Here is a 72,089-nt window from a genome sequence, read left to right on the forward strand (position 1 = left end):
GGCTAATCTAGACTCATGAGTAAGCAAATCAAAACGGTGTTCCGATCATAGACCGGGAGAACGGCGGAGGATTTTCTCACATCTTGCCCTGATATCTAAGAATATATCGCGGTGCATATATCTCTCCACAGTGGGAGTGTTTTCACGCAGCAGTATAGGTGAACAGATCTTTTGTCACAGTGCGACCACCTGCGCGTGAATACCGGCAAAAAGGCGGTGGCTGTCCAAGTCCGCGGAGCTGAAAAAAAAAAAAAAAAACAGAACAAGAAAAGAAAAAGAAGCAGCTGAGAGACTCTGAGCCTCTGTGCCGCTATATTTCCCCCCCAGAAACCTACACAGTCCCCCACCCCCCACCTGCAAGGCATGTCGACCGCCGGGGAAAAGCCAGACTTCTTCAAGAGCATGGGCTCCGACAGCCCGTCCAGGCCCAGGCAGAAATTCTGTGGCGTGTTCTGCCCGGTGGAAGGCTCCTCGGACAGCAAGACGCTGGACTTTGGCGCTCTCTCGGGGTGCAGGGGCAAGAGTGACGGGCGAGTCATTGACCGGCAGACCGACATCTCCCAGCCGAGGAAGGTGGAGATCAGGGAGAGCACGGGGAAAGAAGCTCTACAGAACCTGGACGATAAAAGGGTAATTTTCTCATGCTTATTGCGCATATTTTTTTTGCGCCCCTCTTTCTCTTTTATTTTGTCTGTCTTTCTCTCCACCTTCTCCATCTTCGCACAAAACGGCGCCATTTACATTTAAAAGGTATTTGAATTTACAGCCTCCACTCATTTGAGTTTGTGTTCAATGTATGCTAGACAACTTGCCCCGACTACATTTCCCAGAAGGCAATGCGTTGCAACGGAGTCGATGGAGGGGCCCACCATGCAGAGCAACCAGAGGGAGTGGCTCCTGTTAGTTGAAGCTTGTGTTGGTGTTGATTTTGCTACACAATGCAGCTGATGGTACAACACTGTACTGTTCATGAAGTGTCCTTGAGCAAAACGCCTAATGAGAAAAATCTGAGAAAACCTGGTTCTGAATGGGACACGCAGATGATGTTATGTGGTTGCTGCATTATTGTGCTCGTGCATTAAGTTCTTCTCCACCAGCGTTGAGGGTGTGGGCCTGATGGACACAAGATGGCAGCTTTGAATTGCATGACTTGGAAGAAAAATCCATCAACTTTTTCTGCTGCTGGTTCAAACTCACCATCCAGCTTCTGCTGCTGGGTGGTGAACCGTGGTGCTGACATTACCAGCGCTTCCTTTACTTAATATCGAAGCACTCAGGGTGCTGTTAAGAGCTTCATATAGTGTTGCAGAGCCTCATGTTACATATCGATTGGAAGCATTAGCCATGCTGCTCTTTACCTCCTCTCTTAAATCTCTTTAACTCTTATACGTGTAGTAATTCGCTCTGCTCTTCTCTGACGAACAAATATATTTGAAATTAATTGATTTGTTCTTGCATATTATTGATAAGACGGACACAATAAAACGATGGGATGTTTAAAGGCAAGCCTAAATCTTAGCATCCGGCTTGATCATCACATCAGCAGACTGCAGTGGTGGAAAGTAACTGAGTACATTTACTCAATGAAATTGGGGCATCGATTCTGTTATTCAACACAAACCAAGTATAGGCTGCAGGCTTCTGCAGTGTATGTAAAATAACTATTCTTCAAACCCCATCGTGTCCTATATGTGCTGTATCCTCTGGTCCCAACAAGTGTCCCTTCCTGTCTCTAGTCACATCTTAAAACTATCTCTGGACTTAAAAAAAATCACCAATAAGTAGTGATTCAAGAAAATGGCTGAAACGAGCTCATCAGAGCTAGAAACAGGTGAAGTGGTCTGAGCACAGACTGAGATTTGATTCATTCTCATAAAAAACTGGTTTTTAAAACGCAACACATGAAGACGAGTCAAGATGGCTGCTGGCTGCTCCTTCATCTGTTCAGCTGGTGCACTCCCCGCCTTCACTAATCCGAAGGAGAGCAAATTGATGGCATTAGTGGCTCTTTCCTGTCAATGGAGCAGGGCGAGGCTCTGCGCATGCTCCGTGGTGTCCTTTCATTGGGACGAGGCTCGCGAGCGGTCCCTCCCCTCCCCTCTCTCTCGTCTCACTCCGTCTGGGAAGGAAAAAAAAAAGAAGGCTTGGTGCATCGGCGGAGACCGGGCGGCTGCCAGGACGCGATCCGGAGTTGAGAGACAACTTTCTTTCCATCTGTGGCCTCCCGAGGATCAGCTGTGTTCTCCTCCTTCATCGTTTCAACCACGCGAGCACCGGTAATCCGTAACATCCCGTCGCATTGATTGCGGTCCAAGGTGCAGCGCGAGACGAACCACCGGCGAACATGTCTGGCTACCAGGGAAAGAAGAACATCCCCCGCATCACAGTGAGTGTTTTGTGTGTGTGTTTTTTGTTCTTTAACGTCGAAGTAGCTGAGAATGTAAGCACTCGGGTGTCCCGGTCGCGTGGGCCTGCTGCTGCGGACGGTGTGCGCGCTGGGTGCAGGATGTCACCGGCATGGTGCCGCTCCCCTCGATTACAACCGGAGCTCGGAGCTGCTGAAGGGCACGGCCGCTGGGATGCTTTTTTTTGTTTTTTTCCTGGGATGGAAACTGAAACCGCACGTTAGGATCGATTATTCAATGTGGCCGCCGATAGCGTGGTGGTGGGGCTGGAAAATGTCTTCTTTTTTTTGCAGCATCTTTGCGACAATTGCTCTGCTCCGTCTGCTGAATTAAATGCTCATAAAATATATCACCGCTGCGGATTCACGCTCGAGTCTGCCGGCCTCTCTCCGGGGTATTCATGACAGTGGAGCTTTTCACGCCGGTGGTCTTTGTTACGCTGGGGCTCCGGGAGCCGGGTATCTGTGCACACCCACTGGTGAGGCCAACGCTTCCCCTGCTGTAACACTCTGCACCCGGGCAGGATTATTCCCAATCTCTCCTTCTCACTGTGGCACATTGGTGGATGTTACTGCGGGCCAGGTTATTTCCCTGAATTCATAGGGGTATCGCAGGGATGGCTGGTGGTGGTTCAATGGAAAGTAGAGAATAGGGAGGGGGGGGGGGGGGGGCGGTTCCTATTTCCATCCATGTTTCTCTCTCTCAGTTGTGTAACGAAGATGAAGGGGAAGATGCACGTGCAGGCTGAGCCGATCATGGAGGAGTAGTGAAATGACTGGGCTGAATTATTAAAGGTGGGTCTGAACATGCAGAACAAAATCCACATGGGGGGTGGGGGGGGGGGATATGTGCGTCTCATTGTGGGCTCTCGATGCCAGTATGAGTCGACGCTTTGGTGCAGATACTAAATGAATCACTTGGTTTATACTCTAACCGGGGGGGGGCGAGGTCCTTTTGATCAGATCAAATCCCCTTACTACAATAAACTATAATCAGGACATTGGCATGATGAGGGTGGGGTGGCGGCTGCTAGGAGGGACGAGGGACCTTTTTAAAGTGTCCATTCCCAGGGGCCCATCGTCTCCTGTACGCTCCATTAGCAGAGGCCCTAACCTGGCCGGGCGCCAGACAGTGCAGCCAAGGTGACCACCGCCAATGTGTCCCCGCTCATGCACATGTTCCGAAGTTGCAATGGTAGCACTGCAAAGATGCACGTCTCTGTGGAGCCTTGCGGAGAGGGGTGTTGTGGGTAACTGTATCTCCAAAGGTGTCCCAAAGGCACTATTCGTCAGATAGTCTTAGTCTATGCATGCTGCTAGGAGAAGAAACACAAACTGACATTTGTCTAATTGCATGCAAAATAGTGGAGAAGATTAATCTCACCTTTTATGTTCCACTCGTTAACTTTAAGCTTAAATATATTGATTGTTTGTAAAGACAGAGGACGTTGAGACGACTCGTCTTACTGTTTACTAGCTGATATCATGGCGTCCTCGGAGAACACAGCAGCCAGCCTCTCAGGTGAATCATTTTCCTCCTGGACTCTCTTGCAGAGTGCTTGCAGCCAGTTGGCGGAGAGCTCAGAGGATTACTAAAGGTTCTAGTCCCAGTAGTGATTAAGTCAGACCTAAATGGATCCAAAGACTATTCCTGAACAGTGCATGGAAGAAAAAGGTCAGCGGCAGAACTCCAAACGTTTTTTTTTCTTCCCTTCTCTCTCTTAAGAACCGAGCATTGATGAATGTGTTGCGTGAGACTGCGGCTGCTGAACGGGAGAGTCCCTGAGTGCACTTTGTGGACGTCGTGTTTCCAGCCGGTCCCGGCTCAGAACCACCTGCGTCACCACTGGGCTTCTCCGAGAGTGAAGAAGTGGATGAAGCTTGTTAAACCAGACAGAGGATTAAGTTGAAGCTAAATAGGAACGGCTGCAGCAGTGACAAAGGAACCCTGTGTGTTTGTGGCCAATCAAATATCAGTTTTCATCATAATGCTGAATTTGAACGTCTCCTCCATCCATCCTCAATCATTATGGGTGGAGCGTCCTGGTTTGTCTAGGACAGATGGGGTCGGGTCAGCGTCGCGGGCAGAGACGGTACTTAAGGCGGATCTCATCAAATATGAATGAACCTCCAGATTATCAAAACTGGTGTCAATTGGCAGATGGTTTCAGCACAAGAGTCGAGCCAAAGTTATTTTTGCCCCAAAGAGAAGGATATGAATACAGGTGAAAACAAAGCCAGCGTTTCAGTGCAGTACACGCAGCTCGACCGTCCACGTTAAAGGAAGGTAAAGAGAGACTGCGGCTATAAGGAGACGGTCCCGGATTACAGCCCCTGGGACTACAATCCTCAGCGGATGAGAGACCACCAGGCACCTGTAGTACAGCAGCAGTTGTCCCTGGTAGCAGCACATTGCTCAGCAGCCCACTGTCTGCTCTCACATCACACACAGCGGGCTGCTCTCCAGATCACACACACACACACACACCAGCTCAATGGGACTCTGAATTCACCCATTCATTCATTTGTTTTTATTAATCAGCACCTGAACAGAGCAGAATACTGTCGAGTATAATCTGTAACGGCATCGCGGTGCCTCCAGCTGCACTACGTTCTTGATTAAACCGCACAAAGAAGTCAATTTCGTTGTCAAAGAGAGAATTCAAGTGAAACATCATAGAGGGAAATGTAGGCACGTTATCAACGTCTTGAAGAGAATTCAAGACTTTTTTTTTGTCAGGCAAAGGCAGCATTTATGTGAATATCTTATCATCGAAGACAACTTAAGCTTATTAAGTGAAGTTCATCTCAAGAGAATTTCAAAGTGAATAATTCAGTGAAAGACGGACTCAAATGAATGAGTCCAGTTTCTGTGAGAAGTCGTGCAGGTGCTTCTTCCTCTGAATTCTATGAAACAAAGGACATACTCCATCAATCCAACTCTCTGAATATCACTTGAAGACACACACACACGCACACACGCACACGCACACAAGTCACTGTTGTGCTGGATTTTCCAAGGTGTTCAGTTCCACATGTATCCCTCTGGGAGTTTGTCTTTGTTCCTGTTGAGCTGGTTATTCTGAAGCAGCAGGTCTTATTAAAGGTCAGTGTGTGTTTTTAAAGCAGTGGTCTGAACATGCACTCACATGATTTTGGTAGCTGCCTTTTTTGAGTAATCCAGCACACTCGTAAATCAACGTGCTGAAAGTCTGACCTGGCAGCGTTTTCTCCACCTGACTCCACAAATGTTCCCCGGATAGTTTCCAGTCGGACAACAACACAACACGCCGCGTTGCCGGGTTACGTCTCGACACTGGCAGACGTTTCCACAGCGCCCGAGTGGATTTCATCCTGATTTCGTGAAAGTTTTTGTCTCCTGTTGAGGGTTCCAGCGTTCACCTGTGTGGCTTTGTTTATACAAAACGCATGTTTCATGATCATATCTTAAAGATTGTTTAAAGGTGAAATCTGTAAGATCTTTCCAAAATTTTGTTTAAAACATTCATAAAGTGAGATGAGATGTTAGTGTTGGTGTTCCGTTTTAAAGACGTTTATGTGTTGTGTTGCAGAGGTATCGAAGTAGATACTGAAATGAGCATGCTAACCAGCTAGCCCCGGCTAGTCCTGTCTTGTAATGCACTCATACCGGCGATGGTGAGCCTCTGCAGCATCCAGGCTGTCCTGGGTCCAACATGAGAGGATGCAACAGCAGCCAGGATGTTAAGGAAGTTATTGCCTTAAACACTGTACAAGTAGCTTCACAGCAGTGGTTTTTTCTCAAGTCATGCTAGACCATGTCCATGTTTGTGCTATGACATTAGCATTAGCGGGGTAGTGTGGCATGAAAACACAGCGGCCCAACAACAGTGAGCCTATTCAGCTTCATCCACATCCTGTTTGTGAGCTTGTGAGAGGTTCCCATGAGGGAAAGGTCACTGTCATGTTTGGCTCCGAGCCAGTACAATCAGTCTCTCGCTCTCGCTCTCGCTCTCTCTCCCAACCACTGTGCGCTCCAAAACAATCAGAGGATTATACAGTCTAGTTTTAAGGGAGAGGCATTGTTCTGCTAATTCACCCCCCCCCCCCCCCCCCCGTCTTTTTTCAGCATTCGGCAGCTGAAGCTAAAGGACAAAAAGAAAACACCTCTTTGGTGAGACTTTCTCAAACCATCTGCCTCTCAAAACCCCCAAAACGAGCCCATCGCTATGGATCCAAAATGAGTAATTGCTTCTGCAAAGACTGTTTTTCTGAGCAGCTTCGTGTGAAAATATGAGCGTCGACTCGAGAGCCGAGGTCTCTTGGCGAGCTCCACTAAGCACTGGGATCATGGCAGTCGGTCGTGACGAGGCTCATGATGGAACGACATATTTCAGAGCCGAGTTGTCGCGGTTTGCAAAGCGTTGGGCTGGAGCGAGGCCCGCTGCTCCACCAGATCCAAGATCACCACGCGATCTGTTCGCGTCCGTTCCATCAGCGCTGTCGGAGCGTCGCTACGCCTTTCAGTTGACCGCTGCTCAGCGTTTTCCAGGCCAGCAGGCGTGTGTGTGTGTGTGTGTACTGTTGGGATGTGCACTATGTTTGTGTGTATGTCTTCCTCCCTTTATTCAAAAGTGTTCGGCCGCCAAAGAAGTTAAAGAAGAGTTTCTTTCTAAAAGCAAAGAGGTTATGTCTTAATCAAACTTGTACGCCATTCATGATTTAAAAAAGATACACTTTGTTGATCAGCATTTTCAAAAACATTGAAACATTTAAGCACAAACTGGTTCCTACAAACACCTAGAGTTGTTTTTTTGTTTCATAAACGGACGTTTCTGAGCTTTGGATGGATATGATTCATACATATCTATTCACATGATGATCTATAATTCAAGGCTCATGCTACTGCACGTGTTTGAATCCTTTTGTGGCTCCAGAGGGAGCTACGTATGTGAAGTCTGATATATTGCCTGAAGTGTCAAGGACCGAACACCTGAAGTTTAAAGAAAGGAAAAAAAATCTGGGGGTGTGGAGAAGGAAGTGAGCTCGCCAGACCTCTGCACCTCTGACTGAACTGTTGGCGGTCAAGTTGCATTGTGGGTAATGTAGGCCCCATGTTTTGACAAGGAAGAAGAATGCTGGGAATAAAAAAAAAGAAAATAGCTCTTGTTCAGCTGCATCCATCAGTAGTCGGACAGTGTTGTGTTCTTCAAAGATTACTTTTGCAGCTAACAATGATTTTCATTATTGATTAATCCGTTAGTCCGATTAATAGTGAAATATCACATTTTCCTCGAGCCCAATGGTGAGAACCCCCCCCCCCCCCCCCCCCCACCAACTGTATGTCAGATGTGTTCGGTGCGTGCAGAGTATTTCGATTTAGTTTGATCTGTGGCCGAGCAGCCTGATCGGGAGTCTCGAAAGTATCCTGTAATATTTGACACAGCGGAGTCCTGCGGTGCTCAGCTGTGTGTGTGCTGGTTCACATGCAGGGCGGGGTCCAGACCGGGAGCCTTTGCAGAGTGGCAGCAGTTGTGTTTCGGGGCTAGAGCTGCTGGCCGGCTCGGAACAGAGCAACCTTTGTTAGCCGGGGGATGCTGGAGGCCTTGTGACCAGATCCCTCCCTTTTTGGACAGAGCGACTCCAGGGAGGAACGGTGGTAGGGGGGCTCAGAGTGGGATCCTGTGGCGGTGGCAGACCCCCACCCCCCCCCTCCTGCAGAGAAACACAAGTGGCACAGCAGCAGGCGTGGATGATTGATTACACAGTCTGTGCCCTGATTGGTTCTCTCACGTGTCCGTGAGCCACATGAAGGGGACGGAGGAGTGTGTCTGGAGGGCGGGCTCCTGTCCTCAGTGTTGCACCAGTGAATACTTTACACCCCTCGTTCTGTCGCTCAAGCAGAGCGGGGATGAAGAGTCACATAGTCATCGTTCAAACATCCACGCAGAAACCCAGAGCGGATCCAAACATCACAGCTCTGCTCTGTGTCTGCGCCCCCCCCCCCCCCCCTCCCTCCCCTCCCCTCCCTCCACCCATTGCCTTAGTAGTAAGAGTGGGTTTATGGGTATCTGTGTGTGGAGATGAAGAGAGCCAGTATCTGCACAGCCATGTGTTCCTTATCAGAATGCATCCTAAAGAAAAAGGCGAAGCAAAGCCTGCTTTGTAAATTCGGCAGGTTTGGCGTGTTTATTTTTTATTGTGACATTTCCCAAAATGCCTTTTCATCAAATGTACTCAATCCAGCATGAAATGGAGCCAAAATCAGATACTCGCCGCTCATAAAGGGTATTTTTATAGGAGTCTATAAAACCCTAGACCGTGTTCTGGTTCCTTTACACCTCGACGTGAGCTTTTCCCCACACACTATTTAATGCAGCGTTTACGTGTAATGTGCGGCGACTGAATCCTTTTTATTTGTTTTTCCAGAGTGACCGTCTCCTCATCAAAGGAGGGAAGATTGTGAACGATGACCAGTCCTTCTGCGCCGACATCTATATGGAGGATGGAGTCATCAAGTGAGTTTACTGGGATTTCTTTTCTTACGCTGCTGACAGAAAAACCCACAGCTCATATTAATTCATGCGCACTGCACCTTCTTAAAGGGACAGTGCGTAGGATTTGGTGGCCTCCAGTGTTGAGGTTGCAGATTGCAACCAACTGAATACTCCTCCGCTCACCCCTCCCCTTCCAAGACTGCGGCAACGTGAGCCGCAGAGTTCAAACCGGTGGCGACGCCGTTGGCCTCGCTCAGAGGCTTTTACCAGAATAACAATACTTTAGGAGCAACGGAAGTCAGACTGTGGCTGGCGGCACCGCTGTTTTGCCCTCTGCTGCTCACATTACCTCAGCTTGACGGAGAACTACGGCGGCCTTCAGGTAAGGTAAAAAACGCGAAAGGCTCTCTGGAGCCAGCGTTTAGTTTGTCCGTTCTGGGCTGCCGTAGAAAACATGGCGGTGCAACATGGCGGACTCTGTGACTCCTGCTCCCTATGTAGATATGAAGGGCTCATTCTAAACACAATATATATTATACTCTGATGAAAACATAGTTATGACGACTGTATACCATTATTGCTATTGGATCATGTGAAGTGTTTATAACGGATGTGAAGCTGTAATCTGTGTAATTTCCTTGTTTTTTCATTTCTCCGTTTTGTGCGTTCTTGTCAACAGACAGATCGGGGAGAATCTCATCGTGCCCGGCGGGGTGAAAACCATCGACGCCCACGGCAGCATGCTGATGCCGGGCGGCATCGACGTGCACACGCGCTTCCAGATGCCCGATCGAGGCATGGTGTCCGCCGACGACTTCTACCAGGGCACCAAGGCTGCGCTGAGCGGGGGCACCACCATGATCAGTGAGTAAGATCTGGGCCTGAATACCGCCGTCTCCTTCCGGGTCCTTTCTGTGAGGGAATCAAACCCTGTGCGGTGGTTCTTCACTCCCCGTTTGGGCTTTAATTGAACACGTCTTAACGAGACCAGGAAGTGTGCCAGGCCTGTTCACGACCGAGCCAAAATGTAAAACGCTCCATCTGCTCCGAGGACTCTGAGCACTCAGTTCACACTCAGACAGGAAGACGGTTGATTTCCCTTTGGACACATTCTGATTCTAGTTTTTTACACACCTCTGTTGCTTTTCTTCATATACTGCACGCTTCTCATTCTTGGTTTTATTTTCGTTGACATAAAGTTTAATATAAATCTCTGGCCTGTTTGGCAGAAACTCTGACTTATTTTTCCAAACACAGGATTATCAGTATTAGTGCACAATTTAGCACCTATTAGCATATTAATTGTTTTTTTTATTCCTTTTATTAATATCCTTTATCACTTTTGTTTAAGCCCTTGAACTATTTCAGCCTACAGTTGCTGGGGTTCGGTTCTGATCCATTTTTTAAACTAGATGTTAGTTATATACTGTCGGTCCCCTACTGGGCTTCGATAAAATAGAGCTAACGTCATGTGTAAAAAGACAACACAATTAGACGGACCCCTCCTCTGCTGACTCAGCAGCTGAACTCTCCTCTCCCTCGCCTCGGGAACAAACACTCCCAGGCGACTCGTGTGTCGTTGGCACCTCGGGGCGAAACGCTGACTGCTGCAGGGTCGGCAGGTCTGGAGCTGGGAGGTAATGCACGGCAGCCTGCTGACGGGAATGTCGGCGGAGGGCGAACGTCACGAGTGAACAGACGTGACCGCACCACAGACGCTGAGGATGTTGACTCGGATTGAGATTTCATTCCTCAGATGAACGCGTTTACAATCTGCTCTGCAAACATTGAGATTAACCTGCCAGACTTCAGCATAATATCATATGATCACATCTTGTACTATAATATTGTTTGTATCTTAAGTTCTGGATCTTAATTATAAGAATCATTCTTTCCTGACCGCGCTGAAGGAGCACACACCAGATGCGAGCCGTTTTATTCACTCATTTTGGGTCTGAAAGCTCAAAAACCATCTTGAGCCCATATATTGGAAGTTTGCCTCTGTGTGGTAGAAACCATGAGCAGATGGAGCACATGCTGGTTTTGTATTTGGAGCTCTGGCTCTGGTTCGTACAGAGACGGGAGTCCTGAATCTGGTAATCCTCAGAGGTCAGTAACACGGTCACTTGAGACTAAATCTGGAGCGTATTTGTCCGCCAGGTGTGAACTATAATCTGTCTCGACACACAGATGATATGACAACTGGGTCTCAGAGTCATTGTGTCCCCGTGTGTGTGTGTGTGTGTGTGTGTGTGTGTGTTCCCAGTCGACCATGTGGTTCCCGAGCCTGGCGTCGGCCTCATCTCGGCCTTCGAGCAGTGGCGCGAATGGGCCGACAGCAAGTCCTGCTGTGACTACTCGCTGCACGTCGACATCACCGAGTGGCACAAGGGCATCCAGGAAGACATGGAGGCGCTGGTGAAGGATCACGGTACCGGCCACGCCCCAACTTATTCCATCAAGTCACCCTGTGTCACAGAAAGGGCTGCACGGTTATACATACCATGTCACGTCCCGATCATTTATTGATTTTAGGAGCAACATTTCCTGCAAATTAACAAATTGTTGCATCAAACAAGACTTAAAATGATCTTCAACTGAATTCAGTACATTTTCATTTTAATATATCTATATTAATAATATGTGTATATATGTATGTATGTTAATATACTGCAGCCACAACATTGAGGAATGTTTTTCACAGGCTGCCGCGTGAAGCCGAAACATCTGGATCGCCCCTGGTTAGTTTAGGAGGCGCTTGATTTGATATGCAGCGGAGTTTTCTGTGAGCAGAACACGCATTCTAAAAAAAAAACAGTCAGTCGATCACGTTCATTTAATTGTGGGACGCCAAAATCGTGATGGCGGATTTAATATTGGAATAATTGTGCAGCTCTAGTGCACAATTAACCAAATACTACACTGTCTCTGTAGACATGTTACACTTTACTCAACCTCTTAGAACACCCAGGATGTAAGTTATCACACTTTCACACTCGGTGGTCTAAGATGTTCTTCTGTGTCAGTCCTCCGTTCCCCTCGTGGTTTTCACGCTGACATCTTGTCTTTTCCTTTAGGCGTCAACTCTTTCCTGGTCTACCTGGCTTATAAGGATGTTTTCCAGCTGAGTGACGCTCAGGTGGGGCTTCCTCTCTTCTTTCTTCTTTTCATGCCGTGTGTTTGCCGAGAAACTGAAGACTATAATGCGTTTTCTCACATTTTCAGAGATGATGCATGCTATGTCAAAGGTCAAAGGAGAATCTGATATGATAAGTTATTCTGTTAACAATGACACTGATTGGCCTTGTTGAGATGCAGCCTCTTCCTACACTGAATCTAATTAAACCGGAATTATCCTTCAACACAAAAGTCGCTGCCGCGCTCGAATCCCAATCTGATTACAGTCGATCCTAATGGCCGTCAGTGTTGCGTGAAATATGAGACGCGCGCCACGGACAAAGATGATGCTGTTTACAGTAGAAGCAACGGTTGGATGAACTAAAATCAGTCAGTCTGCCAACAAGGGAGTTCCAGTGCGAGTCTGTTTGTTTCATCTCGTAGGAACTGTTTCTCTCATGAGACTGAATGGATAATAAAAAAAAAACAGTTCCTCGTCCAAGTCTCTCTCTCCGACTCGTGGTTAAAATGTTTTGGAAACAGATCAGCGTCGGTCTTTTCTACACCTGTGCGAGGAAGGCCTTTTCTCTCTCAGGTCAAACTTTGACGGCTCTGTACTGTTGCATTTTTTATTTTTTTTGCCGTCCGGGAAGGTGACGACTCACCGAACACGCCAGATTTCCCCACAGTCTGTGAAGTTATCGCTGAACGAACAAGCAAGAGAGTGTGACGGACAAACCCGGGGTCCGTGTTTCATTTTAGCGCACATTAGTAAAATACTTGACTAAGAACATCCCTATCCCTCAAGAAGATAAAAACACACCATACATGCTTTCTCATGAAATAGCCATGGGCCGTATTCTCATGTCTAGCCAACGGTTCAAATAGTAATCAGGCATCCCACTGACTGGAAGCACGTCGCTTCAAACATTGACAAACAACACGTCAGATATTAAAGAAAAAAAACTGCGCTGTGAGCGTCAAAGAAGTCGCCGCAGCACGTGACCACCGGCCATGTAGCAGTAACTCCGTGGACTCGTGTGCTTGTGGCTTGTGTTGTGTACCTTGTGGATATGGTTTTGTGACCGCTGTTCCTCAATTGATCTCATGTATGTGTAAATAAATGATTCATTCATCCATCGTGGCGTGCATCAGTGAACACGCGGCGAAGAGGTGATTGCATTTGTGCGTCAGAGATCATACCCGTGTCCCGCTCTTTGCTGCAGGTGTACGAGGTGTTCAGTGTGATCCGCGATCTGGGAGCCATCGCCCAGGTGCACGCTGAGAATGGAGACATCGTAGCCGAGGTACGCCGCTCCACTCCAGTATGAGAGCCGGGATCTGCCGCTTCCAGATGTGTGATTTGCTGATGTTCAATGGAACATTTTTGCCATTGTCGCCATCACTGCCAAGGCTGGTCGTGACTCAACATCTCCCATTTGTAACGGTGGTTTGTTTGTGTCTATCTGTGTGTGTGTGTGTGTGTGTGTGTGTAGGAGCAACACAAGATCCTGGAGCAGGGGATCACTGGGCCTGAGGGACACGCGTTAAGCCGGCCCGAGGAGGTAAGCCAGAGTTTCAGTCCGCCGGACACCGACTGACCGACCGGTCTGAGTCTTGGGGGCGAAAAGCTGGTTTGGCTTCGAGAAGCGAGTTCACCTCCGTCTTGTATTTGCAGAACTCCCTTTTTTTTTTTTTGCACTGCAAGCGGTTTTGACCTTTCCAACGTCCGCGGCGGTCGGTGTTTCGTTGTTTGACAGTTTTACATTCTGGCTGCCTCGGGAGATACTTGCACTTCCTCATCAGATTCACCTTCACGGGCTTCACGTAGTAACCCCACAGGTGTTGCCGATAGGAGCACATCCTCTCCATAAATCACCGTGAACATCCAGATGTGGGAACAGAGTAAAGCATGACTTATGGCTGTTTTTATTGCTAAAACTTCTGTTTTTCTCCTTAAAAAACTCCCTTTAATGGTATTCCTAAGGCAAGGGCAGACAAAAAGTCCTCTGTAATCTGCGATTACAAGCTTCATTTAAGGTGAAACACTGAGTGATCTCTCACTGCCCTGCGGGAATTGCTTCGGCAAGGCCGTTGTTGCTCTGATGAATCAAATCTTGTTTTTGTAGTGATTTATAGAATGGTTATTAAAAACCTCAGACAGAAGGAGAAAAGAGAGAAAAATGTCAAAAAAAATAAGCCGGTCTGATCCAAAAGAAGACGAGAGGAAGCGTCCGCAGTGTTCTCTCCTCTTGGAACACTTTGTTGGTGTTGAGTCATTGAAATATCGCAATCCTAGCACCTCACTTGTCAAAGTAGACTGCCACGGTTCTCTCAAGTGTTTTAGCAGTTTTATTTTTTTTGGTTGCTGCGGATGCAAAACAACTTTAAAGGACATTCATCAATCAACAAACCGGAAAGGAAGAGTTCCACATTTTGGAAAATATGTTTCTTAGATGAGAAGATGCCGCTCCCTCCTCTGTCTCCGTAAATACAGAAGGCTGGCTTGATGAAATCCACCTTCAGCTTCATATTTACCAGACAGATGAGAGTGGAATTTCTTTTTTTTTACTCTTTTAATTAAGGGCAAGAAAGCAAATAAGCAAACTACTCTGTTAAGAGTATTTCCAAAAGGCTGCGTTTAGGTTGATTTGGTCCACTGTTTGTTTGTAATTTATCTTCTCTATAATACCTACCAGAGTGCATTAGCGTTGGTGCCAAATCCCCCATAAATCCACTTTACGATCACATGAAATGATTCACCTTTCAGTGTTCAGTAGTGAGAAAAGCATGAAGCAGTGGAGTATGGGAGAAGAGCGAGAGTCACCCCACCGCTTTCTGTTGTCTCGTCTCTTCTCCAGGTGGAGGCGGAGGCTGTGAACCGCTCTGTGACTGTGGCCAATCAGACCAACTGCCCTCTCTATATCACGAAGGTGATGAGCAAGAGTGCTGCTGATGTCATCGCCCAGGCCAGGAAGAAGGGTGAGACTCTACTACATTCTCGAGATACAATCAATCTCAAGATTAAAAACCACACAAGACTCCTTTGACCAAAACAGTAACTTTACTTCACACAACACATAAGTTGCTGGTCAACTGCTGCCTCGATCTCTTTGTGTGTTTATGTTGTTACTCTGGTGAGTCTGAGCCCACCCTTTAAAACCCCAAAGGTGGTTCAATTATTGATTTTATCAAGTTTTTTTTTATCAGGTTATTACAAACTGAAGAAACTTATTATTATTATTATTATTATTATTATTATTATTATTATTATTATATTCCATTTTCTTTTGCCAATAGATCCCCCTAAATGCTTCACACCGGCCCTTTTTAAACTGATATTTTTCGGCGGCTACAATAAGTCTTGCTTCTGCCCCGTCCCGTACATTGATTGTCTTTCGTGCTGGTACCCGCGTCGGTTTCTCCAAACTGGAGGCGTGCCGACTGCCATCTACTGTCGGTAATACGCTCTCTGTGGATAATCGCCTCATGCAAGCCCACTTCACTTTAAAAAACCTGAACCATCTCTTTAATGTTTCCAAAACTAGAAACCGGAGAGATGAGTGTTTGAACAAAACCAGTCTACTGACCACTGCCATTAATACTTCTTTTGTGGGTTTCCACAATTTTATTTAGGTTTTGGACTAGAATACCCACACTTACTTGAAGTTACTTCAGCTCCAATCGAGTGTATTCATGCAGTTGTTTTTCCAGAAAGCACAGACAGTAAAACAGACACAAACGAGTACAAACAGGAACCGCTGCAACGGTCCACATGACGTGCGTGAAACAAACTCCAGCAGCGTAGTATCTGGAGGTATAATTGGGATCGGACTTTTCAGGCACCGTGGTCTACGGAGAGCCCATCACCGCAAGCCTGGGAACAGACGGTTCTCACTATTGGAGCAAGAACTGGGCCAAGGCAGCCGCCTACGTCACCTCCCCTCCCCTGAGCCCCGACCCCACCACACCAGACTATCTCAACTCCCTGCTCTCCTGGTAAGAGGAAGACTCGAGCTGGGGACACACGGTGAAAGATATCTTTACGTCCACTTGGATTGTACATTTTTGTCAATGATGAACACAGTATTCCGTCTTTCCTCCTCCTCTTCACACCTTCTGCGTAGTGGTGACCTGCAGGTGACAGGAAGCGCCCACTGTCCCTTCAACACCGCCCAGCGCGCCGTGGGCAAAGACGACTTCAGCTTGATCCCCGAAGGCGTCCACGGTACCGAGGAGAGGATGTCTATCATCTGGGACAAGTGTGTGGTATGTATGGCGAGCTAGGGGCGGGACATATGGATACATATCACATTATGTAGCCGTATACAGGTATATCTATAGGTATCATGATATATTACATTTTCTTTCAAATCAATTGATTTCATGCCTAAAATAACCTGATAAATGTCACGTCAGCATGTTAGCATTCTCACTCTGAGGATGTTAGCATGCTAACTTTTACCTGATGCTAATGTATGCACTTACGTACATGCATGTAAAGTATAGAGACGTGATGCACCAGTAGCAGAACAAAGGGAAACATGCACACATAGAGAATGCACATCCATAACGACACACATAGAGAATGCACATCCATAACGACACACATAGAGAATGCACATCCATAACGACACACATAGAGAATGCACATCCATAACGACACACATAGAGAATGCACATCCATAACGACACACATAGAGAATGCACATCCATAACGACACACATAGAGAATGCACATCCATAACGACACACATAAGCACAACTGAAGTCCACATTGAGACAGAATGATTGAAGAAAAAAGGGATGGCACAGAGAATATCAGGACAAACGAGACCAAACTAGAGTGGAGAGTGACCCCCTGTGCTGTTGTCAATCTCTCCTCCGCTTCGCTTCAGGTGACCGGTAAGATGGACGAAAACCAGTTTGTGGCGGTGACCAGCACCAACGCCGCCAAGATCTTCAACCTGTACCCCCGCAAGGGTCGCATCGCCGTGGGTTCCGACGCCGACCTGGTGCTGTGGGACCCGGACGTCACGAAGATCATCTCTGCCAAGAGCCACAACTCGGTACCAGCTTCACGCATGACTTCATAGCGGATCATGGGAGAGGGAGGCCTCTATGTTAAAGCCTCTGTGTGTGTAGTTTCCATGCATGTGATTGATGTTTGTCACATTGTTTTTTTCAAAATTCAAATTCGACACATCGTGGCTTTTACTCGAATTACTGTTGTAAACGCAGACGGTAAAAGCTCTGACAATCAGTGAAATGAAAATATGAATCACTTCATTTATTTAGCAGCTTTTATCTCAAATTGCTTCATATAATAGAATTTAAATGAGGAGACAGGTTCAGCAGAATACTAGAGAATTAACAACAATACGAAATCAAATGTTTTCTACAAATCACAAGTTAATATCCACACATTTAAGACCATGCAGTTGATATGTCCATCTTATCACATCATTTCTGTCTGTGACGGAGTCTTGAAAACTTAATTTAGACACGTGAAACTATTTAGCGCTTCGAGAGGTTTCTAGTAATGAACTGTGTCTTTAAAGAGATAAGGAACAGGCCGGATGTTGAACAGAAATACACAGAAAGAAAGACCTGGCTTTGAGCTCGGGGGCTTTGTTTATATTGAAACAGGAAAGGGGTCCGTCTGGAACAGCTGCCACACAGTTGGAATCTTGCTGTTTAAAATATCCTTGTATGCCGCAGAAACTAAGGGACCTGAACTAGCCGCACACCACAAGGTACAAAAGGTTAGTGAACAGGGCTTTCCACATACTATATATAGTGTAAACATGGCAGCGAACATTACTCCAAATTAAAATGTCCGATTAAAGAGTGTTTTAAAAGCACCAAGTGAGCGAGTGATTCCACATGAAATACATCCCCTAAAAATATGAAACTCTACTGTGCGATAATGATTAATGATGAGAAGAATTCAGTGTAATCGGTGGCATTGATGTCAGAGCGACTGCTTCATTAGTCCGCTCGCTCTGTTTGTCCGTCTCATGGTTGAACGGGGTGTGGGCCTCACACAGCGTCATGGGAGTGATGTCATCCCTAAAATCTGCCAGAGAACTGGAACACATCGTTTCTGACTATAAGCAGGCGGATCACTCTGTATGTATCTGTGTGTGTGAGACAGAGCGGTGTATGTTCTTGGACTCTTGTTTGCTTAAAAACACGTCATGTTCTTCGGTTTCTGTTTTTTTTATGCCGCTTGGTCCGAAATATGACTACTGTTCATGGGAGAAACTGCTCATTTGGAGTGCGTGTGTGTGTCAGTCACAGGGTAGCCTGGCCTACTGGTGATCTCATTTCAGGCTCTCAGAGTCCACCAGACTGCCATGACCTCAGCTCCGGTAGCTTTTAGGAAAGAGCAGTCATACATCAGCTTCCACCCCCCCGTTCTCACACACACACACACACACACCACACAGGCGACCCCGTTTCTTCGTCCTCCTCTGGCCTTAAACCTGAGGCCTCTGTACCACATCAGTGGTAGGATTTAGCTTTGCTCTCTTTATTAGCATTAGCAGCCAGAGGGGACACTTTCATCTCTGCGTGAGTTAAATCAGTTCAGCTCCTGACACAAGTGCACTTCAATCCATAAACATCCCGCTGATTTTACACGCTGGCATGTGTGCGAACGCAACCCGCCCTGGCATGTCTCCAGAGAAAGACTTTCATAAATCTGTGAATTCTAGCAGCAACATTCCAAGATAAGGTTACATCATCCTTATGATGATGGGGGGGGAACATGAATCACAGTGCCTCTGCCTTGAAGGTTTCTCTGTGATGATTTGATATATCCAGTAGGAGGAACGAGCAGCTGTGCCTCAAATAGTTTCTCGTAACTAAATAAATAATATAGTGATGGTAATAAATGAATATTTAAAGGACGTAATTGTGGATCACGAATTCTAGACATGATTTCAACATAATTTTAGGAGCACGCTTCAATTAAACATTACCATTCTGTCCTGTCAATTCAAGAACGTTTTTGCCGTGTTCCCAAAAATCCTGCCAAGAGAATAAACCTCCTTTCAACTGCAAAATCATTAAAAAAAAAAAAAGAAATCCATAATTTAGAACCCTTCTGTTCTGTGTTGTCCTGCTTTTCCAACTGACTGCTGTTAAACATGAGTGAGTTTACAGCTGGAGATGTAAGTCAGAAACAGAAAGCCTGAGATGAATAATAAACCTTTCCATCAAGAAATGACGTCACGCATTGTGTGCCAGAGCCTCGATTTACTCTTGAAAACAGGGGGATTGATTTACTTATATTTGCATTTGCGGACGTATTGACAGACGTTCATACCTAACCTCCTTTTTTTTTAAATTTCCTTTTTGCTTCCCTCCGCAGACTGTGGAGTACAACATCTTTGAGGGCACGGAGGTGCGCGGCGGGCCTCTGGTGGTGATCAGCCAGGGCAAGATCGTCTTGGAGGAAGGGAACCTCCACACCACTGAGGGCTCGGGACGCTTCGTGGCCCGCAAACCCTTCCCCGTCTACGTCTACAAGAGGATAAAAGCTCGCAGCAGGGTACGTTCTGCTGGCGTCTGCGTTACGCGCCCGCATGCCCGTTAAGAGGATGGGACGTGTCTCCTTCATTGTCGCTGTCTTCTTTCCTAAAATGCAGCTGGCTGAGCTGAGGGGCGTGCCCAGAGGACTGTACGACGGGCCGGTCTGCGAGGTGTCGGTCACCCCCAAAACCATGACTCCCTCCTCCTCCGCCAAGACCTCGCCTGCCAAGCAGCCCAACCAGCCCGTCCGTAACCTGCACCAGTCTGGTTTCAGCCTATCCGGTGAGTGCAGACGTAGCGCCAACTTCTGACGAAAACCACGCCGTGCATAGCCTAGTTCATACACATTAAAGGAATGCTCTGGTCTGGATTTAAATGGAGCTACGGTCACCATTCACAATCACAATAGTTTTTAAGACTCATAGAAAGTGTTATTTTACTTTTGTTAGCAGTTTTATAGATGTTTTCTTCTATGGGGGCGGATTTAGTTGCAGTACCACAGTTGGCCACTGGGGCAGATTACACTACGGATGGGAAGGAGCTCTGTTTATACCATGCACTGTATACAAGACGTGGTTTTCTCACAGTACCAGTAGATAACCTAGCCAGGAAAATGAGCCATCGTCTTTTGCGTGATGCTTACTCTTCCGGGCTGTTGTGGTCCCTCGAGATCAAATCCGTGATCTGAGTAGAGTGGACGTTTTTTTAAGTGCAGAGTCCATAATAGTTCTTGCCAACTTTCCATTCTGGTTGTCACAGGCGCTCAGGCTGACGACAACATTCCTCGCCGGAACACCCAGCGCATCGTGGCGCCACCGGGCGGTAAGGCCAACATCACCAACCTGGGTTAGAGGTCCCCCCCCGGGTCGCTGAGGAGGAAACGAAAGAGATCGGAGGACGGACGGTCGACGGGAGCTGAGGGGTCGAGAGAACCACGCCACGACGCCGGGAGCCGAAAACCCATCGCAGCACCTGACCGGGCCATCCCTCAGCTTCAATCTCCCACCTCCTCCTTCGCTGGCTTTCCACGGGCCCACTCTCCTCCTCCCCAACACCCCCCCCCCCTGATCCTAGAGGACACCGTTAGAAACAAGAAAAAAGGTCTGCCTCATATGATGAAAAAAAATGAAAACACTAATTTGAGCACTTTTGACTGCATTATGTAATTTTTGTTTTTTTACGCCGTGCTTTCTCCCTGCCATGTGTCCTTTTGATGTTTGACTGACTGTTGTTTTAATAGAGGGGTCAAGTGAGACTAAACTGAATTAACACCGCTAAAGAGAAGAGGAACATTTTCATGCAGGATGTGCATTGTGTTTCCACTCCTCCCTTGTCATTCGGGAGAGGAGTCTAAATGGCGCACCGGTACAAACTGTTGTTTTGATCTTTTCTTGCTTTCCTTGAACAGGCCAAACAGTAGCTTCGTTTGGAATCTGAACAGTCTTACAGTTCATTCAGCCGACACGCTGTCGACTTATTTGTGATTTGTATTATTATCGTTGCACTTGTGTTGCTTCACTCTCCACTGCATCCCCCACCTGTCACAACATCACTACCCGATTGATTATTAGCCAGGAGCACGGCCTGAAGGTTTGAACACGGCGCTCTTTCTGTTATAGACTCTGGCTGCACTGACTCATCATGTTTTCCCACCTGTGGCTTTGTGTAGAAACACAAGTAGAAAACCATATTCCACATTTGGCAGCTGCCTTAGAGCTGCTTTTTTTCTTTTCTTTTTAGCGGAGGAGCTTTGGCAGGTAGTAAATGGAGGTTGATGATCAGTGGGAGAACGGAGGGAAAGATCTCGGGAGGAAAGAGAAAGTTGTATTCGCTTGTCACTTCAAACGCAACCTTTCCTTTCTCTCAATGTCGTCCTTTTGAGCGAACCTTCAGAGAATCCCAACCGCCCACGAAGGTTTTGATTAACAGCCGTTGAGGCCCCTGATCCCCGTCCATCACCATCCAGTGCATTTGCATACAGAATGTTTCTCCTCCACAATGTGACTGTTTTATACTCATCAAACCCCCTCTTTTCTTGTCTACTCTTTATGTGCCTGAACCCACAGAAGTTGTACTGATAGTTATTTTTGTTCTTCTTCCTGTTTTGTTATTCTTATCGAAGGTTAGTGAAGGATGTAAGATAAAGAGGAAAAAAAAAGAAAGATGTAAGATAGCCAGGATAAAACCGATTCTAAGGTGCCAGATTTTGCGCTTTCACGGGGCCCGCCCTTGTCGGCGGGGCCCCTGTAAAGACGGAAAAACGTTCGATATCGAGAAATGTTTTAGGGTTTTTAACTTTGTTGTCAAACTGCTTTTTAGTGTCATTCTGTAACTAGGCGCCTGAGGGCCGAGCACTTTTGATTTATGCTTGAAAGTAGACATGAGCTGATGTACTTCTGACCAGTGTGCGGTGTTGATGTGTGGGGGATGGGGCAGCGGGCTCCTCTACACCACTTCTTTACTGGTGTGGCCGTGACTTTGCACCGGGCTGTGCTGAGCTCTCGACGTTCCTTATTTGTTTGTTGTTGCATGATCTGGTTTTCATTTAGCCAAGCGACTGATTTCCTGTGTTGGTCCTTATGCCAACGAGGTCTTGGAAACCAGTCACCATCTCTCTCTGCAGATCCTTTTTCTTCCCAGTGACTCAATCACCCTGGCTCCGTGCCAGGGACCAGTTCAATACATGTGGATGGTATGTGTGTTTTTTTGTTTTATTTTTAAAGGATCCAAAGCAGGGGGAATGAAGCTCGTGTCTGAAGCCAACAAAGATGAGACATGATAGGAATCTCCACGGCAACTTGTGCATCACACAACGAGGTTTCTGTAAGTCAGGAAGTAGGGAATAAGACCCCGGGTGTCTGACTGCTGTTGCCTCTTTTCCTTTTTTTTTAATCCTAATTAATGAGAACACTTAAACACTTAAAATGAGAAACACTCCTAACTTCTTCTTCTAGACACACTACACTGACACTTCCTGCTCCACTACTTCGGTGGGACGAAGAGACACTTCTAGAGCGTAGCTCTTGTGAGAGTAACAGCACGCTCCTTGTATTTTTTGCGTCACTCCTTCCTTTCAGCTTGTCTTTATCCGTATTTTTCCTCTTTTCATTCCTTCCCTCCCCTCCCTCCCCGGCTCCGTCGTTGTTTCTGGCTGTTGCCGAGGCGACAGACCCCTCCGCTCTCACGCGGGGCTCTGCTTTTTTTGTTTGTCATGGCAACGCTTCTCAGATCGGAGGTTGCTCGTAGCAACTCGTCTCCTGACCTGGTGCTACTCGAACAGCTCTGCACACACACACGTTTTTATAATTATTCCGGGACAGTTCTGCACCATTTCTACATAATCCGGTGCCGAGTTGCGTGGAATCCAGATTCCCCTGCTGCTTAAAAACAGAAATCTATTCGTTGAAAGCACACACAACAAACAGCTGTTGCTGTGATGCAGCACCCATGGCCTGAAAGACTTGACTTGGACAATAACTGTCTGTCAATGCTGGCACCCCCCCCCCCCCCCCCCCCGTCACACACACACAACTATACTCTTTAATGCTCTGTCAGCTTGGATGCTTTTTCTATGCCATATTATGCTAATGATATATGAGTGATATGTATGTACACAACGTGCTGCAGGCCGAGAGGAGCTTTCCTTCCGTTGAACACCCCCCCCCCCCCCCCCCCCCCCGGTGCAAGTGAAAACTGTGATGGTATATGTCTTGGTGGCTGTGGGATTTCTGGGATGCTTGCTCATTATGGAAATAAAAGTATCAAATCCCATGGATGGTGATGTTAAAAAAAAAAAGAACAAGGACTTCAGTGAATAAAAAGAGAGGAAAAAAATATATTCAATCTGTTTCGTTTGTTTCTTCTATGATGGAAGTCGTGAACTATAGACACCGAAGGAAACAGGTAGGTTTTCCTGTTTTGGCCCCCGGAGGGTACAGTTGGACCACTTACTTGCATAAATGGACGGTCCCGGCCATCTTTACTGCCATTTCCACATCACCTTATATGAACTTGAATAGGTTAACCAGCCATTTAGAAGAGACCAAATAGATGCTACATGTAGGTGGAGTCTTTTAATGTCTAGGGTCCCCTATTTAGCGGACCCTCTGTGGGACAGACGTGTACTCTGTGTATAATTCACTTTTGGAATAAGAAAAAAAAACAACCTGTGTAACAAAGACATTCTGGGCGAAACAACCACGGGAGCCATTTTACACACTGCAAAACACAATTATACATGAACTAAGATCATATCTAGAAGAATACTACAAGTTTTACCACAAAACCACGTTTTTCTGGGCAAAAAACTGCAGTACTATACTCTTTGTTTTGGTCTCTGACGAGAAAGCACGGAGCCATTTTGGCGTATCGTTTTCGAAATTACACTCTTTCAAACCGTTCAAAAGTTATGGGGATACATGCCAATATCAGCCACAGGTCACGACAAAAAATATTGGGTCAAAAAAACGTACGTTTTGATGATTTTATGGACAAAAAACTGATCTTTTCCAGCGCAGATTTTGGCGCAGCTGTGTCCGCCATGTTGTGCTGTGAGTGGTATCAATGGGCTGGCACACTGAATGAGGAAATGGCAGGTGAAACTGTGAGCTGGACCAATCCATGTGGGGAGGGGGGTTCAACCAGCATTTTCCGATTTTTAGTCAGTAAACAGACAAGGAGATTGTCAAACACCCCCGCATGGCTCCCGTTGGACTATCCCACATCGAAAAACATGTTTCTTGTCTGAATTGAGCAACCACAGCCCATTGTACAGTCACACAGACACAAATTATGATTCATATATTTTTATGATTGATAGATATGGCATTCATAACTCCTCAAAATTATTCCAAATGATGTCAAACTGCTTTATTAGGATTATTGAACACTCTTAGTGATAAGAAAAGTGAATATATGGTTAATATTTAGTTATATAGTCTATACAATTATAATACAGCAATGCAACTGCTGGTTCCCGAAAATCTAAATTTTGCTTGAATCAGACCATTTATGCTGGCCTGCTTCACTCAATCGAAGTAAAATATGTTGTGGGGACATGTAAAACGTGTTGTTCTATGTCTGTGGCATCATTTTAGGCCAAGGCAGGCATTATTTAAAAACAAATGTTCAATACAAGTGCTTTTTTTCAGGCGAACCTGGAACTTTTTCAATTTGAGCTGTGCCATAAGTGTATCAGTTATTAACCAGTAACATATACACAATATTTACACAATTGAACACATCTCACAAGTGTTACCTGTATTACACCATCAACATTATTAAAATAGACCTTGTAGTTAGAGTTCTGGACTCTCTTCAGTATGGGTATGCAATTTTCGAGCAGAGGCCTAAAAATAGGGCTTAAGAGTTAACAGGCCTCTCATTCGTTTCATGTTGGATTCAATGATGGCTGCAATTATTGGAGCAATACGCACGTTCAGGGGCCCTCATGTGGCTCAAAGCAGTTAAAAAAAAAGACGAAGAAATTCTGCAAATTGATTCGGCGACCCTAATAAAATCTCCTGCGACCCACCTGTGGGTCCCGACCCAGTGTTTGGGAATGACTGGCGTAGAGTTGTGAGATGTTCTGAGTGTGCTGAGTCCTCATTATTTTTACTGACTGAATCAGTAGAAGAGGAGGGAAAGAAAACGGGAGCTGATTTTTACTGCAATCAATATTTCTGATGTGAGCTGAACATGCTGCATTAATGGTGACGTATTGCTGACTATCTCCTCTATTTAAGATACAATCCGCTCTGTTTAAGCTGCGGGAGGACATTATATTGGGTCAACAGCAGCAGCCTGTGTTAGAAATGGACTCAAAGCGGGCAAGTAACAGCAAAAACAGCTCATATCGGAGAGTACTCTCTCTCTGCAGGGATTATTGATGTTGCACGATGCTGCAACACATTACAAGTGGCAAAAAATAGTTCATGCGAGGAACCAAAAAGGCCACATGAGAGAAGTTCTAACCCTGCTTCTGTTCCCACCGCCGCAGGCAACTGGCACTTACACCAACTAAAGCATGCAGAGGCCTTTATATTTGTGCTCCGAACTGAATGAAACGGTTCAAAGTGGCGACAGAGAGCTCTCACTACAGCGCCGGTGACGGTTTCCGTGTACGGTTGGTGTGTTCTCCCAGTGTTCGAGTGTGTTTCCTTTGAAAGTGACCTGGAAGGGCTGAATTGCATGTAGGTGAGAATGTGTTGGCCCTGTGATAGACCAGGGTCTTCTCTGCCTTCATGCCTCAGTGCATGCTGGGATAGTCTCCAGCTGGATAACGAACAAGGTCACAAAAGATGAATCATTCTATCTGTGTGTGGATCTGTGCCTGCCTCAAAAACAAGCACAGCAGGGTTGGTGACGCCACAAGAACATGTCACGAACATGCTGTGTGCAGCAGATCTCGACCAGGAGGAAGCGTTTCATGTTTCTCCACTAGGTGGCAGTGCTGTCCTCTTGTTCACTCACCCGGCTGTCTCTGCCCCTTGTCCTCTGGGGGTTTCCTTTTATTTTTCTTCAGCTCATGAATGAAAAATGATATCGGTGGTAAAATGGTGACATGGGCACATTTTCAGCTGCTCCTATTAGTGCAGCTGAGTTGATATGAAACCAGCCGGAATGTTAATGTGGAATGTTTAAAAGGTTAACCCACCTATCGACCTAGCCAGGCCGGTTCCCAAGAGCCCTGAAGTGAAAACCCTGTTATTTTCCTGCACTGTAATGAATTGACACCGTTTCCTACATAAAAGCATTCTTTGACATCAGATGCACCTTCATGTGCCTTCCTCAGAGGCACGCAGGGGGGGAAAGATGAGAAATGATACATCGAATGAATGTGAATGTTTGAGAGTCACATGAAAAGTACAACTTTTCCTTCTGCAAGGATTTTTCTGTCCATGGCTCGCATTTTAAAAGGAAAGCGCATAAAGGTCAAACTCCAGTCCACCTGTATTCTCATCAAGGGAGAGAAAGAGATCAGCCTAATTTCTCATCCATGAGATTATTTGATGTATTATATATGAGCCATGGTCATGACAGTATAGGAGAGTAAGGATGACATCGACTATTAAATCGAATCGGCTCAGTGTATGTTCACACATGGAGTGGTGCAGGGATGACGTGTTTTCATAGGCCAAACTGGAAGTTAGCATCGCACAGGTTTCCTCAACAACAAAATAAATTGCATTGGATTTTGGACCATTGCAGAAAATAAACTCTGTGGCAAACACAAACTTTATGATGCGTAGATGTTTTGTTCAGCACGATAATCTTCGCCAATGAAACACCACTTTAATAAATGAATATATAAACAAACAAACAAACTGAAGTAAGTTACTGCCCTTTGACTTTGGGGCAAACGAAACGAAAGCTTTACAGTGTTTACTAAATTAACAAGGGATCTGGTTTGGTTTGAATTCGTAAACATAAGTCAAGGCGAGGCTTTACGCGTCCGATAACGCACGGAGCTGAGGAAAGTTTCTCCAATTCAGTCCCAGCCTCCTACGCTGCCCTTAACCTTTCTGAGCGTTTCTGAGCCCTCCACTGTGTATTGGTCGGTACCGCTCTGTGTGCAAGGTCATGTTATTTGCTGCCCTGCTTTGCTCTGTTTTATTGAACTGCAACACTTAAGCTGTCCTGATTCTGTGCGTATCAGACGAGACGGGACCACTGACCGCACCAGTGTGCTGACCTTTTCAAGCTCAGTCTGCCTTTTTTTTTTTTTTAGAAATGAGTCCAAACATGGCTTGTGCTCGTTTGCTGACCGGAGTCAACCTGTGGCAACGATTCAGCCCACAGCATCACATCTACCTCCATAAGCGTTTCTGATTGGACGCTAAGAAACTCGAGACCTTACGAAACCGCTTAAATCACTCGGCTCAGTTACTGTGAAATGGTGCTATTTAGAATTTGACAACCGCAAAATGACGAGATATCCGGGCACCATTTGGATTGCTGAGGTGTAAAAGGTGTTTTGATGAAGTCGAGAGCAACTTGAATGAACAAAGGAAAGAGAGCTCAATGTGTCAGATGGCAGCTGAGGGCTGTTAAGACAAATGTTCAGTGACATGAGTACTACAGTATATACATCTTACATGGCATGTGGTCGCTCTCACACGCAGAGGATTAAAGTCTTTTGTAATTCATTTTCATTCACGGTTGTCACCATTCAAATCAGTTATTTCAAGTCCACGCTGCTTTAATAGCGTTGATGTTTACAAGTGCCAGCACTGGAAGTTGTTCAGAAGAGGCAAATTAATTGAATCATGTGTGGACCGTTCCAACGGAATTGCATTGTTTACTTCCTGTCAGCTGATTTTACTCAAATACAACATGGTATATATATAAGCGAGGGAAGGGTCATTCTGGGACTCACATTGGTGCCAAGCCGGTGACATGCATTTGATTGTAATAGAGCATCTTTGTTCAAATTCATTCCAACCATTAAACGACAATGATATTTAATAATATGATATTTAATAATCCGGTGGGCAATTGTTAGCCAGCTCTCTCTTTTGTTGTCTGGCGCCAATCGCTAAGCTTTATAATGTTATGTCCCCATACATCTGGATCTTTATACCGGTACTTGTTTTGTTTTTTGCCAATGCACCAAGTTAAGCTCATGATAGCAATGTCTCTGTTCATAAATCCTACATTCATTTTGAGATAAAAACCATTAACGTTAGGGAGAAATCATCCCTGTTGAGGTGTAAAAAGTAAAAAGACAGGAGGCTGCAGTGTTTGTGAGTGATAGTGAATTTTACAGCCGCTGCCATGACTTATGTGTATGCTAGCAAATAATATAGCATCACGTAACGTTTTCTTTTATTGGGTGGAAGCATTTTTCATTCAAAGGTGACACAACACAGATTATGATGGGTTACAGTGGGACTCGCCATGCCCGCCTCATTGACATCAATAGAACTGGCACCGATGGCATGATTGGAACGCTGTCACGAGGACGTAATGCCCCCTCCTTCTTTGATAGGTTCCCTAACTGCAACAGAAAAATAAACTGGGACAGTAGCAACAAAGAAACGAGAGAAAGCAACCGTTTCATTTTCTACAGCTTCTGCAATAAAATCACTGCATTCCATTGCAATGCTGAAATACATTGATCAAAAAAGCTTGTTTGTTTCCCCTGTTCAGTCTCTGTATGCTCCTGGCACTTAGCGGCCTCGTTTGGATCTTCAAGGACCTTCGGATGCGGTGATCCCATCGCAAGATGATCTCTAGTTTACTAATTGTGGCTGATTAGACTTCTGTTAGTTAAGTTTGTGACCTACACACAAGTCTCAAAAACAAAAATTCCATTGGATTTTGGACTATTGCAGAAAATAAACTCTGTGGAAAACACAACTTTATGATACGTAGATGTTTTGTTCAGCACGATAATCTTCACCAATGAAACGCCACTGCAATGATTTTCAAAGCTAATCAGACGGACTTGTGTTCTGCGTTCTATGGGTTCATCACTGAGTGTCCAGTTCTTTGAGTCATTAAATAATAATGATAAATGCTACTGCCATGAGTATCCGTGGCTAAAAATAAATGCCCGAGATTGAAGGGCACCTATGTATGGGACAAAAAATTTAAGAAACTGCAGAGTTATAACCCACATTTATTTTTGTCATATTACAATTTTCAATGCAGCTGCTCTCCAATCTACTCTACTGAGTAAATGTTAAAATGAAGAAAACATTTGGTCATTGCCCAAAAATGTTAGATGCACTTGGAACCGATAAATGAGGAAGCCCCAAAAAAAAAAGAAAAGTAATTTCTGCTGGCAGACAAGAAATCAGTCACCCCTTGTGTCACATCGAGTCATTTAAACGTAAATGAAATAGAGAATTATTCACAGAAAGGACACATCGGGGACTTTTTTGGCAACTTTAACCACGACACTTAATGCCAGGAGCTGCATTTGCCAGCCGGCTATACTAATTTTTAGCACTTTTGCAGCAACATCAGTGCAGAGACATCGTGACGTAACAACGGAGGAGATTTTGCATATGAGAGTTTCATTAAGCAGCACTTTAAGCAGTGGGTGTATTTGGTGTAGTTGCTTTCCCACAAGTTATGTCTTCTGAGAGTATCAATAGAATTCCAACTCACTTGGAAGAACTCGAGAAGAGAAGACTGTCAGAAGAAGTTTTGTGAAAGTCTTCCTGTTTGACGCATAACACAAACGATACTTCCCTCATCGGAAATAATGATGCTCCTTTGGCTCCCTGACGCACTTACAATTCTTGTCATCTGCTTTGCTCGCTGCTTAACGTCGTTATTGTTGGAATGCTGTTAAGCATTCCAACTATTGTTATCCTGTTTCTTTATTCCACTATTTCTTCCGTCCCCCGTTTCGTTGCAACGCTTCTTCTTCTTCATTTTTTAAGCTACAGAAACCGTTCAACTATCAAAATGTTCAGCTCCTTCAGCTCATGTCTGCTATGACTTTTTCTATTTCTAACCTTTAAACTTTTTGAATTATTAAGCTTTTTACAACTTTTTTTTGAATGGGTTTCTATGGAGAAGATTTTCAAATCCTTCAACTTCCTCATACTTTCAGCGACAGACACCATTTCAACTTTCAAATGTTGAGAAAACCCTCAACTATTGCCAACATGATTCAGCTTTTTTGATATCTTTTAAACTTTTTGAACTGCAGCAATTTAACTTTTATGATTTTTCAGCCCTTTTCTGACTTTATAATGGGTGTGTATTGCGCAGCTTAGAGTGCGTGATGTCACCGCTAGAGTGAAGAGCAGCTTGAGATTCTTGTGAAAAAAACATTTGTATTTTGCCACTGTGTCCACAATCTTCACTCTTCATGCATAATTTCTGGATGTAGAAGTAGCTAATATTGTCCTTGTCGTAGAACAATTACTGTGGAATCCCACAGATTTCCACATTTGACACAGAAGCTGTTAATTGAGAGGAAAACCAACTTTCTGCTCCATAGAGACCAATGTTAAATTTTGCTTCAAAAACATCTTCCACAGAACACGGTACCCCATTTCTAGATCGCCAGTTAAGCCACATTTTTTACACTACAGACACAATTTTTACAGGATCTGTTCTTCAACTCATTCTTCCCCTCAATTATTAATATCGGAGCAATAGGAGCTACGGTTATGGGAGTTTTGATGATTTGTTTGAGAGGTGTTTTCCTGTTTTATCTCCATGAAATGGCTTCAGGCACACAGGTGTTTGCGATTGAGCCAATTAGTGATGTTGATAAACACACAGACACACGTGCACATACACTCCTCTCCCTCTCTCTCTCTGTGTCTCTCATACAGTCATTCAGGTCTTAGGGATCTTTAGAGGTCTTTCCCCCCTCCTCCACCCCCCCCCCTACACACACACGCCATTTTAAAATAAAAGCCCCACAGAATGAATCCTAACTGAAATGCTTGTGATGAGCCTGTCATTTAATAACCGGTTTGTGTTTATCTAACATTATGATTCTGTCTCCTCTCCCCTTCTCCCCCACACCCCACACCCCATTTCAAAATAAAAGCCCCAGAGAGTGAATTCTAACTGAACTGCTTGTGATGAAGCCTGTCATTTAATAACCTCTGTTTATGTGTCAAACATGATGATTATGTCTCCTCTCCCCCTCCCTCCCCCACCCAGTCCCACCCTTTCAAAATAAAAGCCTCATGGATTAACTGTATTTAAATGTTTCGCTCAAAATTAGGCTTTTTTGTTGAAATAATGAATGCTCTTACTAATACTGCGACAACTACTACTACTGCTAATATTTCTAGTATTACCACTACTACTACAACTTTTGCTGTTGCTACTATTACTACTACTGCTACTGCTATTACTGCTACCATAAATATTATTACTACCACTACTGCTATTACTACCACTACCACTACTATTATTACTGATACCACAACTGCTAATACTGCTATTCCTGCTACTACCAGTACTAATAACCAGTACTAATACTACTACAGCTATTAGTACGACTGCTGATACTACTACTTCTACTACTTATTCTAATTACAAATACTTCGACGACAACTTCTACTACTACTGCTACTACAAATATCACTACTGCTACAACTAGTACTTATTCAAATGCTACTCATACTTATACTGCGAATAATACTTCTACTACTACTACAACAAATATCACTACTGCTGGAATTCTTTTAAGCTACAGAAACCGTTCGAATATCAAAATGTTCAGCTCTTTCAGGAGAGGGGTGATATAACTTCATATTTGTAATCTTTCAACTTTTTTAATTATTCAGCTTTTTGCAATTTTTTAAAAATTGGATATCTATTTTCAGCAATGTTTTTGAGATTCATTTCAGCTTTCAGCATTCCAACACATTTTCAGCAGGAAATGCATTTTCTAGTTAATCATGATCGCCGATTTGTAATGAAACAGTACTTTGCTAAGGCGACTGATTAGGTTAAACGACACACGCTTGTCTTTGCAGTGATGGAAGCCTGGATCCATTCGTCACAACAGCGTTTGCCTTAATATGACAGCTGCTGCAACACTGTTTGAATGAGCTGTTGACAACGAGAGACGCATGTTTAGTAGGAATCTGATGCATTTATTTCCATAAATGATATTTGAGCTGATGGGAGCCGGAACAACACCATTCGACTGCTCGTCACACAAACGCACGCACACACACACACACGCACACGCACACACACACGTTCGTGTTTTCATGACTTTTGGGGACATTACATTGACTGAGGCCCAATCCCAATCGCCACACTAACGGACTTTGAGGTGCGCTCCTGTAAGGGTCCGTGAGGGTTTAGGGCAGGGGTCTCAAACTCATTTTCACTCCGGGCCACATCAGCATCACGGTCGGCCTCAAAGGGCCGGTTGTAAATGTAAGACTGTGTAAATGTAACGACTCCTAACATATTGGTAAATAACTGTCTCTGCATTTGATTATTGTTTATTCAAGTGTAAAAATATTGTACATGCAGTTATATGAATGTAAACATATATTTAAGCACATTTCTGTCATTATAACTTAAATCCTTTTCATTTAGGGTTAAGAAACCCACATTACTCTATCAAAGATCAAACTATTAAAGAAAATAGCAAAGACAAATATCAAACACAAGTTATTACAATAACTTTGTTCAAAGCTTAAAATCCTTTCAAGGGTGCGTTTGCACAATCCGACATGAAGTATTTCATGTGTTTTTAAAGCCACGTTTGAAGTAGTCTTATATGTACTCACAATACATTTCCATTTCAAATGTACAGTAACCAGCCAAAGAGCTGCTTCTGTGTTTAAGTATCTCATCATTATGTCTTTCTATCATAGTTTTGACTTTCTATCTCATAACTTCGACTTTCTATCTCATAATTTCGACTATGGGGATATTTTTATTATCAAGTCTAACTTAAAAAATAAATAAATAAAAAAAAGTTATTTTTTTTTTTTTTTTTTTGTGCTGGCGGATTCGCGGGCCACATAAAATGACGTGGCGGGCCGGATTCGGCCCGCGGGCCGGGAGTTTGAGACTGGTTTAGGGGCTGTCCCACTGTCCCCCAGATATTTTGAGCCCTTTATGAACACTTTCCGTAAAAAAAATTACCCACAATTGTACATTATATTTTTTGACGTGAAGTTAGTTAGTCCCTGAGGGTTCAGGGTTTAAGGCCTTAGGGGGGACATTGGGATTGTGTAACATTGAGTCCCTGGCCGCATAATGTCAGAAAACGAGAGCTGCATGTTTGTTAGTTTTCCGAGACAGTTACAGTGATGTAAAGTGTGGGAGGGTACAAGAGTTTAAACAGGGGCGGTATCCTCCTGAACGGTTGCACAATGCCACAATGTTTAAGAACAACAATGCAGAATGAAGGTTACTCTTCTTCCGACCTCACCTCAGGTGATTGTGAAATGACAAAATCATCCGTCTTCTAGAAACCCTTTCCAACGACCTGCATTTTCCAGATAAGCATTCTCAGGCTTTCATCACTGATATGATGTCTGGAGGGTACAAAAGAAATGCCTTTAATCAAAGCACAGCAGAGAACAACAGCTCTGTAACGGGAGGAGGCAAAGGATTTATAGCGAAGAACAAAATGTGTGACAACTTCTTAAAGCAGATCAGACAACCTAAATATGTTTCTTTTTAAAGCTATTAATCCATTTTCATGACATGTTTCTTCATGAAACGCTCACGTTGTCTGGACACTGGACCACACAATGTTTGTTTATGAATCTGTGTGATATAGTGGGCTTTTTTTTTTGTTAATTGATGAAATTCCAACAAAGACAAGGTGGGCTGAAACACCAGAGACATGCACAAAGTACAATGCAATCCCATACAATCGCCTCGCAATACTGGTCTCTCAGAGAGATTTAAATTTGTTGGGAGTCTTCGTTGTTGATGAAGGGCTTCCTGTGTCATGATACTCATACACCCTTTTATTAAAGGTTGTAGTGATTTATTTTATAGCCTCTATTGCAGCAGTGATTTCGTTTATTCAAAGTTAATTAACCTACCCTTTCATGATGTGAACTGAATGCCAACAACCTCGCAGCAATGTCCTTCCATCACAAGGCCACAGGTGCAAATTTATTTCTGGCCTCGGATACTCGCGTACAAGCAAGATTTAAAGATTCATTTATCAACATTTTATAAATCGACAATAATTCAGAATGTTTAATGTGGAAGGGGTCACTCGTAGTGATGAACCCACCAACTCTGCAACGCCTCAGTCGTTTTTGGCCTCTGCATCATTTAAAAAAATGCAAAAACAAAAGTGGGCAAGGGGCTAAGACCCACTTCTTTATGACGAAAGCCTTGATGCAGCGTCAACAGACGCGGACTGAATTTGATGGATTTACTGAATTACACCCGCTGCTGGAAGCCTACTTTGCCGGCAGGCGAGCGAGTGCCAGCTGTAGTCCCCTAGTGGCGGGTAGCAGGGAACCACCAACTTGCTGTTCTGTTTATTTTCTGTTACCAATTTAGCATTAAAACATGGTGGAATTAGCAGGCTAATGTTAGCAAGCCAACTAGGCAGCCGCTAAATGAGTAAAATCATAAAAAGCGAGTGCTTCATCTACACACTCTTGTCACCGCGCAGGAAAGCACATCTAGCTAATGCTAGATAATCATCAACACGGATTCAGCGGACGTTGTAATGTGCTGATAGCTTGATTTCCAGTCCAAAGAAAGGAGAGAACAGGCTTGTGCTGTGCTGTAATGCAACACAGTGGTTACTGAAAAAGTTGAAACGATAGTACGTATGTGTTTCATCGCAGTACAGTGAATATCATTTCGTTTAAAGTTGAACTACAGAATTACTCATAAACCAGGTTTAAACAAATGATACAGTATTTTCCCGTGTTTGCACGGGAAAACACAACTCCGGAGGACACTGCACCGACAGGACAGCAGTATTCAAAAATAGAGAAAACCATCTAACACCTGTTCATTTATTCAACAGCACCTTAAGCTACCATGTCAAATATTAAAGGTCGATTCAACGCATCTTTGATGCAGCCTCAACAAAAACAAAAAACTGTCCATTGAAAGCTTCAGAGGGGTTTTGTTTGTTTGAGACTGCACGCTATTGTTATTTTTCCCACAGCCACATAACAACTGATATCTCTTCCCTCCAACCATTTCCAACTGTTGTCTTTAAAAAACAATCCGTGACAGTTATTTTAAAATCAGATACCTGCGCACACGTGTACAACAGACACTCTTTCACCAGATTCCACTTTCTCAGAGCTGTCAGTGAATGCTAATTGTGCCGGGATTTAAGAGTAATTCGTCCTTCAGGGCTTTTGTGCAATCTGCAGAAATACCACTAATGTTTAAAGAAATCAGATCTCTGGAGTTATTTTACAATGCAATTTCAATGAGATTCTGTTATCTGTTTTATTCCCTTTCAAGTTCAGATAGAGATTCCTGCAAGCCGTGTGTCCATACTTCCACCTAATGCACCTTTTAACCAAAGACGGTTGTAATATATTGCAAAAGTCACATGTCGTGCGGTCAAACTCCACAGTGTTCTTCCTGTTGATCTCTAAGTAGCTCCTATTGAACGCGTTGACACGTAGTGCTCGGTGTCTATTCAAGTGCAGCTGAGTGCTGGCTGTTGAGTGTAGGCAAAATATTCCTCATTCAATTTCCCAAGTCATATTTTTTTGACACTTCAGGCATAAAGCCTGTAGGCAACAGAGTACCGTACTTTCCGGACTATAGAGCGCACTGGGATATAGGCCGCGCCAGCTGATTAAAAAAAAAGAAAAAAAAGAATTTGTACACAGATAAGCCGCACTGGTCTATAAGCCGCAGGTGTCCCCGTTGAACAGCAAGATGCTTTCAACAGTACTAAAGTTGTCTTCTATGAACATCATAACATGTCGCTAGCTTCTAAGCTAATTTTAACATTACGGCCAATGGGGAAATGCTAACCGCGGTTAGCATTAGCGAATATATAATATATCTTTGTACATCTTTTCATGCAGACATACTTGCATTACAGACTAAGGTCTCTCAAGGCTACCAAATGAAAAACAATGAGGCAATAACTTGTTGCTCATAGCTCTGAATAGCTGTTGTGCTAGCAGCAACTGGCCAAGCCAGTTAGCCGTAAATGCTATTCAGAGCTATGAGCAGAGAAGATCAGCTTTTTCTCAAGTCTGCCAGTGGATCCTAACAGCGCGGAACAGTGTGAAAGAATCCATCATCACCAACGGGTTCTGAAAGGCTGGGATACTATGAGATTAAGGGGACAGCGCAATGAGGAGGACAACATAAGCTCAAGGGCGGATTTGCCCCGGTTCATGATGTGGTGTGTTCAAGGACCCAAATGCAGACTCGTTTTTTTTTGTTTTGTTTTTTTAGTTCTACAAAACTTTTTCTACAAAACATTTATTTCTCTCACTCAAAAACACGCACACAAAAAAACTCTTGAACAAGTTTTGTAGAACAAGTTTTGTAGAACTGGGAAAAAAAACTGGAAAAAAAACTGGCTTGGCCAGTTGCTGCTAGCACAACAGCTATTCAGAGCTATGAGCAACAACAGTTATTGCCTCATTGCTTTTCGTTTGGTAGCCGTGAGAGACCTTAGTCTGTAATGCAAGTATGTCTGCATGAAAAGATATACAAAGATATATTCGCTAATGCTAATCGCGGTTAGCATTTCCCCATTGGCCGTAATGTTAAAATTAGCTTAGAAGCTAGCGAGTCGGACATGTACTGTTGAAAGCATCTTGCCGTTCAACCTTTTTTGTTAACAGTCCTAGTGAGAGGTAGGTCAAAGGTACTTCATCCATATTGTAGCGACCCTGTCAGTAACAGCTGGTAGCAGAGGGGTTGCTGGTAGCAACTGTTCTGTGTCGGGAGCTGGTAAATGTTGTGTTAGACCGGAACCGGAAGTTGCGGTTGTTGTGGTGGAGAAAAGCTATGGAAAAATCCGTATATAAAGCGCACCGGACTATAAGCCGACGCCTCAAAGCGTGGGGTCAAAAGTAGCGGCTTATAGTCCGAAAAGTACGGTAATCGTCTGCCCGCTCTGGAGGCAAGTCTCACTGCCCTCTGGCGCTGCACTCTGACGCCTTTGAGGGATTTATATATGCATGCAAAAGTTGTTACGCAAGAGTTTCCACGAAGCACAAGGCTGGATGTTTTAAAATTCCACCGTCGATGCCGATCAAACAGCCTCTCCTGCAACGCCGAGAGAAAGGCGTAAGACCTTGGCCGATCTGAGACCGGAGTGGTTCTCCGGTACTGATGTTCCACCTGCCGAGAGACACCACGCCTTCAGCAGACTCTTACTCTGGATTTGAGCCTGATCCGGACCACAGACCGATGACGAGGAGGACGACAGCGGCCCGCAGCAACCCCACGAGGAAGCAGTGACGCGGTTTTGGGCTGAGACGTCAGAGGTATTGGACGTGCGACCAGGACTGGAGGAGTGGGTGGCGATGTGTCCTTGTGGTTTGGCAGCCAGCACCCCAGTTCTCAGGCAGCGTCCACGGAGCACGTTGTGGAAGGCCTTTTTGAACTCCCGGCTGAAGCATGGGTAGATAATGGGGTTGATGCAGCTGTTGAGGTATCCCAGCCAGAAGGTTATCTTAAAGATGGTTTCAGAAGGCTTACAGGACGGGAAGATCGATCCTAAAGAGCACACACAGACACCGACAAATCAAAATATGAACAGAAACAAACACAGTCTTTTAGGAAACTAATTGTCTCAGTTCGTCTCCCAGGCCCCTTCATTGCCATTCTCCATCCGTCCACCAGATGCCCTCTGACTTACCAGTAAGTCGAGTATGTGAGTATTAGGAATTTTGTAAAGATGAATTGTAATTGAATTGACCACTGAGTTCCGCTATATGGACAAAGGTTTGTGGACACTCCACTCCGCATACGATTGTGTACCTTTTCGACTGGGGCTGTTTTTCAAGATTTGGGCCCATTAGTTCCAATTAAAAGTAATCTTGATGCTACAACATACATGCTATTTTAGTTCAATGTGTTTCCAATCTGACTCCCCGGGTGTAGACTGTGGGTAGAAGCCTGACATTCGCCAAGTATCTCACGCAGCATTTTTTTCCTTTTCCGCTATCTGTGCTATCTATTTTAACAAGTGCACCGTTGCTGCATTCTGTGCTTAGCGCTGCACAAGACGATTGTGATTGGTTCGAAGAAATACTAACAAGTTAGAGCATCCCCCCCTCCCCCCCATAGCAGAATGGTAACGCGTGGGACCTTTTGACACATAGCTCTGTGGAGATAGGTCTGGCTATGCGAGACTAGTGTGTCTCCAACTTTGTGGCACCAGTTTGGGTTTGGCCTCCTTCCTGTTTAAACCCACCGTGCACAAAGCCAGGTGCATGAAGAAGTGGTATTCCAAGTTTGTTGAGGAAGAACTTGGCTTTACATGGTGTCATTGATGAGCAGCAGTCCCCTCCTTTCATGAGCTCTGTAAGCATACTGTGCAAGTGATTGGCAGGCGTGGTTGCGGCGACCACCGTGTGCTGCAGCTCAAAACAGGCTCTCCATCTGAAGTACTCAGGAAAAACACAAAGTGAGAAATTCTGTAGTTTTTCAAACACCTCTCTCTGGGAATCTCAGACTATCAGCGCCTCAGAGCGCTGCGCTGTGAGCCGTGAAGGTCTGTCTCAATTGAAATGCGTAGCTATTCTCTGATGACTGGCTGTCTTGGGATACTACAGGGTGACTGAGGATGCCTCCAGGCATTACAGCCCATTAAGCCGCGCGCTTGCTATCTGTAATAGCTTTCATATGAGGGAGCAATAGTTTGGTTCGTTCCATTTCATCTCACAGTCGAAGCCTATTCTGCTCCAGCGTGGTGTTTTATTTGCTCTCTTTGGCCGCTTGTAATTGAATTTCTTGATGTCCCTTCTGAGAAAGGCAAGCAGCAGTAGAGTCGAGGGACAGCGGGGAAAGAGGCAGGTCCTGCCTGGTGTTGTGTTCATACAGGAAAACCTTTCATCAAGCGACATTATACCAATGATTCAGGCCTCAACAGCATCACAATAGCTACAATAGTAACCCACAGAGAGGTTGCTGTCAGAACTACATCATAAAAAAAGGCTCCGTCTGTATTTTTAGCCGTGATAGCGGCACGGCCCTGTGCATGGCAATGTTGTTCTGTCAGTCACATACATGGTCAGCTCGTCAGTCCACCACTTTGGTCCAGACTGAAATAGCTCAACAACTATTAGATATATTGCCATGAAATCAGATATTCATGGTTTCCTTAAGGTGGAATCCGGACTTTGGTGATCCCCTGACCTTTCCTCTATAGACACAAGAGCAGCTACACATTCAAAATAATATAGGACAATGATAATGCTCGTCTGCCTTAATGATACCGCAGTCTACACATCTTCATAACTGATGTATTAAATCCGATTTCTATTGAGTGAAACATGATGCAGATTCCTCAGTAATATACAAAAGTGCCTTTGCTGGGTATTTCATTGTCTGATAACCAAGAAGGATATAAGACATGAAATAATTACTCGTAAGTCAGTGACATATTCTCAGCTTAGATGCCTTGACACAGAGTTCAAGGCGTGCTTACTTCTCATTGGAGTTTTTACAGCTGAGTGAAATATCCTCAGTAAAATCCATTACAGTACCACGAACCTTTCCGAGAATGATATGACTATAGCATTGACTAAAATTCTACTAAATGTAAAATGGAGTTCCACTGAATAAATCTTGACAAAAAAAGAAAGAAATGTGACGAACTACAATTTCCAGTAAGTCGAATTTACACTGTCACAACACGTTTTGATTGAAATGTCTTAACATCTACTGGATGAATTGACAAAGAACTGTGTACATGCGTACATAGTTTCTAGATGATGAATCCAAATGACTTTGATCCCTCGACTTTCCCCGTTGCCCCACCAGGAGTTGGACATCTGTGGTCTTAACATTGTCATTGCGGGCACGTTAGCAATAGCATGTAGCTCAAAACACCACTATGCACAAGTGCAGCCTCACAGCGCCGCTAGTAGACTCTTTGTGTTGTTAAAATACATTGTAGGCATTTCCACATGTAGTGGACCTGATCTCTCCTGCGTTTAGTCATATCACTAATGTAAATTAGGGCAGAATGTAGAGATATTGACAGTATAAATATATTATTTACACCTGTGTTTCTCCTACTGTGTGACATGTCAAAACATCTTCTGACAAAAAGCCCTTTTAGCGAAATGTTTCAAGAATAATGACATAACCATGAAAGTTAAACTAAAGTCAGACTTCAATAACTTGGTTATTGTGTCGTCTTAATCCCTGTGTCAAAAGACCTGGTTATCAATTCAGGACAGACAGCAGCTCCCGCTTTTTGGTAGAGCGACCCTTTTGTTTACACCGTTTACAAATTGGGTCCTTTAATGTGGCTGGTTGTGAATAGACACACTGGCAAAAAAGAAGAGAGCGTAAAAGATAAAACATATTATTATTTGTCCAGAGGATTTGTTTCATCCACATCCCCCTCCATCCGGTACAATAGATTGTGCCTTCCTTCAATAAGATTACAGCTTGTGTAACAAAATACACTTTTCAGAAATAATCTCATCATCTGTGACCTGGGAGGTAACTGCTGACAGACTATCACCCTTAAATACACACCAGACCGCACTGACAATCACTTATCTCAGTCAAGTCATGAGCGTTATTTCACAGGCAATTAAGATTTTAGATTAGGCTTCACAATGGTTGGGCTCTGTCCTCTCTTACGCCTGCGATAACATCGCTGTTATCGCCTTCTTTGACAGAGTCTGACAAAAATGTAGGTGTAATTAATTGAATATGACGTCGAGAATATCTGGCTCAGTGGATGTCGCAACTCATAATGTAATAACTGCGCATAACGTCAGCATACATGTAATAAAAGCTAAGAAAGCCATGCTTGCATAACGTAGATACGCTCTTGTGCATCGTGTAATACGTTATTACATCATGATAACATTATTACATTATGAATTAAGCAAAAAAAAAACGGGTGATTCTTAGATATATAATATAAATATACATAATTACTCCTGTATGGAACAAATATTTCACATTTCATCTCTGTAAAGGTTCTCATTTGTCCACTTTATGTTTTTGCTTCGTATATGTTACAATCTTCTCATAATGTAATAACTTGTTACATAATGCACAGAACTGTTATTTCGTGATGCGCTCATGCTTCTTACACAATGTGTTTTATATTACATCATGGGGTTTTATCACTTTTAAATGATTGCATGATGAGCTGCTAGAAGTGGACATTTACCTTTTCCTGAGCTCCTGATAGCGTATAGCTCATATCTACAGTAATGTTTGACATCGACAGCAGACTAATCCTTAATTAGTTCATTTCTATTCAGTCTTGCCTTTGCATGTCTGAATCATTTTTGTTATTAACATTTTAATAATTTTTCAGAATAAAGCAGGCCTCTTCAAGAAAATTAATCGAATTAATCATTTCAGTTCTCATTATGACAGTAATTCATTTCTAAATCATATAAATTCCTTTTCTTAGAGTCATATGATACAGCAGATCCATCATTTAAAGTTCCCTTTTTTGTCATTTTTGCTGGAGTTACACCCCATTTCGTGCCTCTCCTTATTGCATTGCATTCAAGTCACAGAGCCACCGTAAAGACTTGTTTTTCTGAAAGACACTGTAAATCTATGACAGTCTTTCAAAAGCCCGGTCGTTTGTTTGACTTGAAACTGTTTTTTGGAAGTATTTCCAAAATCCTCAAAGACTCTTATTATATTGTATTACAGACACTGCACCATACAGAAGATCGTTTTAATCGTCTCCTAAATTGCAACTCCAGAGATGTGTTATCATAGGTACATGTATCTAAAGGAAAAGCAGTTTATAAGTCCTTTTCTAGTAGTTTCAAGTTGGTTGCAACTGTAGCTCCACCCATCAGTGATGTCATGATGAACTGACACACCCTCAAGTACTCTTCTACATCACTGCAGAAGCGAAACAGCTGGAGGTCAGCTAAAAAAACAACATTTTTTGTTGTGCATATAAACATAAATTAATTGCAGTGTTGATGTTTGTTGGTGTGTTCTCCAAAAGTAAATATTTAAAATAAAAAGTATAATTTGATTAAACTGGCTGTAATGGATACTTTGCAATCGCTTGTCGTGATGAACCTACTGTTGAATGTTTCCACTCTCACTTTTCTCATAGTGTCGCATTCAGCAGCAACAGGCAGCTCTAAAAACCCCACTGTACACTGTACACTACCAGCTGAGCCCCAACCTGCAGACAGAGGTTTTTGTTGAACAGAGTGGAGCATTTAGCAGCTAAAGAGCCAGATATTTCCTCCCGGAGTCGGTAGAGATTGTAGAGTTGTTGCTTGATTCGTAATTCAGGTGACATGTTCTTACAACATTTCTTTTTTTTATTGTCCCGCAAAGAAAAGCTTTTGTAAAGATGGACTGAAGAGTCTTTGAGGATTCCAGTAAAGCGTTCAAACCGGCAGTGAGTGTGGTTAAATGACCTTGTGGGTTCTTAAAGGATTTCTTTCAGATATACAGACCCTTTTCTTTGTGAATGTAATGAAAACAAATGAAAAGGCACAAAACAGGGTTCAGGCAGACGTTTAGGAGGTACCTACCGATGGGTAACACCAGGAAAAAAGGGAGCCAGCACAGAATGAAGCACCCGACAACAATGCCAAGAGTCTTGGCTGCCTTCTCTTCCCTTGAGAACTTCAGCAGCCTCGGCAGCGAAAAGGTGCTGCGTTTATGTGTCGCGGCCCCCTCGTCGCCCCCCTCGGGCTTCCCTGTCGGAGCAGCGTTCCCTCTGTGTACCCTCAGCATCACCCCCTCAGTCTCAACGCCTTTTCCCTCACTGCTCTTCCTGAGCGTCTTCGTCTCTCTCTTCGCCACAGTATACACGCGGCAGTACATGGCCAGGATGATGGCCAGAGGTATGTAGAAGGACCCCAGCGCGGAGAACAAAGCGTAGCCGGGCTCCTCCGTGATGCTGCACACCGTCTCGTCTTCTGGGTCGGGCTCCCTCCAGCCAAACAGGGGGCCCACGGATATGGCTGCCGAAAGTACCCAGAGCGCCACCACCGCGGTCAGGCCTCGCCGCCCCGTCGCCATGGCAGGGTAGCGCAGAGGGTAGCTGACAGCCAGGTAGCGGTCGATGGAGATCACACACAGGCTGAGGATGGAGGCGGTGCAGCAGAGGACGTCCAGAGCGGCCCAGACGCTGCAGAAGGACCGGCCAAACACCCATCTGCCGAGAGCCTCCGAGGTGGCGGAGAAGGGCAGGACGGCGGAGCTGAGCAGCAGGTCCGCCGCAGCCAGGTTGGCAATGAAGTAATGAGTCACGGAGCGCCAGTGGTGGTGGAGCAACACCGACAGGATGACCAGGATGTTGCCAAGGACCCCGAACACAACAAACACCACCAGCACCACCCCCAAGACCACCGCCTTGGCTACATCCATCCCTGGGTGGGCGGAGGAGCTGCAGTTGGTACAGCGACCTGCCGCGGGGAAAACACTGGTGTTCTCAACAGCAGCCATTGTCATCTGTTGATTGCATTGAGTTGTGCAAGTGTCTTGCAGATTGATACCATTCATGCCACATCTGTTCCTCAATTACAGCTGCCTTGTTCTGCTCCTCCTAATGCAGCGGATAAAAGCTTTTGTTGCTGCACAAACTGCTCCGCCAGTTCATTTGGAGATGCAGGGACTGTTGCCAACACGCCATCGATCACGTGGCCTCTGGCAGGGTTCCTTGGCACGACGTCATATTCTGAAAGAGAAACAATGCCACGGTTTCGTTGTATTGAGTTCACAATAGCTTGACAGAAATGACAAATATTCATGTTTTACGTGGTCACTGGTGGATTTAGAACAACGGGTTCTGTCAAGGCTTTAATGCTGGAAACCTTTTAAAACAAGAAAAGGGATTCAACACATTCAAAGGGTTTTATAAAAAACGGTTCAAAGGTCCAGTGTGTAGGATTTATGGGGCTCTATTAACAGAAATGGAATATAATATTCACAATTCTGTTTTTATTTGTGTCTCATCACTGGAAACTAAAAATCGTGTTTTCCCTACCTTAGATCGACCCCTTCATATCTACATAGTGAGCAGGTCGTCTTCACTGGGTCCGCCATGTTGCACAACCCGTGTTTCTACAGTAGCCCAGAACGGACAAACCAAACACTGGTTTTAGAGAGTTTCTACGTTAAAGGCAGCCGTAGTGAAGGGAGGGGTGAGCGAAGGGGTTTTCAGTTGGTTGCAATCTGCAGCCTAGATGCCTCTAAGTCCTACACACTGCTCCTTTAAGTGCTGTTTCTTTAACAGCGTGGGAACTAATCAACACTTCCCACACAAAATAGAAGGCTTAAAAATGAAATTGAAAAAAAAGAAAGTCATCATACAGCCCACAGTTTATGATTAAGGGTTCAAATATCACTTAATAGTCTCTTTTTACAAGAGTCAGTCTTTCTATTGACAAATTCGTCTGCCCCCTATGCTGCATTAGCAAAAATGGAGGTTATGCTTGAATGAACTAAATGATATTTGCAATTTCCTTATTCATCAAAAAAATGGCAACTTGTCTTTTCACCTCTGCAACTCACACCATAAAACACCCCATTACTCTTACCTGAGTCGTGTTAAACATTTATTTAACCGGACAGATCAATTTTAAAGCAAAAATATATATTTACTGGGAGGAGGCAACAGAGCTTGTGAGCAGTCGGGGTGGTGGGTGTTATAATAGAAAAGAAAAACAATGGACAGGATATAATCAAAAGCAACAGGGGTAAAAACGAGGACACCACGGCGGCAATAATGATCCTCGGGGGCAAAAAGAAAATCATCTGTGGCATTATGAGAAAACCAGCCAGCCATGCAGGGAATACAAAGATAAATAAAAGCAGCGATAACTCAGCAGGAGCCTGTGATGGCTTCCTTGAAGGTCTTGTGTCTGCAAGCTGCGCTTTAACTCAAACGGTGGATGACAGGCCAGGAATTGAACCTTGAGGAGAGAACTATATTACCGAGGCAAAGGCTTCGGCCCGCTGATAGTCCCACTCAGCAGCACTCTCACGGTGTACGTGTTGGCGATCTGGGATGTCACTGAATGAGATAAACGGCGGCGAGGGAAGAAAAGAAGAAAAAAAAGAATGCAAAAGCAGTAGGAGATAAAGGCTTTGGAGAGCGGAGTCATGCTCGTAGCGTGTTCGTGCTGGATCAAAGGCTTTCGCTCGCTGCGCATGTCACCACGAGGCAGAACAAAATCTGCCCAAATAAACACCGGATGCCGGGATTTCCACGTCAGTAGCCGGAGGGGGAATTTGAAAATGAAATAGGGGGCGAATGGATGTCTCGGATTGTTTCAGCAGGGGATGGCGGAACGCAGTGATACTTGGAATGGCTTTTTTTTAAGCTCGAAATGAGATTTCTCAGTGCGGTGAAGAGCCTGCTCAACAGAGATTAACCGCATCTAAAAAGTGTATTTCCTCAGCCCACCTGTGTTTGAGGACTACAGTTACTGTGACAAGTGTCAGGCGGGAAATTGATTTACATTGTCCCCGAGGCGATACAGTAGAAACAATTCAGCGACGGTAAAAATGACTTTATTCTGGCACATAAGTCTTTCCTGAATTTAAAAACATCTGGGACATGTGTCATGTCGAAGTCCTGAAGCTGCTTGGCTGACACGTTGTATTTAATCATCATGTGCAAACGAACCAAAAACCCAATTAAAAAAACCCATTGACTTCAAGACGAGGGAACCGGAAGTGCAAACATGCTGACTCATTTGCTGTTTTTAGGACTCATTCCTCTGCTGTAAAACCTGTGCAGTTCTCCAGATAGGAAATGGAAGCAAAAAGGTCAGAACAAAAGTCCTGCGATACATGTCACGTGAGGGAGCTGAGCAACAAACAGAGATCAAGTCAAAGAATCAATGAAAACCTCACAAACCCTATTGATGCGTTGACATGTGCCCTATAGGAAAGACATCATCCTCAAATGTCAAGATGTTTCATTAACCTCAGAGCATTCACAATTGATTCATTTTCATTTATCAGGCAAAAATACCAAATATGTGCTAATTCCAGCTACTTAAAAGCCAGAAAAAGAACAAGTTAAAGACGTCGCCTCGGCCTCTGAAGAACTTGTGATTGGCTTCTTTACTCAATTTGGATCTCATCCCAGCAGTGAGACTGCACACATCTCTCATTCCCTGCGGGTAATATTTGATTAAAAGCCATCAGCGGACATCATTACAATCCAATTTACATCTAAAATCCGAAGGCCCACTGCTCATTTTATAGCATTAGTGGAGTTCATGGAAAGATGACGCTTTGCCCTTAAAGAAACTTTCCCGTCAGCCTCCTCAGTGTGAGCGGCCATTGCAACATTTACGCAAGGCAGCCAATTAAATCTCATATTAGAAATGATAATTAAGGTTCTGTTTTTAGGAGACAGAATATCAGCGAGCATATTAAATGGCTTAATGTAGCCTGACCACGGGCATATTCAATCAGAGCAGCAGCTCTATAGCCGTACTGTCACAAGGGCAATGCGCACAATATCAGCACGAGTCTTCCTCACATTTACTCTGTGTTTGCTTTTCTGAAACATAAACTGTGCGGCATTGTGTTCCACAAATCCCTCCACATTTATTGTATTTAGCGAGACACTCATTGTCGAGGTTGTCGAAGAAAAGATTCCAGCTGCAGCACTTTGTTTAACCTGCGGCACGTCTGATTTATTGCTGCCCACGGGTTCTAGGGCGGGAAAGAACAATTATTTACATTCCTCATTTTTTTTATCGACTGCCTGTGAAATGTGACGATTGGTCGACAAATGACAGAGAAGAGTGGAAAAATGCCAGTCAAGTGTTCCTAGGGACCGCATAGACTTCTTCAAATTGCTTGTTTTGTCCCAATGATAGTTCAAACCCACCGACGAAGATCAATTCACACTGATGCAAAGCAGAAAACGCAGCAAATAGGAAGGCGGAAAGCAGAGAATGTTAGTTGCTAAAATCACAATTTGTATTGGAACATTTCTCCAACAACACCACCCCTTGGACGAATGCTCGACTGGCGTAACCGTCCTTTAGGTCACATCAAAACAAATGAAATCCAGCATCCTTCTTAAGTACACACATGGATCTCCTTCACAAGGTAATGCATTCTGCTGGCAGCTCAGGCCACTGTAGAGTTCATATATCATTTGATTTGATTTTTTACCAACTGTTATATAACAGTTTGTGTCAGTCCTCTGGAGCAGTGCACTACCATGATAAATGACTGTACACTTGAAGTCCATTTCTGAAAAGCTACTCCAGGAAAAAGGTGTGTGTGTGTATGTGTGTTTGGGGGGGGGGGGGGGGGAGATCATTGCATCGTATCACCCTTGAACAGTAGCTGCACACTGCCCTTCAGAAAGGAAAGTTAAGTGTGGTTTCATCCATCAGACGCAGCTCTATCCCAGAGGCGGATGATATCTAATTTCCCTAAGCCTATAGAGGATCTTTATTTACAGCTCATTGCCACTTCTGTGTTTTTACATGTAGATGGCCTACCTGTTGAGAGAAACATGATCTGGCAATACATCTAAATGAGGCTGCAAAGGGAAAGTGTTGTTGTTCATTATAAATATGAAACATATTTCCTTTGTACTTTTATCACCTGCGAATACTTTTGAGATATGCAAGGAATAAACAATTACTATCAGACGATAAAATCTGACGATGAATCAGCTTAACCAAATGACGGAGAGAAAAAAGCAATTTTCCCAATGTGCTCATCAGTGGCCAATTAAAAAAAACAATCATCACATCCTCCAGCTGAATAAAACCAAAATCACAAATAATCACAACGATCCATTTTGGAAATTGGAAGTCAATCAGCCTGTGAAGTGAGCTGAGGGATGGAGGGAGAAGAAGAAAAGAACTTACCTATTTTGGAGCGTGCACACATCTCACTGCACCGAGTTAAAAAGAAAGAAAAGAAAAGGAAAACAGTTATTTTTAAAGCTAATTTTCTCTGAGAGGCTCTCTCGTGTGTTCTTCTGTCCGCCAGCACGGAGAGCACGGAGCGCCGGTCTCCGCTGCCTCCTCTACTGGCAGAGAAAGTCACAGTGGACCCACCCCACCTGATCCCCCCAGGCCCCGCCCCCCTGCCCGCGCGGCTCATACCTTTTTTTTTTTTTTTAATTAGCGAGTGTCCACGCACCCTGCTCGTTTATTTATTAACTGTGGGCGAGACAACCCACAAAGACGTTATCACGCACTTACTGTACGTTAATAATCGTCAAAAACTCAAGAAACTTATTTTGTGTTTGTAGATGTTTATAAGTGAAACGGACGTGTTTTTTTAAGTTCTAAAGGTGGATAAATAACACTTATCTTAAGGTACACATATGCACTTGGAAGTTATAGTGGACTTGGCAAACAAGGTATTCATCACACACAGCTTAGAGTATTGTCGTCTCTGTAGTTTTCTTCCATTGCGGTCAAAACACATCAATAAGTCACACAACACGTTTTTTTTTTTTGAGTTGATCACAAATGCTCACCTGTACAAAAAAATATGTATTAATCCGCTGCTGAAAATAGTCCCCAACAAATACTGCTGTGACTATTTCCTGCTGCTGTTTTTACAGCGCCCACCTGTTTCTATGAAATGATTTAGTTATTTTTCTAAAATGAGACTATGAGACATTTTAAAATATTTCAGATGGGCTTGGGGACTTGAGTGCAACAGACAGAACAGGGAAGTCAAACCAACATTGTTTGTTGATAAAATTGTTCGTATGTAATTATCAAATTACTACAATTTGAACTTAATCTGCTGCCTTAACAGCCTCCACTCTTCTGGTTTTAGACCCTCCACCAGATTTTGTGACCTGGCTGCAGGGATACGCTATACCGTTCAGCTTCAAGAGCGATGGCGAGGTCGATATTGAAATTGGGTGTCTAACAGTCGGGAGTTCCAGTTCATTCCGAAGGTGTTGGATGAGGTTGAGGTCAGGGCTCTGCGCAGGCCAGTCAGGTTCTTACACTTGTGCAGAGAGATATGGTATTGTTAAGACAGGAAAGGGAATAAGAGCAGCTCTTGCCACAGAGCAGGAAGCACACTGTTTGCAGGACTTTTAGTGAGTCAGCTCATTTGGGATGTGTGCTGGTCGGGGCCGAAGGAAACGGCTCGGTCCTGGTGGTGCCTGGCGTTATTTTGCAGATAAATACCAGGTGTATTGGCGTAGAGTCTGATTGGGAGGGGGTAATACGTCACTAATACCCAGAGGATGACAAATTGGCTTTTTCTTCTCTTGGGTTATTGTTTCTGCTTGAGTTATTTATGGCTCCTGTGACGGCTCCGTGACCCGACCACAGGTGTCTCAGATGCCTCCGAGGGCTCCGGCAGCAGTGTTCACTTTTAGACTCTTTTCTTCACTTCTGTCTGGCGTGTCAGGAAGATACATTCATCTTCAAATGGCCGAGCTGTCTCATAGGTCTGCTGCCGCCGGGTGTATTGATCTAGTGTATGTATCGTTCTATGGGTTTATGTTGCAACTTTCACTGTTCTTTCGGGGCTGACATTATGTTGTTCTTGGACTGGCTTGCTCCTTGTCCCAGAGTATATAAAAAGAGTTTTAAGGTTGAGAATACATACACTTTATTTGGCACAAACAGGACTCTGCATAGGCTTATAAAGTGCATTCCATTATTTCTGTGTTGCACATGGAGGGACACAAGTGTCTTTTTGACCGTGCTAGCAGTGGTGCTCCATGCATGGCAATCTTGGTCTGCTGGTCCACCACTTTGGTCCAGACCAAAAGAGCTCAACAACTGTTCACTGTCCCCTGAGGATGAATCCTTGAGAGATTAGTGATCACCTGACTTTTCAATTAACGTGACAAACAGGTCTAAGTTTTCATTGATCTACTAAATGTCTCAACATAGTTGATGGATTGGCATAAAATGTTATACAGACATTCATGGTTCCCAGTGTATCCTCACAACCTCTGTGATCCCAGGACTTCTCAATTCAATTTCTAGAAAACTATTGGATGGGTTGCCATGAAGGTTTGTTTAGACATTTGTGTTTCCCTCAGGATGATTTGTAGAGTTTCTAATAGCTCTGGTCATTCAGCCTCAGAGTTATTTTGGACCTCTTGGCCTCCCAGCCGTCGGTCCAGTCTCGTTCTCCGGCTCGTTCGGATGAACAGAGGAAGTAAAATAACAAATATATTGGAGAGAGGTTAACTCCCACACACTAAATTAAAGATGTTTTAACTAATTTTATTAAGTACTGAATATTTACTGTATCTGTTGAGAAATTTTGACTTGTGACAAAACAAGTGGCACTAAATATACAAAACAACAACGGCGCAACTCGACACACCTTAAAGGCATATGTGTCGAGTTGCTCGGTGTGAAGATCTAAGAGGCGTAAACACAGAAAGCACCTAAGGCAGTTTTTTTTTAGGGAAGAGGCGTTCGTCTGTTATCCTCTTCCTGAACCCGTCGGCTCATTTGCACAGGTCATGGAGCTCTATCAGATGTAAGCTATGAAGAGTTGTGTGTTCCTGCACTCAAACGGCAGCTTGACATTTTTTTTTCAAACTTGAGAGGATGACTCACACACTCAAACTGCACTTAAGACTTCAATAAGAGGAGTCTTCAACCCTCTTCTTGCTATTCCCTACTCTCCATGTCCTTGATCCGAGTGATTATTGAAGGTAAGCCAGTTTGCTAACCTGCGATTTGTAGCTTGCCAAAGGACACTCGCACCGGTGCCCATGCAATAGCAGAGCATTTAGACTTTTTTGCCCTGGAATTGATTAGTCATTTCTCCCATGGGAATGTGTTTCTGGTTTGGGTATATTCAGCCCCTGTATGCAGATTTTTTGTTGAACTTGTTACCTTTCAAGCAAATAAAATACAAGTAAACTCTTTCACTCTAAAGGTCATATTCCTCGTCTTGGGTGGACCGGCATCTCAATGAAACATTACTGCGCTGAAGCGCTCGGAGCATCCTCTCATAACTGATGTTCTCTCCCATTCGCTGACTTCCGACATCAGGAAGTGATTACAATTAGGGGGGGGGGGGGGGGGGGGGGGACGGGACTCTGCAGCCTCCGCTTGGCAGAGGGAAATACATTTTGTTGTTATCAGCTTCAGCTGGTTAAATGCTAAATTATTCATAGGGAGGTAAAGGCATGCTCTCATGAGATTAGTGCGCCTAATTGTTCCTCCAGTTTGCTGCTTGAATGCAGGAGCGAGGCTGGCTGAACACCAGCATCCTGGATGATTCCATTAATGAGGAAACGAGACGAGACATTCAGAAACTATTTACAGAGCTCCTGAAACTTTTAATATCCTCGGCTTAGCAAAAAATGGTGCCTCCAATCTTGCAGGTTGTGAAAATTAAAATGGAAATTAGAAATCAAGTTGGGTGAAGGCGGCTGATCTACCGTACAACACAGATTCTAGAGCAGGGGTCTTCAACGTTTTTCAGGCCAAGGACCCCCAAACTGATAGAGAGATTGAGCAGGGACCCCCGACGATATATATTGTATAAAATTGTGTTTTATATTAAATGGGCCTAGTACCATGTATACCTCTTTATTGTGCATTCGATACTAAGCTAGTCAAATATACACAGGTTCATATATTCATGTTTTCATTTTAAACAGGTACAGTGAGTAGGGAGACCGTGCCACTGCCATATATAAACACACCTTGTCAACTGATACCAATGTCAACGTCAACATTGTCTGTCAATTGCATGATAATCATGCATACAATCTATTCAAATTGATGTTTTCATTTTAAACATAAATATGGAAACCAAAAATGAGTGATGGCCTATTAGTGCCACTCTCATGCATAAAGACATTAAAACAATGGACAGATTCATGTTTAGAGAAAAAAAAAAGTCTTTTTTTTTTTGTCTAATCAACCAAAAATGTCACGGACCCCCTGCAGTACCTCCGCGGACCCCCTGTTGAAGACCTCTGTTCTAGAGTATGTTCGCTCTTGTAACATTTTATTGACGTTTTAAGAAAAGGACGATTATCTTATTTTCACAGTAAAATAAACCCAAAAATGCTTTTAAACTACTTTATAGCCTTTGTATTTAAATCTCCTGCATGTCCGATCCGTATGATGCACCTATCTGAAACCTTAATGTCCCGCTGGCCTGTTTTCAAGCTCCAATAGATACATGGAGATTATTTTATACTTCTCCACAATATGCAGATTTGTCAGCTCTCTCAAGGCATTTTTATTTCAGCAAATATATGGAGTTTTTCAACCTTTTTATATCGGTCAGGGCCCTTGTAAAAGTCCTAGGGCATGCCGATGTCCACAAAATGATATCATTTTGAAATATCTGTAATGTCTGAATTACCAAAATATCAGAGCTGTGTTCATTAGGCCTACAAATATACTAATTGTTATGAGATTTAGTGTGAAAGTTCAGCTATAGTTGCTATAAACACAAAACTGGTATGCTGCAACTGATGACAAGTACAGAGCTCTTAGTTGATTGCTCTCAGGCTGTTTCTGAGTCAGCCTCGAAAAGCTTGTCACACTTGGTTGGGGGTGTGTGTGTGTGTGTGGGTGTGTGTGTGTGGGGGGGGGGGGGTGATGATACTGCAGTTGCACTACTGTCTGCGGCGGTGGATGGATATTTGTTTCGCCACACTCAACTCAAAAGCAATCCAATACTTTGCCAAATGAAATGCTAATGATATTCTGCCTTAATGTCAAACGCCTGCTGAAAGCATCACAGTGTTTCTGCTATCTCCATCAGGAGGATCATGCGATCAGTCGCGCATGCATCCGTGATTGAGTGTGCACCTCTGTGTCTGTCCAAGGCTAATCTTGCATTCTGCTGCCACAGTTTTGGCTGCAGGACCCATCAGGGTTGTGGTGACTCACATTTTCTCAAAAGACCTCATATTTTATACTGCCACTGACTGCCTGCTGACTCCTCACTCGCTAGTCTTAACCGGCCCCCGGCTGGTATAGGGTCTGCCAGTGATAACACAGCTGAGTGCGCTCGCCTTCAGCGTTTTGGACGGTGTGCTTGGCAAACAGCTAACGGGACTATTACGACGCCTTGCAGCCCATTAGTCTGGGGGTTAGCCAAGAGTGGGTTTAACATCTCAGGTATTGGGTTGCAGAAAATAAGCCTTCATATGATACGATGCAGTTTTGAAAATGATCTCAATATATCATTCTGCGCCTGTTTCTATGGGTCTAACGGGCATGCCTTATTATTTTCCCAGCACGCTGAGCAACCTACGTAATGTCCCGACATGCTGGCACACTGGCAGGAGCTAAGCGGGCTTCAATTAATCATGGAATGCACTTAGAAATGGGTAAATGGAATTTGAAATGAGCACTTTTGTTTCATTTACTTATAAAGCCTCTGGGGTTGGCAGAAAACCAGGATGGATGTAAGAAGTCTGGGCAAGAAGAGGAAAACATTCCAATGGAAATGAAATGGAAATGTGGCCCGTGGCATGCAATTAATAGCTGGCACTTGGTGAAGCCGGCTCGGAGAATGTACTAATAATTACTGCTAATACTGTGGCGGCTGCATTTATTTGAATAAGCAGACAGCTAACTGGGTCTGTCAATCCGTACATGTCACCATCAAATTGGTCCGTTTGCTTGGGCGAGATATTACTTTTACATTCAAGGATTTGTTAGAAGCTTTGAGATGAGATCATTTATTGATTCGAGCAACATTCATTTTTTATTTAAGCGCCCAAAGTTCCTTAACATTTGTGGTTAAAAATTTTGAGAAACATTGATTTTTGCCTCATTTATAATTATGTCTTCATTCATTTCTTCAAGAACGTCTGTATACTAAAAGCCTCTCATAGTAAAATAAATGAAATTAGCAGACACAACATAAATACAGGTGCATCTTCCAAACAGTATACGCACAGTCACAAATCGGCATACAACACAGATGTGCATGCATGCATGAATGAATGCACCAACCAGAATCTACATGCACATGCATGCACATATTTTCATAGATGTATACAGTGTCTGCAGAAATGCAATCACAAACAAACCCTTTTGCACACACACAAGCATGCACGCACACATATTATACATGTCATGTGAACATAACTAGATGAACAACATCTGCAGCATCGGCACCTGTTAAAGTTAATGTCCAATACAGCTGCTTTGCAATACATCCTACCTTCATCAAGGTTATACTTTGGACTGTATTTGTTGAAACTCTTTGAGAGAGGTGTTGATTCTACTTTATGGCTATTTTGGTGGCTTTGAATAAAATTGTGTTTGTGAAGAGGAGTCTCTAATATTCAGTCTATCTTCATTGATTTGAATGGGGCGGACTAGTGGCCCATTCTCATTCCCAGGGTGTCAAATACAGACGCGTTATCACGCCATCTGGTGTCTGATACTGATGCACAAGGTACCCTTTAGTGTCCGTATGGGACGCACCAGGCTTTCAAGTTACTATGTAAACCTATCCGGGTCATTACATACATATTACACGCCCAGAGAAATAGCGCTGGGAATGTCAGAAGTCAAAATCACAACAAACACAGGACCTTCAACCTGGAGACCTGTGTTGAGTTATTTTAAAGTAACATTAGTGATGTTTGTTACGTGTTTCCATACTTCTACTACCTTACTTCCTAAACCTGACGAAGTGATTTTGTTGCCTAAACCTGACGAAGTGATTTTGTTGCCTAAACCTGACTAAGTGATTTTGTTGCCTAAACCTGACGAAGTGATTTTGTTGCCTAAACCTGACTAAGTGATTTTGTTGCCTAAACCTGACTAAGTGATTTTGTTGCCTAAACCTGACGAAGTGATTTTGTTGCCTAAACCTGACGAAGTGATTTTGTTGCCTAAACCTGACGAAGTGATTTTGTTGCCTAAACCTGACGAAGTGATTTTGTTGCCTAAACCTGACTAAGTGATTTTGTTGCCTAAACCTGACGAAGTGATTTTGTTGCCTAAACCTGACTAAGTGATTTTGTTGCCTAAACCTGACTAAGTGATTTTGTTGCCTAAACCTGACGAAGTGATTTTGTTGCCTAAACCTGACTAAGTGATTTTGTTGCCTAAACCTGACGAAGTGATTTTGTTGCCTAAACCTGACGAAGTGATTTTGTTGCCTAAACCTGACTAAGTGATTTTGTTGCCTAAACCTGACGAAGTGATTTTGTTGCCTAAACCTGACGAAGTGATTTTGTTGCCTAAACCTGACGAAGTGATTTTGTTGCCTAAACCTGACTAAGTGATTTTGTTGCCTAAACCTGACTAAGTGATTTTGTTGCCTAAACCTGACGAAGTGGTTTTGTGCGACAAAACACTTTTAGAGTTCAAGGAAGGATGAGCAGAGAAAGACTTTACAACACGACGGCTGGTGCATTATGTGCCTGTCGAGGTGAACACGATGTCCTGCCAGCTCTGCCACAGCAGGCGAGGCAGCGTGCTCATCTCAGGAGTTTTTCTTTATGACTGCTGGAGCAGCGGGAGGCGTGAACATCAATGTGAATACAAAGATGAGGCCGGAGCAGGCCAAGTAAGACCTTCCAGTGCAGCAGGCACACCTCGTCATCAGCAATATTTTTAGCACTTTCCGATGACCGGAGGTTTTTTTACGCATTATTAAAGTGCCTCAAGGCAATTGATAGACGGTGTGCTGCATGTGCACCCTGTATCTCAAAAATGTTTTATTCATTTGATCATATCTATTTTATTAAATGCACCGATGGCATCATGAAGAACCTTCAAAAAAAGCAATATGGTTGGTCATAGTAATGACTTGGATGATTGTTATAATAAAGCTTTTGTCCAGTAGTGTTTTTAATTGACTTACCCTGGACTGTCTGGATTTCTCACAATGATCACAGTAGTGTAGTCTTAGCTGTCTTGTCTTATTTATGATACTATAGAGTTTATATTTGAGCACAGTAAGTCCTCCGCAAAGGGCCCTGGTTTCCTGCCATCAGTAGAAAAATACTGCAGGCTCAAACTGTTTGTTCCCTCCATTTATACACTTTTAATTCTTACAAGGCTACTGCCAGCTGCTACTGCCAGCTGCCAAAATGCCGTGAGTGTGGTTGTGCGAGTGGTTTTTTGACTTGTTTTATGTGAAAAAGGATGTTCACTCGTTGGTACAATATGTTCGGGGTTTTCATAAACCAAACTGGGACAAGCATGATGTCATATTTCAAAAGCAGATGTGGTTATCTATAAAGATGCCTGTGTTAACTTACTACCAGCCATGAGAGTGTGTGGCTGGTATCGTTTCCACCTTGTGAGTCTGTGTATGTGTCCGCATGGCAAAATGTGGTCCTGGAGACACCTACTGCAGCAGAAACTGCCACAGAAGAGTTTTGAGTACTTTCCCAGCTCTTAATATTTCTTTGGCTGGGGAGAGATTTGTTGCTGTGTAAGATGCAGTCACACGACGTTTCAGGTGTGTAGTTGATATCAAAATGAAGGCAGAGGGGAATATGGCTGTGGTCCGAGCATGGGTGCCAGAAGTAGGGTTGTTGGAAGTGGGGAAAGGGTAATTGGCGCCTCCAATTTATGCCCCTATCCCCAGTGGGCATTGGTTGTTATTATTTGTAGCCATGTTAGCCTCATCCTCATCTCTCATAATGAGTTGGATGAATTGCAATGCAATTCTGTGCAGACGTTCGTGTCCCCATTAGGAGGATTTGTATTCACTTTGGCAATCCCATAACGTTTCATGCGGCACCATCATCATCTTAACATTTGAATGTGTCCAATCGGTTCGTGACTGAACACCTGCAAAACAAATGACACTCCCATCAGCCTCAGCTGCTTCGCGTGTGCCCCACTCACAAGGTGAAAACAATACCAGACGTACGCTGTCGAGTTTCAGACAGTGGCCTCTAACATTGGGGGAAAAAGAAAATTTCGCTGGGTGGAAACTTCACCGTTATTTTGCATATAAAGCAATAAAGGGGAATAACAACACTGTACAGTGGAAGTTATCACAAAGCACGATGGTTTACGCACTTATTAAAGATTATTCTTTTTGCCAAGAGGCATCTCTGCATGAAAAGACAAATGTCTGGTTTAATAGAGGACAAACGGGGAAATCTGCATGTAGGTTCATTTATTTTAATTAATGGTTATTGCTGCTGCTCCAAGTTAATATTCGTCCTTGGATGATGACAGAATGTTCACAGCTGGCAGGACTTGCACTGCGATGGCGTGAGGTTGTTAATTTTTTCTGCTTTACTTATAAAATATTTAGCATTCTTCTTTTCTCTTGTCTTTGGGGGTTATCCAAAAGTAACGTAAAGCAATCAAGTGACGTTGCTTTAATATTTTGGTACTTGAATTAGGTTACTTTAGTTAAATGCCCTTGATAGTCTGCAAAGGCTGTGACGATTCGTTTAGCTGCGAAGCAACCATTCATCATATTTTTCCTCAGTTGATATGATTTGATTGGAGCACAAACTGCATTTATTCTAATCTGATTGATACATGTTAATATGTCTGTAGGCTATAATTCGAGATTGTTGTTCTATGGAGATTTGTTGCAGACACAAGATAATATGGTAAATAATGAACCTCTATGCTGCTGCACAGAGCATTCACTTCTCATGACACAAAGTAGCTCACTGCAAGATGATGGAGGTTCCATACAGAACACATCTGTTTTCTATCCCAGAGCTTCAAAATACAAAAGAGTTTGTGTGGGTTTAACGAGAGAGTCGTCCTTTCATTTGCACAAATGAAGTTGTCACAGTACAAAGAATACAAATCTGGTGTAAATAGAAAATGTATGTTTTCTCTCACAGCTCTTTTGCAGCTTCAAAAACATTGGTAACATCATCATCTTATAAAAATCCACTAATAACAACAGTTTTTTTTTTCATGCGGCACCATCATCATCTTAACATTTTAATGTGTCCAATCGGTTCGTGACTGAACACCTGCAAAACAAATGACACTCCCATCAGCCTCAGCTACTTCGCGTGTGCCCCACTACCAAGGTGAAAACAATACCAGACATACGCTGTCGAGTTTCAGACACAACAGGCAATCCACTTAGAGAGCTCAAAGGGAAGGATCTTTATTTCTGAAAGTGCAGTGCCATTTACTTTCCACTTAACCAAACAGCTGCAGAGCCAATCAGCAAATAGACTGGAATGTGATTACAAAGTTTAAAGTAAAATAAATAGGCATGAAGCTTCAAAAGAAAAAGAAAAAAAGAGTGCGATTGAAATCTAACAAAAAGAAAAACAGCATTGACAAACACAAGGACACATGTCTGGAATTTTGAGTGCAGGGTGAAGATGCATAGCCTTCAGTTACGGTACATTTGTTTGTCTTCAGGTTCTCTGCACAAGTTTGTGGGCTTACATGAATCTAATTAAACACAGCAAGCAAGGACACCATGTACTGTATGCAGCACCCATAGTTTAAGCTCAGGGTCTTTTAAAAAGAAAGCAAACTAAATTGCGCATTGCTGAAAATGTTTGAATCTGTCAATATTCTGTAATTCGCTGAAGGACATGTGAAGAAGACCAGTGAAAGACCACGGAGAGGAGAGTGGCCAGAGAAGACAACACACAGAAGTCCTGGACGCAAAGACAAATCCCACAATAAGAACTTCTGTTTATTATTCTGTTATTATTGTAGTTTTGAAATAAAGTATTTGATAACCAACTACATAAAGAACATAAAGTCTATTCATCAACTATTGTGCTGAAGTGCAGTTTTTGAACTTTAAGTCTTATCATTTACTTTACACTTTTCTAAATAATAATACAAGATAATGCTATTTTATATAAACCTGGCACAACATTAACTTGCTTTCGTTTTCATTAACAATAACATTCCATTGATAATATTTAACCAATCAAACAGTAGCAATATTATGGTGAATCAGGCTATTTTGCTGCAAAACGTCCACCTCTGCACTTTTAATGCAGTGGATTTCTTGATGAATATTTGTACTGCGTGGGATCTGATTATCAGCCCACTCTGATCGGCCACAATATGGATGGAAAACCTGGACATGAAGCCTGTGAACTTCATCAGGACAAGGACCAGGAGAATATTTCTGTGCGCATGCGCAATGGTCGAAAACAAGGAAGTTGACGCAGATTTCCATCAATGAAAACAAAGTAGATGTGGCACCGCAGAGGAGCAGTCCGCCACAGATAACGACACCGACGGTGTCAATTAAACCTCCAGTGAAGGTAAGAGGTGACCGAGCAGAAGAAACGAGCTTTTCATCAAAGCTGTTCGCGTTTGCCGTGTTACGCTAGCTCGAGTTTGATAGCGTAACTTCAAAGAAGCTAATGCTCCAGCTAATTAGGTATGGGAAGAAGTAAACAAAGCAGGTTAGCTAAGTTCCCCCAGCAGTGAACAGCTTCGTCTGGACTTGTGCGCTGGACAAAAATAAACTCTGCTGCATCACGTGTTTAATGCACAGGAGCTGCTTGTTTATTAGCCTGTAATTAGCCATGTGTGACGTTACATGGTTTAACCTAGATAACACGAGAAGGATTGTGAATTTAAACGTTACACTTGTGAGCGTGCTGCAAAACTATTCACGTTTACTTTTCCTGTGGATGTTTTAGTAGTAATAGTATGCGTCTTTATGTGACGACACAGTAAGACATGATACAGCTGCAGGAAAGTATACAGTAGGAAATTACACCGGAACACCATGCTCGTACATTAACGGTACACAGCTCATTGACAGGGGATACAGTGGTGAACTATAATAAGTACCATAAAGGTATAAGTGCCATATGCAAAACCTGTCACGCATTAAAAGATTAAACGAGTTTAACGTAAGCCAGGGTTTTACTGCGTTGAGCGCAGTACAACAACCCCATATATGACTTCAGTGCTGTACAAATGCTGATTCAAGGGTGTGGTAATGGAGTAGAAATACAAAATCCTTGCATTGTGTATCAATAATAATACAATTAAAAAATACATATAAATACATTAGCCAAATAAATATCTTTAAATCATACCATAAAATGTGTGTGTGCAGTGGTAGGATGTATGGGCGACCAAGAATAACTATCTATATATATATATATATATATATATATATATATATATATATATATATATATATATATATATATATATATATATAAATAATACATGCATGTTCACAAATAAAGAATACTTCCGTACCGGCTCGCTGAATGGTTTGGTGAGTATGAAAATTCTGTCAACACAATGTATTTAGTAAACGGTAAGCTAAAAATAAAAAAGTGCAAAGGTTGTTTGAATAAATATGGAATGACTAATGTAGCTGGTTGATTCATTCACATGAGGTGGGCGGACATGACAGCAGGCTACACACAGTGTGCTTATATTCTGACAGTGATGATAATACATGTTTAAATAAAAACAGCGTGTATTTACATGACAAAACATCGGCTGTAATTGAGCGGTACAGCGGTATGTTAGTGTTACAGCGGTATTGTTAGTGTTCCTTTGTGACAGGTGTTTAGTGTTCATCAGGGTAACGGCCTGTGGAAACAAACTGTTCTTGTGTCTGGTTGCGTTGGCGTATGGCGCTCTGCAGCCCCCATCAGACGGGAGGAGTTGGAACAGCTTGTGACCAGGTTGTGAAGGGTCTGCAGGGATGGAGGTGTGTACGTCCTGGCAGTGATTTCTTTCCTGCACTCCTCCCGACTGTTCGCTGTAGTCTGTACCCTGTCCCGTTTGGCGGCTGATTGGAAACCACACGGTGATGGATGTGCAGAGAACAGAGTGAATCACTGCAGTGTAAAATTCGATCGGCAGGTTGAACTTGCTGAGGTGGCGCAAGGACTAATCCTCTGCTGGGCCTCTTTTCTGATGGTGTCCAAGCTGTGAGCCTGTGAGAGAAACCTGAAGGCTTCCGCAGCAGACACACAGTGTTCCAATACCAACAGTACCAAAGCCTCACCTGCTGCCTCCCCTCTGTCAGGACGTTTGTGATAAACCGACGGATGGGTGAGTTTGGGGCAGAGCATGTCTGGGATGTTGGTGTTGAACGCCGAGCTGTGGAGGTCCCAGATCCGTGCATTCTGTATGTCCCTGCATGGTGCTGCAGGATGTAGGGCAGTCCCACGTTGAGAGCATCATCCGCTGACCTGTTTGCCCGGCAGGCTAACTGCAGGGGGGGTCCAGCAGGGGTCCTGTGATGCTCTTCAAGTGGCCCTGCTCCAGTCTCTCGAAGGATGGCGTGACCACACACGTCTGAGCGACAGACCTGCAGTCATTCAATTCTGTGATGGAGGGTTTCTCGGGGACCGGGATGATAGTGGAGCTTTTGAAGCAGAGGGCGGGGGAGGGGGGGGGGGACTTCACAGGACTCCAGTGATCTATTAAAGATCTGTGTGAAGATCCGGGGCCAGCTGGTCAGCACAGACCCTCAGAAAGGAGCCGTCTGGGCCGACGCCTTCCTGATCTTCTGTCTCGACACACATCGTGATGTGACTGTGCGTTCGTCAAACTTGCAGTGAAGCACATTCAGGTCGTTGTCAAGTTGACGGTTGTCCACAGTTTGTTGGGGGGGGGGGGGCTCTTATAATTAGGGTTGTCCTGCAGGCCTCTTCACAATGTCAGTGACTTCATACAGGTCTGTAGCAACAGCATCAAAAACAATTGAACATCATCAACAACAACTGATCAGGGAACAGCCTTTGGTAGAAACAATCTTGAGGAGAAGTATTTGCACAAAAGGTTCCGTCTCCCTTAAACCAGCCCAGATGAATACTGATGAACACTCCCACGTATTTGTAGCTATCGAAGCCGCGCATGTTTTTCTCAGATGAGACGGGGACATCCAGAAAAGCTCTCGTAAACACTTTCCTCCATTTTCGCTAAATCCACAGCGTTCCCTTTCTGCAGCGAGCGCTTCGACTTCACAAGAGCCATAACCTGGAGCTCTCCTCCATTCGAAGGGCTCTGTGGCGAATGTATATGACGGCTGCCGGCAACACAACAGAATGTTTCTGAAAAGCTCATCTGTGTGCTCTGTTCAAGCTGGAACAACAGTTTTTATTCCTGGGTTTAGTCTGCTGGGGGGGGGGGGGGGTTCTCAAGTGCAACTATTCACAGAGCCAAATATCTCCAGCATAAACAAAACTCAGGTGTTGTGGTAATTTTCTTCTTTCTTCCTCTGTGTGCACACATGGAATAAATAGTCCCCGATCGAGGCAGGTTTTGTAGAAAAGCAGAACGATCAGAAGTTACACTGAACCTCTCAGACAGCGTGCTGCAAACTTCTCATTTTTCCAATAAAGGCGTTCAACAGTAACGGCCAGTGGCCTGGCCCTTGTTCCAGGGAAAGTGGACGTCGGAAAGTTGTGTCCGGCGCTGAATGGAAAAGGCCAGTTCAGGGCTTACATTTTCCAGCTGAAGCGACACTGGAGATGACAAGAGGGGATGAGCACCTTCTGCTGAAAAACTGATCTCAGCACAGGTTACAGCAGTCAAAGACAGTCTGAATGATTGCCTCTCTGTCTCTCCGTCCTAACAGCGCCGAATGAAGGAGCCCAGAGGGAATATGTTGGGTGTTGGAATATCTAACAACAAGGTCAAGTATTCACGGCTGGCTGCCGATGACGACGGTTACATAGACTTACAGGTGAGAGCTGTGGTTTGGCCAGGAGCCTGGTAATTATGAACCCTAATAGCTGTATTAGGGTTCATAATTACCAGGCTCTTTAGGCAATTTGAAATAAATCCATATTAATGACTTCCTGGTGATGTGCCAAAAGCCTTCTGTGATTATACCAGAGAGATTACACCAGCTGTTAGTCTGATACAACTTTTCCTGTTTTGTGTCCGTTTACAGTATTTGCTCGCGGTTAACGTCGGCTGATTTTGTTTTGACGCAAAGCGAAATGATTGTAATATTCGTAATGAAAGTGCAGCACTTACAAATGTTGAGGCAAGCCACAGTTTCTGCTATGATTAAACATAATGGTGAAAAAAAACCCACTTAAATGTCTTGTGTTTTGTGTTTTTGTCCAACAATTGAACGCTTCACAGTTCAAGAAAAGCCCACCGAAGGTCCCGTACAAGGCGATCGCTCTGGCGATATTCCTCTTTCTGATTGGCTCCCTGCTGATAATCTTCGGGGCCCTTCTCCTGTCAGGAATCATAAAGGTCGAGGTGAGTTTTGGTCAGTTAACGCAATACAGTCTGTTCAAAGTGGCAAATTACATCGGCGGGTCTCGCATCCAGATGTGTTGTCAGTACACTTGGACTGCACTTGAAATGTGTCTTTAGTATATCAATTGAAAAACAATTTCTTGGTCTGTTGCCAAAGAGCTTATTGTGAGGCCTGTCACATTCCCCCATAATGTTTGGGTTCCTTAAAACTGACAGTAAATACCACGTCAGGCTTGTTCTCCTGAAAATCCATTTGTGACTGAAATGTTTCTGTCTGAGCCGCCCGCCTCCTGTCTGCTCCGAGTCTATCTCCCGCTTGGAAGGTGCATCTATTTTTATATTGCTCCTATGTGTGAACTAAAGACGCTCTTTGATTTACCGCTTCTGTTTTTAATTATAAAATGTGTCGCCAAGCACAGGCAGGTAACAAAACCCACCCACCAACACCTCCAAGGCTCATCAACTAACGCATTATAATACATGTTAATCCGTTCAAAAACTCAATTTGTGTGTGCCAGCTTGGCCTCGGTGCAGTGTATTTTGTTACCTTTAGACAGAGCCAGGCTACCTGTGTCTTTGTGCTAAGCTAAGCTGCCGGTCATATTCACCACAAAGGCATGAGAGTGGTATCACTCTTCTCCAGTGGTGTAAGGTAGCTACGAAGGGCCCTAGTACGCGCTCGCTACCAGTTATTAAGCGCGCACACACAAACGCACACACACATGAAGGGCCTTGTCTCCCTCTCTATGAGACCCCCCCCCCCTTCCCTTTGTTACAATATGATTTTTAAGGAATATAACCATGTTTTTCTACAAGTGATGATTCGATGTGAAATGCTGTCTAAACATAAGCAGCCGTACAAGAAAGTTGTATCACTAAAATATCCGAATATCTGCAACATTTCTACTTCAATGTCGGAGCAGTAAACGAGGCAGCTAATCTGACCTTTGAAGCCAGATCTGAGCCAGATCTGAGCTCTTGACAGTTTGGTGCTCCAGCATGAAAACATTTCAGTCAGTAAACGTGTCTCGGTGTGATACCCAGCCCTCGTTTTGACACATCTACAGAGCCGACACGGCCTCCAGAATGTCAACTCATGCAGTGATTAAAACACTCGCGTCGAGCTAATCTCGTTTTTAAAATTCTGTAGTTGAACTGTTGTCCCGGCATTTTATTGCCCTGCTGCCAGTTTTCTGCTGCGCTCTCATTTTTCCTGGCCCTCGCCGGTCTTATGTGTGTGTGTGTGTGTTTGAATATAACTAATGGTTTTGATATGTCCTAGCTCGGAGTGCCAACTCCGGTAGATCCCCTGCTGCGGTTTCTGCTTCCTGGCGTCATGACTCTACGCCGGCACATATTGTATTTGCAATTATCAGTGGGAGGTTAATGGGAATGTGTGTTTGTGTTTTTTTGTTTTTTTCCCCACCCAGTCTGCAGATTGTATTTGCAGAAAATTGGATCTGCCATGAAGGCAGCATCAGAGTGTTTCAGCAGTCTTCTTGCCAATTAGCCGACGCAAGTTGAAATAGCATATCTAATAGCACACGTTACACACGGTTCAAGCTGTGGATAGACGCAGGTTCCAACGCAAGGCCTTGTGGGAGCTTTGGGTTGAAAGAAAGTTGTTTCATTGTTTTTTGATTTTGGCTGTAGTGTGTGTGTGTGTCTATTGGTGGACTGGAGCAATATCAAGGTCTTCAGCACAGAGCGCTGTGAGAAGACATTTTGAACACACTCAACTATTGCAGTGGCAAATGAAAGGGAAATTAAACCCATGTTGAAACACATAACCTTTGGCTTTACTGAAATGACTTATTTATGACGCCAAACAAAGTTCAGGAAGACAAATAAAAAGGACCAGTTCCCCAAAATGACACAAAAAAAGTGCCTTTAGTCAAAAACAATTCTCAGAATCAGAAGAATCCCTCTCAGACCACAGCAACTCAGTGCACAAGGCTGCCATCTGGTGGTGAAATGAAACACCTGTGCCCCCCCCCCCCCCTGTAAGTGAGATGACTAATGATTCACAGGGAACCAGATCTCAGACAGATGAAGTCATCACGTCCGCGCGCCTGCTGCGCACCGTTTCCTCATTCAGAGCATGTTTTGAGTCGTGCTGGCAGGCGACGTGGAGATGAGAATGTTAAAGCCCGATGCGGTGCTTCTTTCATCACCAACTACGGGTATTCCTGCCTTTTGATGTTTGCGAGTAAACACGGAGTCTCGTTCACACTTAAAAGTAGATAAATTACCCCCAAGCTTTTGAAACACAATGTCTTCTTGTAACCCCTCATCACAGACTCACTCCCACCTCCTGCTCTTCTTTGTTATGTTCTCAGCACCCGGACCGCACCATTCCTGTCATCATCATAGGACTGCTCGTTTTCCTCCCTGGCTTTTACCATTTGAGAATCGCCTACTACGCTGCAAAGGGTTACCGGGGTTACTCCTACGACGACATCCCAGATTTTGGCGACTGAGCCGAGCGGCAGCTGCTGATTGGTGGAGAGGCCCCCTCCATTACTTTGTACACCTTTAGACCGTTGCCTGCTGTTTTACTTTGAGTTTCTGGATGAATGTAGCAAATGTGGCAAAACTTCACCTCCCTCTTCTGCCGTGGAGACTTTCAAAGTGTTTGCTGATTTGTATTATTGTTCTTTGTTGTTTATTCAATGCTCTCTGTTGTATTATCCTCCACACAAAACAGCTGGGTGAACCTTAGAGGCTTTATATGCTCAACTTCATTAACAGTGAACCAAACGCTTAATGAGCAGAGAACCTGTCGCTCGCAGCAGCCTCATTCACGAAACACGCTAATGAAACCTCGGCTGACCGGGGAGACATTTGTGGAGACCACACAGAGGCCTTTGACTTACTACTGCTGGAGAGTCCACTGGCTGGACGGCCGAGACGCGTTGTGTTCTTTGCACAGTTGCACAGCTCATTCACTGTGTATCTTAAACAAATATTTATTTGTGGCCGTAGTCCATATGATTTTATGCAAAGCTGGCCGGGGGGCTGTATTTCTCCCGAAGGATTATATTTGCAGTACTATCCAAAGATTGTATACTTTTGTCTATTTTTGACAGGAATGTATTACTCTCCGTATGAAGTATTGCTGTTTGTGCACATTCATTTGGTTTTGAAATATCACAGAAAGATGTATTTTTTACGTGCTTGATGAAGAAATAAATATGAATAAAAGTCAAAATCTGATCTAGAATCTGAACGTGTTGTTACTGTGGTTCTGGATTGCACTGAGGAACGTGATTCTGATGGCAGACTGTGGCGATAAATTGGAAATTAATCCATTCAGGTAACAAGGAAACGGTCAGGTGGGGGTTTTACACAGTCAAACCCAGAGCATCCTGTCACTGTCGACTACTGTCTGGTATGGAAACACGTCTGTGCACACAGCAAAGAAATCAAAGAGCATAAGCTGCAAACAAGCCTCTGTAAACACAGAAAGCACCGTCTCACGAGAAAAACCTCTGAATCTTTTCCAGTGCCGTCGCTAAAAACACAAGTCGGCTTAATTGTGAATATGTATGGAGTATGCTCTGCCCTTTATGGTTGCACATATGCTGTATGTGGTCACAGTCATTCCATCTGTACTCGGATTAATTCCACCAGCCTAACCGTGTGGTAATAAGACACTTGAACTTTAACTGTAACACACACACACACACACACACACACACACACACACACACACACACACACACACACACACACACACACACACACACCAAAGGTTAAAAAGCTATAAAAAAAAGAAACTAGAAAAATAGATCTCAAACTTCTTTCCTTCCTTCTAATCGTCTTAATCAAAAACATGAACATAGAATAGAAAGTAAGAAAAGCAAACAAATCACACAAATCCACGTTTTTTTTTAAGTCTGTTGGACAGGCAGTTTTATTGAAATAAATAAATAATCACTTCTGTATAATGATTGACGTCATTCACAAAAACAGAAAGGGAACTTTTAAATTCTTATGAGAAACTCTCAGAAATCAACAGTCTCACAGCAGTAAAACAACAGTACGGAAGCCTCACCAGCTGCACTTTACTTCATTGTCATTGGTGACATCTCAATAATACCAAGGGAACATTTTTCTTGGGTTTGGCCACCAACATCAGGTAAAGGACACCCTCTTGTGGTTACCACTGATTGGGTGCCATCAGGGTGATTAAGGGCTAATACAAAATTAAATCGCCTTTTAATCCTCTTCCTGCACAAACAAACCTCTTATATTTAAATCTGCACCGGCTTAAATATTAAAGCGCTTCAATGGCCGTGGTGGTAGCTCCAGTTTAATGTGGCGTGAGTCTTTTGAACACAACAAGGACGCAGCAGCAGCCAGAGGAGGGACGAACGGGAGGGGGTGGACTCTCAGGAAGCTCAGCCAGGGAGCAGCGAAGTGGGTCAATATGCTTCACTGTCACCTGTACGTGAAATGAACACCTGTTGCCGGCGGGGCTTTAAAAAGAAGAAGAAAAACGGTCGAATTTCAGGTCATTTGCGCCGCCTCGCGAGGCCCGCTTAAAGCAAACCAGACAGGTGACCTGCAGGCTGGACTGAGAGGAACATACGGAGGATGCGTTTTTAAAAGAAAAGGACATCTCTCAGCGGCCGCCAGTCACCGAGCTAAAGGTAGGATCAGTAATCAATACAAAAAGGCAGCAGCACTTATTAATGAGTCTGAAAGTGCTTCTGACTTCCTGCAGCTCTGAAAAGGGTGAGAAATAAGTGCGAAATTTGCTCTCAATCCTCTGAACAGTGGCATGCATTTAAACGTGAGGAATGAAGTTTTTATGGGGGGTCATTATAATGTGGATTGTGAAATTGGCATATAGTTTGTGGAGCTTGAGCCAGAAAACACTTCGCGTGAGACACTTAAAGCAGTCTGAAGTAGATGCAAATTACCACCTGCAAAGCTCTCTTGAGTCCATACCAGTGTTTTTGCATGCTGTGTCCCAGAGCAGATTCAGTGTTGGTTCAGAATATAGTTTATGAAAATTAGAACAAATTGGTTTATTCTGGTGGATTATACGTGTCCAGAGAGTCTCTGAAAAACTGTAATGTCATGAATTGGAAACTAACAATTGTCAGAACGTTGGGAGAACACAATTCAAATTGGTGGTCCTGTAAAACCAACTGGGATTGGCTTTTTAAAGCCCCTGGATACTTTGCTCCAAATGTTCAGGAAGTTCTTTATAACACTGATAGTTATGACTAAGCTTGCAGACATCAAAGTTGGAAACAAATAATCATCTTTAGGTGTAGGTTATACGCTCAAAAGGTTCATTTAGCTGCTTTGTGAGGTACTGTGTGGCCGTGGTTTGACCAGGTTCTGATTCAAATGTTGCCAAATGTTGATTGGTTCACAAGTATGTGTCATCACTCTTTTCCTAATGATCCCCACCCACTTCAAACCAGCGAGAATAGCAACGATAAAAAAAAGGAAAACTTCTCTTGTCAAATAACCAAATAGTTTGGAACTTTGGCAAACAAAGTGTTCACGTGGGACCCCATCACACTCATCCGACTGATAAAATGGGGATTAGATGTGTTTCTGCTTCATCAAAAGACTGCTGCAAGTTGCTTTACGCAACATTACCAGAGATACACCATCTTAATATTGAGTCTCAGCCGTTTTTGCACAGTCATGCTTGTCTCCTGTCTTGGAAATGGTAACTTTTAAGGTGTGGACTCAAATCGACATCACTCGGATTTATGATTTGGAATGATATTATATCTTCTCCCAATCGCATCGCCCCATCTTTAGGGAGAGGTGCATGTGGCAGTGAAGAGCAGCAGACAGACGGCAGATGATACCTCAGATTATCAGACTGAGATGTAAAGACTCTGCTGCTGTCAACAAAAACCAGATGGCTAAAGCAAAACATCCGGCTCAGGCATTACACATAACTGCACAGAGGTATTATCAACAATTTAATGGAATATGATTAACATTCTTTGTCATAAATATGTACTGTTTTCTGTGCTTTTCTTGTAACTGGTCTGTGTTGGAAACAATTTGTCTTGAATTGGAACTATTCTGTGTTGACTTGGAACTATTCTGTGTTGACCTGGAAATGATTTGTGTTGACCTGGAAACTATTTGTCTTGACTTGGAACTCTTCTGTGTTGACTTGGAACTCTTCTGTGTTGACTTGGAACTCTTCTGTGTTGACTTGGAACTCTTCTGTGTTGACTTGGAACTCTTCTGTGTTGACTTGGAACTCTTCTGTGTTGACTTGGAACTCTTCTGTGTTAACCTGGAACTCTTCTGTGTTGACTTGGAACTCTTCTGTGTTGACTTGGAACTCTTCTGTGTTGACTTGGAACTCTTCTGTGTTGACTTGGAACTCTTCTGTGTTAACCTGGAACTCTTCTGTGTTGACCTGGAACTCTTCTGTGTTGACTTGGAACTCTTCTGTGTTGACCTGGAACTCTTCTGTGTTGACTTGGAACTCTTCTGTGTTGACTTGGAACTCTTCTGTGTTGACTTGGAACTATTCTGTGTTGACCTGGAAATGATTTGTGTTGACCTGGAAACTATTTGTCTTGACTTGGAACTCTTCTGTGTTGACTTGGAACTCTTCTGTGTTGACTTGGAACTCTTCTGTGTTGACTTGGAACTCTTCTGTGTTGACTTGGAACTCTTCTGTGTTGACTTGGAACTCTTCTGTGTTGACTTGGAACTCTTCTGTGTTGACTTGGAACTCTTCTGTGTTGACTTGGAACTCTTCTGTGTTGACTTGGAACTCTTCTGTGTTGACTTGGAACTCTTCTGTGTTGACTTGGAACTCTTCTGTGTTGACTTGGAAGTCTTCTGTGTTGACTTGGAACTCTTCTGTGTTGACTTGGAACTCTTCTGTGTTAACCTGGAACTCTTCTGTGTTGACCTGGAACTCTTCTGTGTTGACTTGGAACTCTTCTGTGTTGACTTGGAACTCTTCTGTGTTGACCTGGAACTCTTCTGTGTTGACCTGGAACTCTTCTGTGTTGACTTGGAACTCTTCTGTCTTGACTTGGAACTCTTCTGTGTTGACTTGGAACTTGTCTGTGTTGACCTGGAACTCTTCTGTGTTAACCTGGAACTCTTCTGTGTTGACTTGGAACTCTTCTGTGTTAACCTGGAACTCTTCTGTGTTGACCTGGAACTCTTCTGTGTTGACTTGGAACTCTTCTGTGTTGACTTGGAACTCTTCTGTGTTGACCTGGAACTCTTCTGTGTTGACCTGGAACTCTTCTGTCTTGACCTGGAACTCGTCTGTGTTGACTTGGAACTTGTCTGTGTTGACCTGGAACTCTTCTGTGTTGAATTGGAACTCTTCTGTCTTGACCTGGAACTCGTCTGTGTTGACCTGGAACTCGTCTGTGTTGAACAGAGACTTTAGAGTGAAGACTTTGATGTGGTCTATTTGTGATGTACAATACAGTGACATTGCCCCACCTTTGCTTTTAATCCCCGACATCCTTTCTCTGCTGTGTACGACTAATGTATATATTAGAGATGCTGTCTGATTCACAAAAAAAGATACCGCATGTCTGCACTCTCAGTGCAGAGATGCAATACCCACGCAGTGGAAGTCTCTTTATATTCCCCTTTTTTTTCCTCTCCCATTTTCAGTCTGTCCTATTTTCTCTTAAGTGCACATCAAACTGAGCCACGCGGAGGGTTCATATTGTGATGGAAGCTTTTGTTATAATTTGAAAATTGGCTTTTCTAAGCCGTGTGCAAGCTATGACAAAATAAAATGCACACTCACAGGGAGCAGACAAAATAATGTAGCACCTTGTGGGGGCGAAACGTCAGCGCTAAAGTAACTTAATCACAAAAACATTTAGTGCTGCAGAGGTGGGTTACAGCAGGATGAATGCCAGCGAGCGGCGTTTCATTTTCAGATGTGAAAGGCATCTGGCAATCAGCACCCTGACAAGAGATTTCGACGCAAATTTAGATTATTGGAATATGTTGGCCACAAAGGTAAGATTCCAGGTCAAGTCTCAAAGTCTTTCAGCACATTTCAAAGCTTTGCGATCACTGAATTCTATTTACAAGCTGTGTTGATGTTTTTTGTAGTTGAGACAAAGGCCTGATGATTAAGTATTCAAGCTGTCAGACGGTACAAGGCCTTTGAGTCTCAGCCATACTTCTCTTTTATTGCTTTTGACCATAGACTGTATATAGGAAGTGGATGCCGCCTGCTATTAATGTCAAACCTTCTCACTTCTGACTTAATGTTTTATGACTTTAAGTCTCACGTCGCAGCTTTAGGGAGCCAAAAGTAAAATCCATGGTTCATATGTGATTGTAAAAAAATGGCACAAAAGAGAGGAGTGGTGGTTGGACAAAACCATCACCGAGGGCTTGAGGGACATGTTTCACAGTTTTCTGATCTTTTATTGATCAGAAACGATAAATTGCTGCAAATCAGTAATATAAATAATTGTTGTTGCAGCCCTATTGTGCAGCAACAATTGTCAGCAGTTGAGTTGCATTTTGGGTAATGTAGGCGTCAGAAGGAAGGAATGAAGGCAGAAGGATGTGGAGGAAAAGGATGATATCACTGGTTCTGCTGCATCAATTAGGATCCATTCTTGTTTTCCAACTGTCCAAACGTCAACGTAGATCCATGGCGTGTGAGCCGCCTTTTGGAGGACTGGTTTCCATTATGATTTTCTTTATTTTAAAGTGAAAGAGGAACACTATTTTCATGTTGTTTTTTTGGTCGCCGTGGCAGATCCAAACAGCCTTTTAAAAGCATCTCAACCCACTGAACAATTATCCGAGATTCAGATTCCCCACAGGATACAGAGCCTGTAGCTGCCTACATCG

The 72,089-nt window shown here is 43.8% G+C and overlaps 3 protein-coding genes across 4 annotated transcripts; 2 read left to right on the plus strand and 1 right to left on the minus strand.

The window, feature by feature from the left end:
* The first annotated feature begins 270 nt into the window (after positions 1-270).
* dpysl2b (dihydropyrimidinase like 2b) lies at positions 271-23,271 on the plus strand. Of its 2 annotated transcripts, none has more exons than XM_079289851.1 (14): positions 271-630; positions 8,813-8,901; positions 9,560-9,744; positions 11,147-11,311; positions 11,958-12,019; positions 13,224-13,304; positions 13,494-13,562; positions 14,859-14,979; positions 15,840-15,996; positions 16,125-16,266; positions 16,896-17,066; positions 19,376-19,555; positions 19,653-19,818; positions 20,296-23,271. In XM_079289851.1, exons 1-14 carry the CDS (start codon positions 364-366, stop codon positions 20,385-20,387), a joined length of 1,947 nt encoding a protein of 648 aa, XP_079145977.1. In that variant the 5' UTR covers positions 271-363; the 3' UTR covers positions 20,388-23,271. The 2 variants fall into 2 exon arrangements, with proteins under 2 accessions (XP_079145977.1, XP_079145978.1); XM_079289852.1 differs by lacking the exon at positions 271-630 and adding an exon at positions 2,162-2,386.
* Positions 23,272-37,210: 13,939 nt separating this feature from the next.
* Positions 37,211-43,593, minus strand: adra1ab (adrenoceptor alpha 1Ab; the record flags this gene model as incomplete). Its single annotated transcript, XM_079290018.1, has 2 exons — positions 37,211-37,677; positions 42,675-43,593. 2 exons carry the CDS (start codon positions 43,591-43,593, stop codon positions 37,211-37,213), a joined length of 1,386 nt encoding a protein of 461 aa, XP_079146144.1.
* Positions 43,594-59,179: 15,586 nt separating this feature from the next.
* Positions 59,180-66,462, plus strand: LOC306792452 (transmembrane protein 230-like). Its single transcript, XM_079289577.1, has 4 exons — positions 59,180-59,302; positions 62,602-62,709; positions 63,117-63,239; positions 65,579-66,462. The coding sequence occupies exons 2-4, from the start codon at positions 62,608-62,610 to the stop codon at positions 65,717-65,719; spliced, it is 366 nt and encodes a 121-aa protein (XP_079145703.1). The 5' UTR covers positions 59,180-59,302; positions 62,602-62,607; the 3' UTR covers positions 65,720-66,462.
* The last annotated feature ends 5,627 nt before the right edge of the window (positions 66,463-72,089 follow it).

Source organism: Melanostigma gelatinosum (assembly GCF_949748355.1).
Source record: "Melanostigma gelatinosum genome assembly, chromosome: 18".
Classification (NCBI taxonomy): Eukaryota; Metazoa; Chordata; class Actinopteri; order Perciformes; family Zoarcidae; genus Melanostigma; species Melanostigma gelatinosum.

Coding starts and splice junctions, on each gene's coding strand:
- dpysl2b (XM_079289851.1), top strand. CDS start 364: ATGTCGACCGCCGGGGAAAAGCCAGACTTCTTCAAGAGCATGGGCTCC. Junction 16,267..16,895: donor TCATCTGGGACAAGTGTGTG/GTATGTATGGCG, acceptor GCTTCGCTTCAG/GTGACCGGTAAGATGGACGA. Junction 17,067..19,375: donor CTGCCAAGAGCCACAACTCG/GTACCAGCTTCA, acceptor TTCCCTCCGCAG/ACTGTGGAGTACAACATCTT.
- LOC306792452 (XM_079289577.1), top strand. CDS start 62,608: ATGAAGGAGCCCAGAGGGAATATGTTGGGTGTTGGAATATCTAACAAC. Junction 62,710..63,116: donor ACGGTTACATAGACTTACAG/GTGAGAGCTGTG, acceptor AACGCTTCACAG/TTCAAGAAAAGCCCACCGAA. Junction 63,240..65,578: donor CAGGAATCATAAAGGTCGAG/GTGAGTTTTGGT, acceptor TTATGTTCTCAG/CACCCGGACCGCACCATTCC.